Source organism: Pseudonaja textilis, chromosome 2 (genome assembly GCF_049901715.1).
Source record: "Pseudonaja textilis isolate UNSWEBS1 chromosome 2, rPseTex1.2, whole genome shotgun sequence".
Taxonomy (NCBI): Eukaryota; Metazoa; Chordata; class Lepidosauria; order Squamata; family Elapidae; genus Pseudonaja; species Pseudonaja textilis.
Genome location: NC_141991.1, coordinates 121,573,676 through 121,645,498, shown reverse-complemented (window position 1 = coordinate 121,645,498; position 71,823 = coordinate 121,573,676). Strand labels below are relative to the sequence as shown.

Genomic DNA, 71,823 nt, shown 5'->3' with positions numbered 1-71,823 from the left:
AGGAGGAAGATAAGAAGAGAAAGTTTTGGTTGACCGGGTCAGACAGCAAAAGCAACAAATTAGGTACCCTGGAATTTAAACTTAACAACATTGTTCCCAAAGATTTTGAAGCTGTGAAGGAGAGAGAGAAGGGAAAGGATTAGGGTTTTTTTCCTTCCCTTCCTTTTACTGACAGCTAAGACTTAAACAAGAAACTGAAAAAAAAATCCACTTTGACATTAATAGGCTGAAAATAAAAAGTCAAAGGGATAATAAAGATTTCTGGACATTTCAAAGTTTTTAAAAGCTGGAAAGGAGAAAAAAAAAGAATAGAAGGGCAGGATCTGGAAAAATGAAGGAGACTGCCTGGAATTAAGGAATGGAACTGTAATTAAAAGGAACTTACAGTGAAATCTTAACAAGATTCCTGAAAGATACATTTTAATGGAAACTTGGTAACAAAATAACAGAACCCCAGGAAGAGAAAATGGAAAAAAGAAGCAAGTAGAAACAGCCTTGGATTATTTGGATTACTTGGTTTTTGCATCTAGATGACTAAAATTAACTGGGTGGTTGTTTAAAAGTGTTTAAAATGGTATCACTCTTAGAAGAACTGAAAATGGAACTTTAAAAATGGAAAGAAGATGCACAAGAAGGGAGAAGTTCTTTTGGCTTTGTGTTTCAATTCTTAGAAATGGAGAACTGGAACTATGAGAAGCAACAAGAAACGCTTGCAGAACAAGAAGATTGGGACAAAGAAGAAGCCATTTTAATGATCAAATAATTTTAAGTGGGGGGGGAAAAAAGAAAAGGGGAAAAAGAGAATGCAAGGTTTAAGATTAGAAAAAACAACCAAAAAGAAGAAGAATTTGAAAGATAAGTATAATATTAGAAAGCAACAGAAGAAAGGATTACAGATGAAAGAGTTAGAAGTAGAGAGAGGAGGAGGTAAAAAGGGGAGGGAGAAGAAGAAAGAAGAGGGGGAAGAAGGCAAGGAAAAGAAGTTGTAAAAGACAGAAACAAGAAATGGAGAAACAGGGAAAAGATATAAGGATTGTAACCATAAGTTTGTTTAGAGATAATGGGTGAAAATTTAATTGTAAAAGGGATTCTGCAAAGGTACATAAGATAGCTTTGTTATATAACAAATAGAAATAACTTTAGAAAATATGATGACGGATAAAATATTTATTGTAATGCAGTGAGATGATTCTTAATAAATGAATTAAAATGATTGAGAGAATTAAAAGGGAACATTTTTAATTATTAGTAATGATTTATAAAAATATAAGTGAAAAATATGGGGAAAAAAAGAATTAACTATGGAAAGTTTATAAGTGTTCCCAAGGAGGTATGATATTCAATTGAAAATAAATGTTAAAGGTGTTAAAATTTTAATGCATATTAATGATAGAATTGAATTGGAATGGAATGTGTTTTATTTACATATAATTTTCTCTTTTTAAGAATATAGTATCTATTTTAAGAATGTACCAAGCAGAATTTGATTGGAAGTTATGTATTATATTGAATGCTATAATCTTAAAGCTATACATTGAAGCTTAAATAAGAGCTTGGATGGATAAAATTAAAGGATATAAAGGTGTCATACTCTAATTGGTAACTACAGGGAAAAATTTGCTTAATTAAAAAAAATGTGAAATTGTAACAGGACAGATAAAAGTATAAATATAATGATTTGAATTGAGATAATTAAAACAAAGTTGAGAAAATTAGAAGAGGGGGAAAAACTATGTAGAAAATATAAAATGGTAATAAGATATGGAATAGAATATAAAAATGAGCATGAAATTGAATTTTGTGTCTGTATGAAGAAGTGATAACCTGAGACCATGCTATTTTCAAAAAAGATGTTTTATTTGTATTTTGTTTTTGTGAAAACCCAAATAAAATTTTCAAAAAACAAAAAAACAGAAAGTAAACTATGCTAAAGAGGGGGAAATAAAATAAAATAAAAACATTTTTTCTCCTGCCTGGAAGTACAAAGGACCTTCAGCCTGTCCTTATAAAGGACCAGCTCCTCTCATTCCAGATATCCACTCTCCCTTACCTACTTAAAGCAAAACCAGGAATTCCTAATTTCCCTCTCTACAGAATTTTAAGGGGAATCACAAAACAATGTTCAGGATGGCATTTGGGGAGAACTGAAGGTTTTTGCAGTGAGGGCACAGTGGCTCAAGGTCCCTGAGTCGCTACATTTACACTCTTCACTTGACTGTACATTTTTAATGTACTCTTGCTGCGTAACCATTCACGCTTTGCCAAGCTAACAGCCCATACCCTTTATTCATTTAACAAATGCGCTCCCAGCTGACATCAGAACACTGGAAAGGGCAGCGTTTGTTTTCTAAAGAAACAAAACTGCTTTCAGCTGAAACAGACTTTTAATAAGCTTTTCACACAATAGACAGTCATATGAATACAGAAGGCGGCAGGGGTGATGAATGGAAAAAATAACACAATGAAAAATCAATATTCTTCTTCCTCCTCATCTTCCCCATCAGCGCTATCGGCCCCGACCTCTTCGTAATCCTTCTCCAGAGCAGCCATGTCTTCCCGAGCCTCTGAGAATTCCCCTTCTTCCATCCCTTCCCCAACGTACCAGTGGACAAAGGCACGCTTGGCATACATCAGATCAAACTTATGGTCCAGGCGGGCCCAGGCCTCAGCAATGGCTGTGGTGTTGCTCAGCATGCAGACAGCACGCTGCACCTTGGCCAGGTCGCCTCCGGGGACCACGGTTGGGGGCTGGTAGTTGATACCAACCTTGAAACCGGTGGGACACCAGTCCACGAACTGGATGCTGCGTTTGGTCTTAATGGCGGCAATAGCAGTATTGACATCTTTGGGAACAACGTCGCCACGGTACAACAGGCAGCAGGCCATGTATTTACCGTGACGAGGGTCGCATTTCACCATCTGATTAGCTGGCTCAAAGCAAGCATTAGTGATCTCTGCTACAGTCAACTGCTCATGGTAGGCTTTTTCAGCAGAGATGACTGGTGCATAGGTCGCCAGAGGGAAATGGATTCTGGGGTAGGGCACCAAGTTGGTCTGGAATTCTGTCAGATCTACATTCAGGGCACCATCAAATCGCAGGGAAGCTGTGATGGAGGACACGATCTGACTGATAAGGCGGTTGAGGTTGGTGTAGGTGGGGCGCTCGATGTCAAGGTTCCGTTGGCAAATGTCATAAGTGGCTTCGTTGTCTACCATGAAGGCACAATCGGAGTGGTCCAGGGTGGTATGGGTGGTCAGGATGGAGTTGTAGGGCTCAACGACCGCTGTGGATACTTGGGGAGCTGGGTAGATGGAGAACTCCAGCTTGGACTTCTTGCCATAGTCAACGGACAGGCGCTCCATCAGCAAGGATGTAAAGCCAGAGCCAGTACCACCACCAAAACTGTGGAAGACCAGAAAACCCTGGAGACCTGTGCACTGGTCGGCCTGTTGGAAAAAGCAAAGTGGATTCAGTGTCAATTTTAAGAACCAGATTTTTTTCTTGTTGATTTTCAAGAAAATGCTTTATTAACACTCAAGAAAATACTAGAAGAAATTCAATCCCCTTCAGTTGTTTGAGAATATCCTGTAACTTCCAAATAATTGTAGAGTATACCATCCAGCCTTCCAGATGATGGTGAATGCCAATTTCTACAGCCCTTGCCTTTATCATGAATGACAGCAACTTAAATTCAACATTTAGAAGGCTGCTTGGGAATTGTCTTTCCTTCTCATTTGCTTCCTGGTAATAAAAGTCTTGATAGTTCTCCTCTACATCATTCCTGATCTAAGATGTAATTCTTTTCATTCTTTTGGTGACTCAGATGGTCAACCTCTTAAAAAAAATGATTTAAGCCACTGTTTGCTAAACTTGCAAACCATTGACAACTCATGATGCAAAAGCATTGGTTTAGAAATCGAAAACTAGGTTCAAACATAACTATACCAAAAATAAACCCACATTTTATGACTTACCCAAAGTTCAAATCCAGCTACTGTCAAACTAATTTCCCATAAATTTGTTCCAAATACCTTAAGGCAGAGGTGTCAAACTATTTCATTGAGGACCACTTCAGGGGACTGGGGTGGGCGTGGCCAGCATGACATCACTTGTGTTTGGGGGGTGCCTGTGGTGGCCTGAGTACTCTGCTATTGAAAATGGGCACCTGAGCTCTGTTTTTGTCTGCAAGGGCCTCCTCAGGGGTGGGATTCTGCTATAGAACTGGTTGTTACAATTCTCCGCAATTCAGCAGAACCGGCAAATCATGTCACTGGCATGATTATTTTTAAAACTCTGCATCTCCACAGTTCTTTATTTCACATTTCCAAACTGAGGGCTCCTTCAGCAGCAGAAATCACCCACCAATTTCCTAATCCTGTCAAGGACCAAGTCAATGATCTCTTTGCCAATCGTGTAATGCCCTCTGGCATAGTTGTTAGCGGCATCTTCTTTGCCAGTGATCAGTTGCTCAGGGTGGAATAGCTGGCGGTAAGTACCAGTGCGCACTTCATCTGTGAAAAGAATTAATGAAAAAGGTATTTATTTTGTTGTGACATTGTGATCAAAAACCCAAGATATGTTTCTTCAAAAATGTATTACTGAGAAAGCTTTCAGAGAGATTTTGTCTTCAGAAGAATTTAACTTCTGGGGTAAACTAAGAGATGGCACTGAGATGGTTGCAGAGGACAAGAATCCAGAATGAAAAAGAGTTGTGAAAGTGGCCATGTCTTTCTGCAAGAGGCACCTTAAATAAAGGCACCTTAAATATTAATTTCAGTGTATTCCAATTGCTCTCAGTTGCATTATTCAACTGCACAACTCTTCTTGATTCTGAATCTTTGTCCTCTGTTTCACTCCATTAATTCACTTAATGACCATCACAAAAAAATGTACAATCAAGTCAGTTACATGATGACTTCCTTTACAACCACAACTTATGACCATAATGAGCAGACTCCATTACAGTCAAGTTGAGGACAACTTGTAGTCTTTGTTGTGGTTAGGTGGCAGCAGGTGCAGAGGGCTGAGGAAAGTGATGATTCTGATGAGGGGCCAGGACCATCAGGGAGTGGACTGCTGCCTTCAGGGATTGTGGAGGCTGGCAGCAGTGACAAGGAGGTTCCCAAGGAGCCTGTGCCAAGCGCACGTGAGCGCAGGATGATTCATAGAAGAGAACAGTTGGAGCAGCACAGCAACTCGGGAGTAAGGATACAACGTAATGGCCCCTCCCTCCAGGGAATATAAACCTGATTTCAAAAGATTTTTGCTCTTGCAGAAAGCAAAAACATTCTAAGGACTCAGCCTTGTGTGTGGAGACTCCGGCTTATCTGAAGAATACTGTCAAGGCTTTTCTGGTTGGACTAATTGGCTGCAAGCCATCTTTTGTCTGCAAAGAAGTTATTTGTAGATTAAAGCCGAGAAGGTTTGAGTTGCTGCATTTGTTCGAGATTTTATTGCTGGTAACAGGGTTGGGTCAGAACAGACTTATGGGAAAATACAACATTTAAATTTTTATTATACAGTATTATTGTTCACAATACAGAATCTCCTTTGGGAGATGATGGGCAGCTAAATAAATATGATAAAGTATTGAACTATATGGCAATGTTTTAGAATCTGAGTGTTTATCAGGAATTATGGTTTTATTGAACATGGGAAATGGGTAAAAGAATATTGAGAAATTGGAGGTCTGGTATTATGACAGATATTAAGAAATGGCTGCAAGAAGTGTGTGATATGTTTTGAAAAAAAAACAATAGTTTCTACTAATCAGATGCAGCAGTAAATGTTATTATATTTATAAGAAGAACATCCAGATTCAGATACAGTTTTGTTCCATACAGTATCAAGCTTGTGAACTCTCAAGCTTACTCTTTCTACTATGTATTCAAGATGGACAGTGAGATATATATATGTGTGTGTGTGTTCTTAAGTTTTCGCGGGTATTTATATGTATGGTATTCTACTTTGTTCGGGTATTTTCCCACGTCATTATAGTTGTGCTTTTAAAGTTGTAGCAACGTTTCTCACAGACGAACACAATACAGAAGCCTGATGATGGCAGATGAGATTCTGCTGAAACGTTGCTACAACTTTAAAAGCACAACTAATGACGTGGGAAAATACCCGAACAAAGCTGAATAACATGCATACATACATACATACATGACAATAAAGATAATATAGAGGTATATTTATTAGTAAATCAGCAAGTACTAAAAGTATAAAATATAACATGTTTAGTTTTCCTTTATTACTTTGTCTGGGTTTGTCCCTTTTCTAATTTGATTTGGTTTCTATTAATTTTTTTTCTTTTTGATATTTATGTATGTTAAGAATATTAAATTAAAAAGTCATGATTGAATAGGTTAAAAATTCATATTAGCACAAATTAATTCCTTATACCAAAAGAAAAATCCATCATATATCCACTCAAAAAATTCAACAGAGTCTATCCAGATATGTCATAATGTTCTTCAGCAGGGATCTCCTGCTCTTGGCAACTTTAAGACTTGTGGACTTCAACTCCCAGAATTCCCCAGCCAGCATGGGTCCACAAGTCTTAAAGTTGTCAAGTTTGAAGACCCCTGTTCTTCAGGATCTAAACCCGATTTGGTGTTTTTTTTAACTTACTTTCCCTTACTTGAAATGCAAGGCACTGGATCTCCGACTTGAACTAGAAATGTTTGTTTTTCTATGAACCTCTAACCTTCCTGGCCACTGAGTATTTCTAAAATGTTAATCTTACTGAAAGTAGCTCACCAATCACCGTTGGCTCCAAGTCTACGAACACAGCCCTGGGGACGTGTTTGCCAGCTCCAGTCTCACTGAAGAAGGTGTTGAAGGAGTCATCTCCTCCCCCAATGGTCTTATCGCTGGGCATCTGCCCATCTGGCTGGATGCCATGTTCAAGGCAGTAGAGCTCCCAGCAGGCATTGCCAATTTGGACACCGGCTTGGCCAACGTGGATGGAGATGCACTCACGCTGTGGAAAGAAACCACTTCCGTTGTATTTATTCTAGAACAAGTAAATCACAACTAGCAATTGGCTGCAATGATTAAACCACTCACCAGTTGCGGAAAGTCCCAACTAGCAATAAATAATCATCTGTTTTCATGCAACATGAAGCATGAGCTATTAACAAGACTTAAGGGCATGGCTGTGCTAGAAATTATTAGCTTTGTCTGCCTCTGTCTGGATGAAGTCAAAGTGCAGCTATGGCTGAAACTTTTATGCAAGTCAATGCTAACTTCTTCTTCTTGTGCTCGATCGGTCATCAGACATTGGCAATCATATTGGCGATCCTATTTTTATCAATGGCTGCACAAAAAACTGCTGTTTTGTCCAAACCAGCTCCCTTAGATTTTGAAGCCATGTTGTTCTTTTTCTGGGTGGACCTCATTTGCCTTACATCTTTCCTTGGAGAATTAAGTGAAGTATACTGCATTTTTCTGGGTGTCGCAACACATGTCCGAAATATTCTAACTTTTGCTTTTTCATGGTTTTGAATTGATGATTTCCCTGGTCTTTCCTAGGTGGCTTATCACCTCTTTTCCCATTTCAATCACTTCCCATCTCAATGCTAACAACTACCTAATCTTAATTTGGCATTTTGTTAAAAGCTGCCAATGCATTAACTGTGAGGTTGAGCTCCAGTTTATTTTTCAACAATAGCTGAAAAGCACAGAAACCAATATGCAAATACACGTCATTGGGCAAGAAAGACTAAAAGTGCCATTAGCATCATTTTTAAAAAGGTGCAGCATCTGAAAGTATCCGCTCTTTATGACATACTTTTTGGGGAGTTGCAGCTACATCAGCTACATTCATCAACTACATTAAATATGGGAGCTGCAAACACTTTAGATTTGATCTCCCAAAGATGCTTTCCTGCATGCAAGAGGGCAAAATATAATACCTGTTCAATGGACCTTGCAGTAGCTGTATCTTTTTCTAGAATCACATGGCTGGCCTTCATAGCTGCTACATAATTCTACAAAATGACCAACTGCTTTAATCGAATGCTTCAATCCTTATCCTGTATACTCCAAACACTTTTTTGAACCTGAATGTGAAGCACTGCCTAGCAAGTGTTATCCTGAGATGCAATTATATGCAGAATATAGAAGCTTTCATGGAGTAGAGTCTTCCCGCCTAAACATATTAGTCATTTCAGGCAAGCAATTTAATTATCTTATCTTTCAGCACTAAAAAAGAGTAGAAGAGAACAGCCTGAGAATTAAAATAGCCTTCTCCAACTTAACCATTTCCAGATGACTTATACTGCAGCTCCCAGTATTCCCCGCCAACATGGGTACTGGTGATGTTGGGTGCAGATGATTGGAAGCTGTGGCCCAAATTTATTTTTAAAATATTTATTTATTAAATTTCTATGCTGCCCATCTTCCCTACTAGGTGATTCTTCAAGAGCTTGATCAATTCAGAAAATCATGCTCAGAATTTTAGTATTAAAGAGTGTCAAATGTTAGCCCAAAATCTCTAATAGCTGGATTGACATTACACCCAAACGGTAGAGTTCTGAAGCTGCTTCAGATTTTAAAAATATGAACACACACTGCAACTTATTTCCTTCCTGTTGCAGGTAAATGCTAGCTGTTTGTTTGTAAGAGCACCATGAAACATCTTGAATTCTTATTCTAAAAATTGTGCCATCTTCCTAGAAGGCTTGGTGTGAGATCAGTGGAGATAATACAGTAAAAACTCTGAAGTAAAAGTATTTCAGAATTCATATTTATCTAGAAACATGAAACTGAACCAATAATGTTTGGAATATGATTTCATTTGATGTAGTCTATACTATTTACAAATAGATGGCACATATTGTAGAATTTAGAATTACGGTGAGCCTTAAAAAAAACAGCCAACCATCAGCAAACAGCACTTTATCTTAAACCCTAACCTAAGCACCACATTCTTGCCTAAACTTAACATTTAAAAATTATCTCTCAGATGAAGTATTTGAACAATGTCAATTTAAATTATGCATCTTCTACAAACTCTCCTCACCATTGTAGGGTATCCAATGGTGCCCTGCAGCCCTGACTTGATTTGGCCTGGACATCATATATGCAACAGATCCATTCAGAAATTCTGCTCTTCCTGTTTGTAACTGGCTTTCTTCAATGCTCTCAAAACCTTTTACAGCAAGTAGCCAAGTCACATATCTTCAAGGTGAGTCTTGGCCACTTACATTTTATAATACTTTAAGATTAAGATTATGGTGTTTAAGGAAGCCTTTTAAAATGTGGCTTGAAATGCTAATGCTGGTCATTTTGCAATATTGTGACTTCCTGTTTTTATTGTTTTCCGTGCCTGCTATAGAAAAGTATCACTTAGGAAAGGGTTTTTTTTAATTATTAGTAGACACACTCAAAAATATTGGAAAAGCAGTGCAGATTATTTAACAGGATTTGAAACTTCACTTTCCTTCATATGCTAATGTCTCCCTTTTCCCTGGAAAATGACTCAACAGGTATCTATGAAAAATGAAGACAAAGAAGATGAGTCACAAGACTGAAGCATCAAGTCATATCCTGCTCCTAAAAGCAAGATAAAGTTCCTCTATTAGGCCACCTCCTGCTGGTAGCTTTTCAAAAGGAGAAACAGTCATCTTTTCTCTGTGCTGTACAAATCCTGGAAGATTTGGGCAAGAGTTGCCCATCCATTTCATAGAAAGAATAAGGTGAGAATAGAGGAGCTTGCTCACAATTTTAGAGCTTTTCACATGAGTAATTACCAATATTACAGCATTCAAGACTTCGTTGAATGAAATATCCTTCAGGGTCCAGTTCCAAGTGGGGAAAAAGACACTGGATTCATGGAGGTTGCTTGGAAAGATGCTTTATTGATGGACAGGTTCACATGCCTTGGATGAAGGGACAAAATGCCGAGAGTCCCTTGGTTTTATGTCCCCTGTTGGGATTTGAATTTGAGCTTGTATTCTGATTGGTTGTCAGACTCCCATGGGGCCATGCAGGGGCAACTCTGTAGGCTGTCCTGAGTTCTAGACTTGGTTGAGCCTTGTTGGATGATGTAATTAAAGGGCTTTGGGCAATTCCTATTATGGCTCTACCTGGAGGAGATAGATCTTTGTTATGTAGAATAGGCTGGCCCAGGCCTTAATGGAACATCAGCAAAGGTAGGGGGGCTGACTTTCTGGCTCTCTTGAGTTTCTACTTCTCTTTTAGGGGAAATAGTCTGCTCTTTAATATATCCTAAAATATTTCATTTTCCTAGGAAGGGGGTGGGTTTTAACAATTTGATACTGATAAAAGAATATTTGTAGCTGTTCTGACCCCAACCCTTTTCCAATTAAAAAAAAACCACGAACCAAAGGGAACAGAAACCTTTTAATGATTCTTAGGAATCCCTGGTTAAAAGGTTGTTGCAAAGCCTGGCCAAAACTGTGGGGGCTGCCAAGAACAACAGATAAGGTTACTTACAAATATTTTACAACACAAGTGTCTTCAAATACCCAACTAAGATACTGCAATGTTCATGAGGCTCGAGTTTCAAAACCTCTTTGCTTCCTGCAAAGAATATCCCATTCACAGCTGGCTTTTATCTTCTTGAAGGAGGGGCCATTACCTTCCAGCCTTACTCTCGAGTCAGCCATGTTGCTGCAGCTGCTTTTTCCTGCAAGCAGTGCTGTGCACACACGCACTTGGCACAGGATCCTCAGGAACCTCCTCATCACTGCTGCCAGCCCCCACAATCTCTGAAGGCAGCAGTCCACTCCCTTAATGGTCCTGGCCCCTCATCTGAATCCTCGCTCTCTTCAGCCATCCATACCAACTGCTACGCAACAGTAGCTGGGGTGGGAATGAGGTCATTGGTGCTCTGAGCTCAGCTGTTTCCTTACAAAGTTTCATCATTACCCCAAACTAGGTAACTTAGATGTTACCTAGTTTGGGAAATGAAACCTCTGAAAGAAATCCACCAAGCTCAGAAAGCACCAACGGATCCCTCATTCAAAACTGTCCAATACAGCTCAGCCTGTACTTATCAGCTCCAAACCTCCAACTGCTTATCTCTAAATATCAGGGATGATTTACTGCTCTCTTGAAGCAGCCTATAGCAACCTGCAAACCAACGATAGAGCTCAACTCTTGCAGCCACGGAAATCTGTGAAGCCGAGAGGCGCAAGAAAGGAAAGACTTCGAGAGGATGCCATGCCCCAACGAAGTGGGATGGAGTTAGGCAACCGGCCCACGGACTCCCCGCCTCCTGATGGGCGAAACACCCTGCAGGAAACGTCCCAACAGCTCCATCCATCCATCCATCCATGCGGGCGGTCGTGTGTGGTACTACCAGCCGGAGCCAGGGGCCGCTTCTTTCTACCGACCAGAACTGGGATCTCGGAGTTGAACGGAGTCTCCCGCGGGGTGGGGGAAAGAAAGTGAAAGGCGTAGTAGCGCTACTTCGGAGAAACAAGCCAGGACGAAGTTTCCCTTTATCGCTCCCCGCACTTTATCCGTAACTGTGGAAAAAAAGCCCTTTAGGTCCATTCTGACTCCTTCCTTCCTCCACGGGTCGCGGGAGCCGGACAGGGCCCCACTTGGACGATTACATTTCTCCCCCGACTTCACTTTCACTGCCCCCAAATCACCCGAAGTCGGAAAAGTTTTCCCTTCCGATTAGATGTCAACAAAAAAATAAATAAATTCGGAGGATCCTTTGTTCACTTACCATGTTTCGTGGGAACCGGGATTCCGAGTGGGGGGGAGCACCTCCAACAAACGGGTCGAGACTCTTCCTCACTAATCGACCCGTTTAGGAAGCCGCCAAGTGAGCCAAAACTTCTTTTGGGCTAAAGCAAACTCGGGCGGGGCATTTTATAGCGTTTGGGCGTGTCCAAACGCTATAAAATGGTTGAAGTGGAAGGTAACGAGGGAAGCAGGTTTTACTCTCCTTTGCTCGCCCGTCAGCTGCCGCCTAATTGGCAGGCTCGAATGTCCCGAAACCTGAACGGAATGACATGCGCAGGATAGAATGGGGGGGAGGGGGATAAAAGCTGTAAGAGCTGAATTCATTTCATTACTACCGTCCATGTCCTAATGTCCCTTTTTATTTGTACCCATTTCATGTCGTCCTAATCATGTTCTAATTATATGTTATCTAATACATGCTTGACCAAATAAAATATATAAAATATAAACATATATAAAAATATATAATATTAAACCTATTGTGTGCAAGGGGGCAGCCCTGCCTACCCTTTTGGAATGGAAGTGGAAGCAATAATTTGGCCCTGAAAATAGAGGGGCTGAAGTTCACAGCCTCTCCCTTCCCTGTCTGTGAGGAAAACCCACACTGGCCATTGGAAGGTAAATGTGATGGGGCTTGCAAATACCTTAAGATAAGTGAAGTTTATAGGATGGAAGGTTTTTACCAGAAGAGGTGTCACAAAGGAGGGGTGGGAAGAAGCAGATGTCCTCGAGTGCCATCTAGAGGTCGAAGTGTGGCATAACATTCCCAACGTGGTTGGCTCCTGCAGCGCAAAAACCCTTCCCTTCAGTATTTTTCAACCTAGGTAACTTTTAAGATGTGTGGGACTTCAAATCCCAGAATTCCTCAGCCAGCCATGCTTAGGAAGGCTCTTGATTTTCAACCGCCCCAGATTTTAGTTGCCTTTCCATACATAGAAAATACATGAAAAAAACCCTAGATGGATGTAGGATTAGGATTAGGCCTCCATGAATTCAGAAAGTAAAATAAACATCACCATGAGATGCAGAGATGGTCATTATGCTTAGGAGGCCTCTATATTTCAAATCCCACATATTTTCTTCTCTGTGTAAAATAGATGGAAAAATCCTATTTGGATCCAAATCCTGTTAAGGTTAGGGTTAAGTTGCCATGGATTCAGAGAGTAAAGTAAACATCACCAATAGAGTCCGAGAACCTTGCTTATGCTTAGGAAGGGTCTTTGAATTTAAATCCCTCAAATGCTGCTGTGAAATTCTGGGAGTTGAAGCCCACACATCTTAAAGTTGCCAAGATTGAAAAACACTGCTCTTTACTCTGGGTCCACAAGCATTCATTAGCTAGACTTTAATCTAACTGAAGCCAAATGTTTTGGATATTTCTGGATATCCCCTTCCCTCTCAGTCCTCAAAAGATGTGGAGAAAACATTCACACCTAACTTTTAAAATCCGAGCATTCTGTAGCTTCAGGCCTTCTAGACTAAGCCCCCTTTCACAGCCCCTTCTGACCAGAACCACAAATCTGAGGCATCATTTGTTGCCACACTGAGGCAGGGAATGCATCATCATTGCAGAAAATAAATCCACTCATCCTCTATATCCACTAAATATTTTGCCCACGTCTCAAGCAGAAAACAAAACCCGGCATCGCTATTGTTCTCCTCTATTGTCATCCTACTCACTGCAGCTCTCCTCTTCCCAGAAATGTTAAATATGGCCATCAAAATATTCCTCATTCTTGTTGTAATTAAGGCAGTTGTGTTATTAATGCCAGCTGAGTCTGAGTTACAAGGATTCAGACAGGTGCTCCGTAAAATAGACTACAGAAAAGAACTGGAGCTAGTTGTTATAGTTTTCCCAAAAAGTACCTTTCTCCACAGTAGCTTAGTGAACAGTACACTCTCTTTTAGCTTCAGATTTATTCCAAAGCAAGCACAGTAATAGCAGCAGTCATTAACTTAATGTCTTCCTTACACATTTATTTTCTTTAACTATTCTGACATCCAGAAGGCAATTCGGCATGAACTGGTGTTCTCATGCATAAGGACTTGAATTCCAAGTAGCAGACTAAATAGCATTTATTCTGCTATTTCTAACCAACTGTATCTGGATTCAGAAGAATAATAAGACCAAATCCTGGTTAATCAGGAAACTATGCCACCAGAAAATCTCAAGGTGGTCGACTACACTGGAAAATCTATATCCATCCTTCAAAAACTATTCCAGAAAATAGCTATGGTAAAGCAGTTGTCAAGGAAACTCTGTTACCCATTCAATTTTTCTTGTTTGTTGTAAAAATTAGTGCTTTATCTTGATCATTGTACAAAAAAACTTTGTACATTCCAGGATTAAAATACTCTTTTTTCCTGCTTTATCTGTTTCCTACATAGCTTTTGGCACTGAATTCAGTTCCTCATTTTTATTCCAACTCTTATTAAATGTATCTCCTTTTAACTATGCAAATGCATGTTTTCTTCTTCCAGCATAGCTTCTGTAATTGCATGCACAACTAGGAATTATACATAAAGAGCTTATTATGGAGTGCAATTTGCATAACAGCTTAATATAGGCCCAAATTATCAGGAGTATAGACAGAAACACATGCATCTGCTGTTCCTGAGCAAGGTGACATCCTTCCCTACTCTTACTAATGCCATAAGATTAATTTTGTAGCTGTGCAACTGAAAGCTTCTTCCAATTCCATTTACCATCCTTTCTCTTTACTTCTTGATATATGCGTAGGTGTGATGGAACCACAACACAAGAGTTCTATGGTCAAGGGTGAGATGCTTTAGCAATTGAAAAGGTAACAAATGGCTACTGGGAAAAGGTTTTATCTTTCAGTTCTATGAATTTGTAGAACAGAGGTCCCCAAACTTGGCAACTGTAAGACTTGTGGACTTCAACTCCCAGAATTCTCCAGCCAGCTATTTTGTTTGAAGACCCCTGTTGTAGAAACTTCGTGATCCCAACTTTTGAAGGATTGATTTTCCTCTTTCCATGGGCAAGGCAGGAGTTTTGCTCTTCGGTAACTTCTGCATCACTTCCCACAGCCTGATTTACAAAGCAGCTGCTGCTAATTTCTTTGGAGCCCCTTCCAGTGTGGGACCACAGCGATCAGAAGTGTCTTTGGATGCATAACCAGAACTACTAACATTGACGCCTGTATATACCACCTCAGAAGGTCCAGAGCCAATCTGGTTTCTCCACTGAGAACATTACAGTCCTAAGGCTTTGCAGACTTCTCCCAAAAACCTAGGAGCAGCTGAAACATCCAAATTAAGCAAGAACTTTAGCTCTGCCAGTTTCAGGTCCATTATGATAACTGAGCTGATCATTTATATAAGACACATGTATGGGTAGAGGCATTCACTTTGTCCCCAAGTCCCTACTCGCAGTCCAAAAGTTAATTGCCCTGATCTACAGAATGTAACAACATATGAAGGAATTAGCACAATGAATTTCCTTCTCAGGAGAATTCATGAAAGTAAACTATGCTAAAGAGGGGGAAATAAAATAAAATAAAAACATTTTTCCTCCTGCCTGGAAGTACAAAGGACCTTCAGCCTGTCCTTATAAAGGACAGCTCCTCTCATTCCAGATATCCACTCTCCCTTACCTACTTAAAGCAGAACCAGGAATTCCTAATTTCCCTCTCTACAGAATTTTAAGGGGAATCACAAAACAATGTTCAGGATGGCATTTGGGAAAAACTGAAGGTTTTTGCAGTGAGGGCACAGGGACTCAAGGTCCCTGAGTCGCTACATTTACACTCTTCACTTGACTGTACATTTTTAATGTACTCTTGCTGCGTAATCATTCAAGCTTTGCCAAGCTAACAGCCCATACCCTTTATTCATTTAACAAATGCGCTCCCAGCTGACATCAGAACACTGGAAAGGGCAGCGTTTGTTTTCTAAAGAAACAAAACTGCTTTCAGCTGAAACAGACTTTTAATAAGCTTTTCACACAATAGACAGTCATATGAATACAGAAGCAGGGATGATGAATGGAAAAAATGACACAATGAAAAATTAATACAATGAAGAATCAGTATTCTTCTCCCTCATCTTCCCCATCAGCGCTATCGGCCCCGACCTCTTCGTAATCCTTCTCCAGAGCAGCCATGTCCTCCCGAGCCTCTGAGAATTCCCCTTCTTCCATCCCTTCCCCAACGTACCAGTGGACAAAGGCACGCTTGGCATACATCAGATCAAACTTATGGTCCAGGCGGGCCCAGGCCTCAGCAATGGCTGTGGTGTTGCTCAGCATGCAGACAGCACGCTGCACCTTGGCCAGGTCGCCTCCGGGGACCACGGTCGGGGGCTGGTAGTTGATACCAACCTTGAAACCGGTGGGACACCAGTCCACAAACTGGATGCTGCGTTTGGTCTTGATGGTGGCAATAGCAGCATTGACATCTTTAGGAACAACGTCGCCACGGTACAACAGGCAGCAGGCCATGTATTTACCGTGTCGAGGATCGCATTTCACCATCTGATTAGCTGGCTCAAAGCAAGCATTGGTGATCTCGGCTACAGTCAACTGCTCATGGTAGGCTTTTTCAGCAGAGATGACTGGCGCATAGGTCGCCAGAGGGAAATGGATTCTGGGGTAGGGCACCAAGTTGGTCTGGAATTCTGTGAGATCTACATTCAGGGCACCATCAAATCGCAGGGAAGCTGTGATGGAGGACACGATCTGACTGATAAGGCGGTTGAGGTTGGTGTAGGTGGGGCGCTCGATGTCAAGGTTTCGTCGGCAAATGTCATAGATGGCTTCGTTGTCTACCATGAAGGCACAGTCGGAGTGCTCCAAGGTGGTGTGGGTGGTCAGGATGGAGTTGTAGGGCTCAACGACAGCTGTGGATACTTGGGGAGCTGGGTAGATGGAGAACTCCAGCTTGGACTTCTTGCCATAGTCAACGGACAGGCGCTCCATCAGCAAGGATGTAAAGCCAGAGCCAGTACCACCACCAAAACTGTGGAAGACCAGAAACCCCTGGAGACCTGTGCACTGGTCGGCCTGTTGGAAAAAGCAAAGTGGATTCAGTGTCAATTTTAAGAACCACATTTTTCTCTCATTGATTTTCAAGCATTTTCTTAAAACACTATTAACACTCAAGAAAGTACTAGAAGAAATTCAATCCCCTTCAGTTGTTTGAGAATATCCTATTGTAACTTCCAAATAGCTAGACTGTAAAATCCAGCCTTCCAGATGATGGTGAATGCCAATTTCTACAGCCCCTGCCTTTATCATGAATGACAGCAACTTAAATTCAACCACTTCAATAGGACTAAATCAGGGGTCACCAACCTTTTGGACCTCAGGGACCACCAAACTCATAATTTTAGATCCCAGGGACCACTAACCGGTTCTGTGGACGTGGCCTAATTTGTGGGTGTGGCTTAGTGGTCATGTGACTGGCTGGGCATGGCTTGTGTATGTAAATATTATAAATATTTATATAAATATTGAATTTATAAAAAAGAGCAACATTTACCCCAAATCAGGCAAAGCAGGCAGATTGAGTTGCTCACAGAATCACAGATTCATTCAGAGATCTATCGGCTAGCTCAGTTTGTCACATAAAATTTGCTTGCAAGCAAACTCACAAAATTAACTCACAACACACCATACATGTAAATATTGAATCTTTTATAAAAAAGAGCAACTTTTACCCAGAATCAGACAAAGCAGGCAGATTTGAGTTGCTCACAGAATCATTGATTTATCTATCTGCCATTGGCTAGCTCAGTCTCTCAAATTTGCTTGCCGTGAGTCTGCACCGAATTTGCTTGCAAGCAAACCTTCAGTCCTAAGGGAGGTTCGGCTGTGCTGAGCTGAAGATCTAAAGACTAGCTAGAAAGCAAGAAATCCAACCATTTCCTGTTTCCTAGCTAATCTAAATCTCCCGGCACAACAGAACAGATGATGGTCAGAAAAAGGAAAACTAGCAATTTAGCAGGCAAGTTTACTGGGTAAGGAGTGAGTGGGCGGGGAGGGTTCCTGCAGGACATGTGGGCGGTGCAGCCTTGTGTTTCTGCGCAGCCTGGATTAATTGCTTTGGGGCGGGTGCTCTGGGGGTGAAATTTCTCTGTGGCCCACCAAACTTTTCTTGCGGCCCACTGGTTGGCAACCGCTGAACTAAATCACATTAAAAGGCTGCTGGGGAATTGTCTTTCCTTCTGATTTACTTCCTGGTAATAAAAGTCTTCATAGTTCTCCTCTACATCATTCCTGATCTAAGATGTAATTCTTTTCATTCTTTTGGTAACTCAGATGGTCAACCTCTTTAAAAAAATGATTTCAGCCACTGTTTGCTAAACTTGTAAACCAGGGACAACTCATGATGTAACACCATAAGCAGTGGTTTAGAAATCAAAAACTAGGTTCAAAAATAACTATACCAAAAATAAATTTTATGACTTACTTAAAGTTCAAATCCAGCTACTGTCAAACTAATTTCCCATAAACTTGTTGCAAATACCTTAAGGCAGGGGTGTCAAACTCTATTTCATTGAGGACCACTTCAGGGTTGTGTTTGCCTCCTGGGGACTGGAGTGGGCGTGGCCTGCGTGATGTCACTTGTGTTGGGGAGGGCGCTGTGGTGGCCTGAGCACTCTGCTAGTGAAAACTGGCTCCTGAACTCCATTTTTGTCTGGAAGGGCCTCCTCAGGGGTGGGATTCTACTATAGACCCAGTTGTTATGTTTCTCCGCAATTCGGCAGAACCGGCAAATCACACCACTGGCTGGCCCCACCATGCCAGCAAGCCATGCCCACCCAATCACATGACCACCAAGCCACACCCACAAATTAGGCCACATGCACAGAACCAGTTAAGAAATTTGAATCCCACCCCTGGGGCTCCTGCAACACCTACAAATTAGGTCACGCCCACAGAACCAGTTAAAAAATTTGAATCCCACCCCTGCCAGCGAAAATGGAGCCTGGGAGGGTTGCGCAAGGCCCTTGCAAGCTCCATTTTTGCTGGCAGAGGCATCGCTATTTCCAGAGTGGCCCTCATGGGCCAGATCTAAATACCCCCCAGGCTGGATCCAGCCTCCAGGCCTTGAGTTTGACACCCGTGCCCTAAGGTTTCTATGCAACTTCACTCTTACTCATTCATCACATTTACTGTTCAAAACTCAGTCATGGCTAAAAAGAGAATAAATTGTTTGCCAGCAAGCATAAAAATAAAGTGGGGAACATTCAGTGAGTCGCACTAGAAGCAGCAGACGATTCTGTACTGTGAAACTAGGAGATACATCAGGGGATCTTATCCCACTTAATACGGAGGTTTTATTTTTAAAACTCTGCATCTCCACAGTTCTTTATTTCACATTTCCAAACTGAGGGCTCCTTCAGCAGCAGAAATCACCCACCAATTTCCTAATTCTGTCAAGGACCAAGTCAATGATCTCTTTGCCAATCGTGTAATGCCCCCTGGCATAATTGTTAGCGGCATCTTCTTTGCCAGTGATCAGTTGCTCAGGGTGGAATAGCTGGCGGTAAGTACCAGAGCGCACTTCATCTGTGAAAAGAATTAATGAAAAAGGTATTTATTTTGTTGTGACATTGTGATCAAGAACCCAAGATATGTTTCTTCAAAAATGTATTTACTGAGAAAGCTTTCAGAGAGATTTTGTCTTCAGAATTTAACTTCTGGGGTAAACTAAGAGATGGCACTGAGATGGTTGCAGAGGACAAGAATCCAGAATGAAAAAGAGTTGTGGAAGTGGCCAATTCTTTCTGCAAGAGGCACCTTAAATATTAATTTCAGTGTATTCCAATTGTTCTCAATTGCATTGTTCAACTGTACAACTCTTCTTAATTCTGAATCTTTGTCCTCTGTTTCACTTCATTAATTCACTTAATGACCATCACAAAAAAATGTACAATCAAGTCAGTTACATGATGATTTCCTTTACAACCACAACTTATAACCATAATAGGCAGATTCCATTACAGTCATGTTGAGGACAACTTGAAATGTATTATAAGTAGACTTATGGGAAAATACAGCATTTAAATCTTTATTATATTACTGTTCGCAATACAGAATCCCCTTTGGGAGAGGATGGGCAGTTATATAAATTTGATAAAGTATTGAAACATATGCCAAAATTTTAGAATCTCAGTGTTTACCAGGAATTATGGTTTTATTGAACATGGGAGTGGGTAAAAGAATATTGAAAAATTTGAGATCTGATATTATGCCAGGTATTAAGAAATGACTGCAACAAGTGTGTGATATGTTTTGAAGAAAGAAAAACAATATATTCTACTAATCAGATGCAGTAGTAAATGTCAGATTTTATAAATCACAGATTTTGTAGTATTTTACAATATTTTTGTATTTATAAGCAGAACATCTAGATTTAGCCACAGTTTTGCTCCATATAGTATCAACCTTGTGAACTCTCAAGCTTTTACTTTCTGCCATGAATTCAAGATGAACAGTGATTAATATGTGTGTGTGTGTGTGTGTGTATGTTAGAATGTAGGTATATATGTATTTAGCATATTGTGTTGTGTATGTGTACACTTTTGAGAGCAGACATAATTTCATTTTTAATGTGTGCCAGAGTTCCACAGAAAAAATGACAATAAAGGTTTTCTTACTTATAATTTAGCAGTACATTTATTAGTAAATCAGCAAGTACTAAAAGTATAAAATATAACATGCTTTAGTTTTCCTTTATTACTTTGTCTGGGTTTGTCCCTTTTCTAATTTGATTTGGTTTCTATTAATTTTTTTTCTTTTTGATATTTATGTATGTTAAGAATATTAAATTAAAAAGTCATGATTGAATAGGTTAAAAATTCATATTAGCACAAATTAATTCCTTATACCAAAACAAAAATCCATCATATATCCACTCAAAAAATTCAACAGAGTCTATCCAGATATGTCATGATGTTCTTCAGCAGGGATCTCCTGCTCTTGGCAACTTTAAGACTTGTGGACTTCAACTCCCAGAATTCCCCAGCCAGCATAGGTCCACAAGTCTTAAAGTTGTCAAGTTTGAAGACCCCTGTTCTTCAGGATCTAAACCCGATTTGGTGTTTTTTTTAACTTACTTTCCCTTACTTGAAATGCAAGGCACTGGATCTCCGACTTGAACTAGAAATGTTTGTTTTTCTATGAACCTCTAACCTTCCTTGCCACTGAGTATTTCTAAAATGTTAATCTTACTGAAAGTAGCTCACCAATCACCGTTGGCTCCAAGTCTATGAACACAGCCCTGGGGACGTGTTTGCCAGCTCCAGTCTCACTAAAGAAGGTGTTGAAGGAGTCATCTCCTCCCCCAATGGTCTTATCACTGGGCATCTGCCCATCTGGCTGGATGCCATGTTCAAGGCAGTAGAGCTCCCAGCAGGCATTGCCAATCTGGACACCGGCTTGGCCAACATGGATGGAGATGCACTCACGCTGTGGAAAGAAACCACTTCCGTTGTATTTATTCTAGAACAAGTAAATCACAACTAGCAATTGGCTGCAATGATTAAACCACTCACCAGTTGCGGAAAGTCCCAACTAGCAATAAATAATCATCTGTTTTCATGCAACATGAAGCATGAGCTATTAACAAGACTTAAGGGCATGGCTGTGCTAGAAATTATTAGTTCTGTCTGTCTCTGTCTGGATGAAGTGAAAGTGTAGCTATGGCTGAAATTTTTATGCAAGTCAATATAAAAAAATTAGAAATTTAGCAGGCAAGTTTACCGGGTAAGGAGTGAGTGTGTGTGGAGGGTTCCCACGGGCCATGTACAGCCTTGTGTTTCTGCGCAGCCTGGATTAATTGCTTTGGGGGGGTGGGTGCTCTGGAGGTTAGATTTCTCTGCGGCCCACCAAAATTTTTCTCGCAGCCCAACGGTTGGCAACCACTGGTCCAGGGCACTTGGACAGAGTCAAGATGTGGAAGCCTGATCTAAGGAACTCTTTTAGATGCAAGCTTTGTATTTGGCAATGGGCAGAAGGAGGCATTGTGCAGTTCAGAATGTACTTCCTATTTACCTAGCTTGGCGTTTTGTTAAAAGCTGCCAGTGCATTAATTATGAGGTTGGGCTCCAGTTTATTTTTTAACAATAGCTGAAAAGCACAGAAACCAGTATGCAAGCACACGTCATTGGGCAAGAAAGACTAAAAGTGCCATTAGCATCATTTTTTTTTTTAAAGTGCAGCATCTGAAAAATATCCGCTCTTTATGACATACGTTTTGGGGAGTTGCAGCTACATCAGCTACATTCATCAACTACATTAAATAGGGGAGCTGCAAACACTTCAGATTTGATCTCCCAAAGATGCTTTCCTGCATGCAAGAGGGCAAAATATAATACCTGTTGTGAATGTGAAGCACTGCCTAGCAAGCGTTATCCTGAGATGCAATTATATGCAGAATATAGAAGCTTTCATGGAGTCGAGTCTTCCCACCTCAAAAGTCAGTTTTTAAAACTGGCACACCACAGTTACTGATATTTAAAACTGTTTCCAAAATATTTAGAAAAGCACCTTAATTCTAGTCCAATTATGGCTTTAAATACTTTGGAGTATAAGCAAACCAGAATAAAACTGGCAGCAGAGAAAGCTGGAATTACATCTCTGCCCTCTGGTCTTCTGAATAAATAAAACACAGCTGCTCCAAGCTTTCTGTAATTTGAGAACATTCCCGATTGTGGAAATAAAGTTACTTTGGTCATGTAGCAATCTAGTATCATTGTAACAAGAGTTTAGCTGATTCAACTCTACTTCCATCCTAAACTTAGAATGTCTCTTCGCTTCCTACACCCCCAACCTCCCAAACCAGCTTAAACCTGTTGGCTCTGTCATCATTTGGCTCACAACACACAAGACTTTAGATTAAACAGCAAGGCTTTAAAGGTGTTGTTTGAAGGGCTAAGGGTCAGGCATCACTGTGCCTTTTCAAAGGAGCAGGCAATGGATAGCACAATTTGATGCCTGTCACAATGACTGGGGGGTGAGGGGTGGGGGGTAGAGCTTAATGCACCTCCAAAAATTCACTTGCAGATCAAGAGCTGAAAAAAACGACAGCCTTGGAAGGGAGGGTTCAGTCCTACACAAAGAAGACCATATTAGTGGTCCATCATTAGACCATTATTTATTACAATAAATTGGAGAAAAAGGAAATTTCCTCAAAATATTTAGTGCTTTTTATTGAATAAGATAAGGCCAATACCCTATTTGGTTTCCAAGTCTCTTAAAAAAAAGTCCTGGGCACTTTTTTGTATCAGGCTGCCTTAAATGGCCTTTTGAAGCTTGCAATGGATTCTTCCATAATTTTTAATTTGGGTGTGGAAATTTAATAATAATAAAACAATAATAATAATGATGATGATGATGATGATGATGATGATGATGATGGAACATAGGAGATTCTTCATTCCAAAGTAACTTTATTTTCTCTCACCGTCTTAACCATTAACACAAATCCATGAGTCACTGAGACTAGAAACTATGGAAAATACATTGTAACAATAGATTGCTAAACTGCACCTTTGCTAAGTTATCAACTGACAATAGCAAAAACCAAGTACCAAAACCAAGTGCCCGGACAAGAGTTATTAACCAAAGAACCTGTTCAGTCACACACTTCCCCACACTTACAAAGAGGCTGCCCAGACACCATCTACACAACAAAAAGGTAAGCCAAGAGAGACAGGAAGGACAACTAAGATTGACCTTTTGACACAGTCATATACACACACACACACACACACACACACACACACACACAAGAAACACCAAGGACCAGTCCCTTTATAAAACAAAGTCTCTCTTCCCCCATTTTCTCTGTAGCCTATAACCTCCAAACATGGCCAATGACTATGCTTCTGACGGAGAACAATAGGAATTGACGTGGAGTTATACAAAAGCCTTTGTCCAGATCGAAGGAAGACAACCTCATACCTGAATCCTCAGCAACTTTCAGAAATCACAGTAAGCCATAATGCATTGGGGAATAATCCATGAATAACAAGATTTGCCCAGCCTGCTAGTCCACACAAAAACCATATTTTGGTTGAGGACAATACATAAGTCAGACCAGTATGCGACCAATTAATCCCCTGCAAAGTAGACAGGGCTGTATTCCCCAGACAATATTGCTCACTTCTTATCAGCAGTAGAAGCTCTGGGTGGGATTCAAACCTGTTTGAGTCACTGTGACTATTGCAACACATTGTATTTAGCAAACAAGAGGCCAGCAGAAGCATCATGTCCTGGGCCTCTTTTATCAGCTACTAGCAGACGCTTTATTTTTCATGTACTCTTTAACACCAGCATCCATAGCCTTTCCATGCATTCACATACCCAGGAATTACTTTAAACAAGTAGCTCTGCAGTGGGACATTATGCAGTGTGGAATTTTTATGAAGGTACACTTATTTATTTTTATTTATTTATTTAATTTGATTTGTCAATTGCTTACAAGATAATAGGTAGAAGAATAGACATAGTTATGAATACATGAAATGGATATATATAAATAAGAAAAATAAAAGAAACAATAGGACAGGGACGGTAGGCACATTGGTGCGCTTAAGCATGCCCCCTACAGACCTCTTAGGAAGGGGATGAGGTCAATAGCGGATAGTCCAAGATTAAAGTTTTTGGGGTTTGGGGAAGAAACCACATGGTCAGGTAGAGTATTCCAGACATTGACCACTCTGTTGCTGACGTCGTATTTCCTGGAATCAAGTTTGTTCAGTTTGTATCTATTGTGTGCTCTCGTATTGTTATGGTTGAAGCTGAAGTATTCATTGACAGGTAGGACGTTGCAATGTATGATTTTATATACTATACTTAGATCGGACTAAAGACGGCGTAGTTCTAGGTTGTCTAGGTCTAGAATATCAAGTCTGGTGGCATAAGGTATTCTGCAATGAGTAGAGGAGTGGAGAACTCTTCTTGTGAAATATTTCTGGACCTTCTCAACTGTACTGATATCAGATACGTAATGTGGGCTCCAGACTGATAGCAACTTCCACATGCAAACTTAGGGCAACCCATACAGAGGCTATACAAGGAAGCCAATGAAAAGATAATATGTAGTATTGAATATCAAGCATCTTTGGGAAGAAAAGGGACTCTTAGATTTTTGTTTTTTAATTTCCTGTCTCTCTGACCAAAAGGGTAATTCTATTATCAGAGGAAAATGAGGAAATGCTATACTGTGACTCAGGTTATAATCAGAGGTTTGTTCAATAAAAGTCCAAAGGGTACAGTATCACATGGCTCTTACTATGGAAGCTACTTCATTGTTTGGGAAACAAACAATGGAGTCCTTGATGCTCTGAGCCTGGCTGGTTGCTTGCAGATGTTTCATTGTATTATTGCAATGAATAATGATGTTAACTAGATGGGTCATGAAATACCTGCAAGCAAGCTGAGAGAACACCAAGGACTCCATAGTTTAACCTCAAGCTACAGATATTTTCTTCTATTGAGAGCAAACTATTCTAGGAATCTTAGCAGGAATGGGCTTGTTTTAACTAGTCCATGCAACAAAGGGAATATTCAGCAATATCCTCAGGCCTGGCCCACCTAAACATATTAGTCATTTCAGGCAAGCAATTTAATTATCTTATCTTTCAGCACTAAAAAAGGGTAGAGAACAGCCTGAAAATTTAAATAGCCTTCTCCAACTTAACCATTTCCAGATGACTTATATTGCAGCTTCCAGTATTTCCCACCAACATGGGTACTGGTGATGTTGGGTGCAGATGATTGGAAGCTGCAGCCCAAATATATATTTTAATATTTATTTATTAAATGTCTATGCTGCCCTAGGTGATTCTGTTGGCTTCATCTTGATCTTCAAGAGCTTGATTACTTCAATTCAGAAAATCATGCTCAGAATTTTAGTATTAAAGAGTGTCAAATGTTAGCCCAAAATCTCTAATAGCTGGATTGACATTACACCCAAACGGTAGAGTTCTGAAGCTGCTTCAGATTTTAAAAATATGAACAAACACTGCAACTTATTTCCTTCCTGTTGCAGGTAAATGCTAGCTGTTTGTTTGTAAGAGCACCATGAAACATCTAGAATTCTTATTCTAAAAATTGTGCCATCTTCCTAGGGCTTGGTGTGAGATCAATAGAGATAATACAGTAAAAACTCTGAAGTAAAAGTATTTCAGAATTCAAATTTATCTAGAAACATGAAACTGAACCAATAATGTTTGGAATATGATTTCATTTGATGTAGTCTATACTATTTACAAATAGATAGCAGATATTGTAGAATTTAGAATTACGGTGAGCCTTAAAAAAAACAGCCAACCATCAGAAAACAGCACTTTATCTTAAACCCTAACTTAAACACCACATTCTTGCCTAAACTTAACATTTAAAAATTATCTCTCAGATGAAGTATTTGAACAATGTCAATTTAAATTATGCATCTTCTACAAACTCTCCTCACCATTGTAGGGTATCCAATGGTGCTCTGCAGCCCTGACTTGATTTGGCCTGGACATCATATATGCAACAGATCCATTCAGAAATTCTGCTCTTCCTGTTTGTAACTGGCTTTCTTCAATGCTCTCAAAACCTTTTACAGCAAGTAGCCAAGTCACATATCTTCAAGGTCAGACTTGGCCACTTACATTTTATAATACTTTAAGATTAAGATTATGGTGTTTAAGGAATCCTTTTAAAATGTGGCTTGAAGTGCTAATGCTGGTCATTTTGCAATATTGTGACTTCCTGTTTTTATTGTTTTCCGTGCTTGCTATAGAAAAGTATTACTTAGGAAAGGTTTTTTTTAAAATTATTAGTAGACACACTCAAAAATATTGGAAAAGCAGTGCAGGTTATTTAACAGGATTTGAAACTTCACTTTCCTTCATATGCTAATGTATCCCTTTTCCCTGAAAATGACTCAACAGGTATCTATGAAAAATGAAGGCAAAGAAGATGAGTCACAAGACTGAAGCATCAAGTCATATCCTGCTCCTAAAAGCAAGATAAAGTTTCTCTATTAGGTCACTCTTACTGGTAGCTTTTCAAAAAGAAAAACAGCCTTCTTTTCTCTGTGCTGTACAAATCCTGGAAGATTTGGACAAGAGTTGCCCATCCATTTCATAGAAAGAATAAGGAGAATACAGGAGCTTTCAGTTCAGCATTCAATACCATCATTCCAGACACTCTTCTAAGTAAATTAAACCAATTATCGGTACCTGAACACACTTGTAAGTGGATCATAAGCTTCCTAACAGACAGGAAGCAGCAGGTGAAGCTAGGCAGAGTCACATCCGATACTTGTACAATCAGCACAGGGCCACCCCAAGGCTGTTGCTATCTCCACTTCTCTTCTCCCTATATACCAATGACTGCATCTCAAATGATCCATCTGTTAAAATACTGAAGTTTGCTGATGACACAACAGTGATTGGTCTCATTCGAGACAATAACGAATCTGCATACAGACAGGAGGTTATAAAACTTGCCTCGTGGAATTATTGAGTCTATCATCTGCACCTCTGTAACTGTCTGGTTTGGTTCTGCAACCCAACAGGACAGACACAGACTTCAGAGAGTAATTAGGACTGCAATTACTAGGAGTAATTAGGACTGCAATTACTACCCACGTGCCTTCAATTGAGGAATTGGATACTGCACAAAAAGAGGGCTGTGAAAGTATTTACAGATCCATCACATCCGGGACTGTTTCAACTCCTTCTCTCAAAAGGACGCTAAAGAGCACTGCACACCAGAACAACTAGACACAAGAACAGTTTTTTCCTGAAAGGCATCACTCTGCTAAACAAATAACTCCCTCAACACTGTTCAACTATTTACAAAGTATACAGTACTATTACTGTTAATCTTCTCACCACTCCTTATCAACCATCCCCTCCCACTTGACTGTGTGATTTGGGATAGTATGATTTGATTGTTGATTGTACCCTATGACTATCATTAAGTCTTGTAAGTTATGATTCTTGATTCTTAATGAATGTACCTTTTATGTCAATACTGAGAGTATTTACACCAAGACAAATTCTTTGTGTGTCCAATCACACTTGGCCAATAAAGTATTCTATTCTCACAATTTTAGAGCTTTTCACATGAGTAATTACCAATATTACAGCATTCAAGACTTCGTTGAATGAAATATCCTTCTGGGTCCAGTTCCAAGTGGGGAAAAAGACACTGGATTCATGGAGGTTGCTTGGAAAGATGCTTTATTGATGGACAGGTTCACATGCCTTGGATGAAGGGACAAAATGCTGAGTCCCTTGGTTTTATGTCCTCTGTTGGGATTTGAATTTGAGCTTGTATTCTGATTGGTTGTCAGACTCCCATGGGGCCATGCAGGGGCAACTCTGTAGGCTGTCCTGAGTTCTAGACTTGATTGAGCCTTGTTGGATGATGTAATTAAAGGGCTTTGGGCAATTCCTATTATGGCTCTACCTGCAGGAGATAGATCTTTGTTATGTAGAATAGGCTGGCCCAGGCCTTAATGGAACATTAGCAAAGGTAGGGGGGCTGACTTTCTGGCTCTCTTGAGTTTCTACTTCTCTTTTAGGGGAAATATTCTGCTTTTTAATATATCCTAACATATTTCATTTTCCTAGGAAGCGGGTGGGTTTTAACAATTTGATACCTGTAAAAGAATATTTGTAGCTGGGGTGGGAATGAGAGGTCATTGGTGCTCTGAGCTCGGCTGTTTCCTTACAAAGTTTCATCATTACCCAAAACTAGGTAACTTAGATGTTACCTAGTTTGGGTAATGAAACCTCTGAAAGAAATCCACCAAGCTCAGAAAGCACCAACGGATCCCTCATTCAAAACTGTCCAATACAGCTCAGCCTGTACTTATCAGCTCCAAACCTCCACTGCTTATCTCTAAATATCAGGGATGATTTACTGCTCTCTTGAAGCAGCCTATAGCAACCTGCAAACCAACGATAGAGCTCTACTCTTGCAGCCACGGAAATCTGTGAAGCCGAGAGGCGCAAAAAAGGAAAGACTTCGAGAGGATGCCATGCCCCAACGAAGTGGGATGGAGTTAGGCAACCGGCCCACGGACTCCCCGCCTCCTGATGGGCGAAACACCCTGCAGGAAACGTCCCAACAGCTCCATCCATCCATCCATCCATGCGGGCGGTCGTGTGTGGTACTACCAGCCGGAGCCAGGGGCCGCTTCTTTCTACCGACCAGAACCGGGATCTCGGAGTTGAACGGAGTCTCCCGCGGGGTGGGGGAAAGAAAGTGAAAGGCGTAGTAGCGCTACTTCGGAGAAACAAGCCAGGACGAAGTTTCCCTTTATCGCTCCCCGCACTTTATCCGTAACTGTGGGAAAAAGCCCTTTAGGTCCATTCTGACTCCTTCCTTCCTTCCTTCCTCCACGGGTCGCGGGAGCCGGACAGGGCCCCACTTGGACGATTACATTCCTCCCCCGACTTCACCCGAAACCGCCCCCAAATCACCCGAAGTCGGAAAAGTTTTCCCTTCCGATTAGATGTCAAAAAAATAATAATTCGGAGGATCCTTTGTTCACTTACCATGTTTCGTGGGAACCGGGATTCCGAGTGGGGGGGAGCACCTCCAACAAACGGGTCGAGAGTCCTCCTCACTAATCGACCCGTTTAGGAAGCCGCCAGTGAGCCAAAACTTCTTTTGGGCTAAAGCAAACTCGGGCGGGGCATTTTATAGCGTTTGGGCGTGTCCTAAGGCACGCGGGGCGTGGTTAAAGTGGAAGGTGACGAGGGAGGCAGGTTTTGCTTTACTTTCCTCGCCCGTCAGCTGCCGCCTAATTGGCAGGCTCGAATGTCCCGAAACCTGAACGGAATGACATGCGCAAGATAGAATGAGGCGAGGGGAAGCGTGGGGGGGTGGCTGCACCCACTGGCGGCCCCCAAAGCGGGTGGGTCATGCGCTCTCTCTACCCCTTCGCCTCGTGGATCCAGAAGAGACTTCGCCGTCGATTTTGGGATCATGCTATAAAATGCCTATCAAAAAGAAATTAATTCTAGCTAAGTTTTGTTTCCAGGAAAACTGAGGCGCCTCGCTCACTCTGAACCATAGCGAGGCCTTTCTCTTTGATAGCATTGAACTCCCGAGGCAAAAGCTTCCCTCAGGGGGAAACCTCTTCTCTCCGGTCTTTTGTTGCGGAGGGGGGCGGGGGGGGTAAACGGTGTGCGAAGCCGGGGAAGTAACCAGGCGGATTTATGGAAAAGTTTTAGGCGAGAGAAAGGGACGACGTGTTGAAGAAGAACCTCCACCGGCAGCCAGAGGTGGGAGGGGCGGGAAGAGTCGCCCTGTTTTCAAAGTGCCGTCGCTGCACATTCCGAAAAGATGGCGGGGCTGGTCCGCTGCGGCAGAAACAAAGCGCCGGCATACCTTTGGCGGAGGAAGGTCAAGCGAGCAGGGCTCCTGTGTCACACTGAGCTTCTCTTCAGGGAGTCCTCATGAAATATTTAATATTTGCGATGACAGACGGCTGCCTTTAAAAAAAATGATATACTCCCCCTTCTTTCAATTATCTCTTTTTTTTTCCCCGTCAGCAGGCTGAGCTTTCATGGCTGGGTTCACATCACATGCTAAGGGTTCACATAAGTGCCAGAACAAAAAGACCACACTGTGGTTTAATGGAATGGCCTGCAACGTGTTCCTTGAGTCCATAAGGTAATTTTGGTTTGACTTAGCTGTAGCTAGTTTTTGTTGTTGTTAACGGGATGGTATAAAGCAGGGTCTGTGCTGTGTGGCTGCACCCAGCCCATTCCTTTATATCAGGGTCTCCCAACTTGGCAACTTTTAAGACTTGTGGACTTCAACTCCCAGAATTCCCTAGTCAGCATGAAGACCTTGGTAATAAAGGAATGGGCTGGGTGCAGCTACACAGCACAGAGAACTGGTCTCATCAGAATAGGATTAAATTGCTGGTTTAGATGTTGTGTAGATCAGGGGTCGCCGACCTCAGGAACCACCAAACTGGAAATTTTAAATCCCATGGACCAGAGACCCTGGGAAAATCCCAAAAAAACTCTGCAGGAAAATTCCTCAACCCGTTTTCCTACGGATCAATTGTTCTTTATTTGGGATCACAGGATACTGTCTCCAGCTCCATTGGGGGAGAGACTTTTTGGCTTCATGCAAGGAAAGCAGCAGAAACAGCAGAAGTCTGTTTTTTTCTCCCCCAAACTCTGCCAGAATGGCACAGCCTCTTGGAGCAGGATGCCTTGCAGGGTCCCAAAGACTCATTTCTGGTAGGGTTTGGGGGAGAGAAACACTTTTGCTGCTTTCCCTTGTGTGCAGCCAAAAGAAGTAGCCCGGAGGCCAGGCCAGGCGCTTGGGTCGAGTTTCCACCCTCCACCCTCTCCCCCACTATCTCATGTTGTTTGCAATGCGACGCAGGCCATGTGGGTGATGCAGCCTTGTGTTCCCACGCAGCCTGGATTAATCGCTTTGGGTGGTGCTTTGGAGGTAACATTTCTCTGCGGACCACCAAAATTTTCTCATGGACCACCAATGGTCCCCAGCCCACTGGTTGGTGACCACTGGTGTAGATAGTGTCTGGGTAGGAGCTTCCTTTTGCAGAGGCACCCAAACCATTACTGCAGTTAGTAGAAGCTGCTCTCATGTAAGAACACGTTTGAAGTGGGCTGGAAACACAAACATTGTAAGGCTAGTACAGGTTGCAATCTCCACCATTATTGTTTTTATGAATTTGGTGGAATTAATAATCTTCAGAGCACAGTTCATTATTATCCAAATGGGAATTGCCTGCTTATCACTATGTTGCCCGGGGATAATACACAGAATTAGCAAAACTGATTATGCTCAGAGCCACTCGGGAGGCTGTTTCCTATCTGAGCATGCATACCATACAGGTAACGTCATCTGTCCATGTGGCTGTAGTTCCGCTATTCAGCTGTGTGGCAGCCCATCTGACTTTGCCTGAGAGGAGTGGCTTATGTCATCTTACCTCCTCACCCCAAGGTATGAATATGCTCCTTTTTTATGTCATAATCCCAAGGTAGTCTGAAGCCGTCTTTAATTCCTCCTGTTTTAAAATAAGTATTTTCTTTCTCCATATTTGGTTTTGCATCTACAATGCTTCTTCACTAATGTGGTTTGACACAATCAGGCTGAGATGTGCTCAGTTCTTACTATACAGAATAAAGAATAACAATTGGAAGAGACTTCAGAGGTCTTCTTGTCCAACCCCTTGCTCAAGCAGGACATCCTACCTATGCCATTCTGGATAGATGGTTGCCCAATCTCTTCTTCGCTTTCTGTAGGAATAGGTCCCAGCATTGCCCTCCAGGATCATTTAATTCTGGGCTTTAGCAGAGACCAAACATCGGATTCCTGCAGAAGTGCTTGTCAGGTGTTCCATAGATTCCTTATTCACATATATACATACTTTTTGTACACAGAATAACAAATTCAAAGGGACCTTGAAGGTCTTCTGGTTCAGTGGTCGCCAACTGGTGTACTGTGGCCCACTGGTGGGCCGTGAGAAAATTTTGGTGGGCCGCAGAGAAATCTCACCCCGTGATTCTGTGAGCAACTCAACCTGCCTGCTTTGCCTGATTTTGGGTAAAAGTTGCTCTTTTTTTAAATAAAAAATTCAATATTTACATAGATGGTGTGTTGTGAGTTAATTTTGTGAGTTTGCTTGCTAACAAATATGAGTTTGCTTGCAAGCAAATTTTATGTGACAAACTGAGCTAGCCGATGGCAGATAGATAGATCTCTGAATGAATCTGTGATTCTATGAGCAACTCAATCTGCCTGCCTGCTTTGCCTGATTTTGGGTAAAAGTTACTCTTTTTTTATAAAAAAAATCAATATTTACATAAATATTTATAATATTTACATAGAGATAGATACAGATAATCAGAGTTGGAAGGGACCTTGTAGGTCATCTAGTCCAACCCCCCGCCCAAGCGGGAGACCCTACACCATTTCTGACAAATGGCAGTCCAATCTCTTCTTGAAAGTCTCAAGTGATGGCACTCCCACAATTTCCGAGGGCAAGCTGTTCCATTGGTTCATTGTTCTCACTGTCAGAAAGTTTCTCCTTGTTTCTAGGTTAAATCTCTCCTTGTTCAGTTTCCATCCATTATTCCTTGTCTGGCCTACAGGAGCTTTAGAAAATAGCTTGACCCTTTCCTCCCTGTGGCAGCCCCTCAAATATTGGAAGATTGCTATCATGTCTCCCCTGGTCCTTCTCTTTACTAGACTAGCCAAGCCCAGTTCCTGCAACTGTTCGTTGTACGTTTTAGCCTCCAGTCCCCTATCATCCTAGTTGCTTTTGTCTGTACTCTTTGTACAGTCTCAACATCTTTTTTATAATGTGGTGACCAAAACTGGATGCAATACTCTAGGTGTGGTCTTACTAAGGCTTTATAGAGTGGTATTAGTACTTCCCTTGATCTTGACTGTATCCCTCTGTTAATACAACTTAGGGTTGCATTAGCTTTTCTGGCGGCAGCTGCACACTGTTGGCTCATATTTAGCTGGTTGTCCACTAAGACTCCAAGATCCCTCTCATAGTTACTGCTATTGAGCCTGGTTTCCACCCAGTCTATATGTGTACTTTTGGTTTTTCTTGCCTAAATGTAGGACTTTACTTTTCTCTACATTGAATTTCATTTTATTAGTTATGGCCCAGTGTTCTAGTCTGTCAAGATCCCACTGGATCTTGAGCCTATCTTCTTGGGTGTTAGCTATTTCTGCCAGCTTAGTATCATCTGCAAATTTGGTAAGTTCCCTTTCTATTCCCTCATCTAAGTCGTTAATGAAGATATTGAAGAGTACTGGGCCTAAGACAGAACCTTGTGGCACCCCACAGCTTACTTCCCCCTTACTTCCCATATAAACTTAGGCCCATTAAGGACTACTCATTGAGTATGGTTTGCCAGCCAGTTGCGAATCCATCTAGTGGTGGTGCTATGGCAGCCCCTCAAATACTGGAATACTGCTATCATGTTATCCTAGTTCTTTTCATTAGACTAGACATACAGGTCGTCCTTAAGTTACTATCACAATTGAGCCCAACATTTATGTTGCTAAGGGAAACATTTGTTAAGTGAGTTTGCCCCATTTTGCAACTTTTCTTGCCCCAGTTAAGTGAACTATTGCATGTGTTAAGTTAGTAACACAGTTGTTAAGTGAATCTGGCTTTTCCTTTAACTTTGCTTGTCAAAAGGTTGCAATAGCTGATCACATGACCCCAGGACACTGCAACTGTCCTAAATACAAATCAGTTGCCAAACTTCTGACTTTAGATCACATGACCATGAGGATGCTGCAATGGTCATGTCACTTTTTTCAGTGCTGTTGTAACTTGAACGTTCATGACATAGAATAGAATTCTTTATTGGCCGAGTGTGATTGGACACAAGGAATTTGTCTTGGTGTAAATACTCTCAGTATACATAAAGAAAAGATACATTCATTAAGAATCAAGAATCACAACGTATAACACTTAATGATAGTCATAGGGTACAATCAACAATCAAATCATACTAGGAAACAATCGATATAAATTGTAAGGATACAAGCGACAAAGTTACAGTCAGACAGTCACAAGTGGGAGGGGATGAGTGATGAGTGATGAAAAGATTAACAATAATAGTAGTACAGATTTTGTAATAGTTGAACAGCGTTGAGGGAATTATTAACATGAACTGTTGTAAGTCAAGGACTACGTGTACTCAATTCCTGCAACTGTTTTTCACATGTTTTAGCCCCCAGCCCCGTAAAACTCAGTACACCCTATGTACAAGGCTCCTTATCTACACATATTGCACTCTTTTGGAAAAGAGGCACTCCTATTGCCAGAGTGAAAGTGGCCAAGACCAAATAAATCCCTTCTGGTACTTTGCTTTATTGTTGCCGGATTTAATGAGAGCATCTTGAAAACCTGACAGAGAGGCTTTCTTCCCACTTCGTACATCAAAGAGTTTGTAGGGCAATCTTGGTTCCCTCTTCCCTTTCAGGGCTGATCTGATGTTTACGTAAGAGTTGTTGAATACTTTATTCAAGGCCATCTCTCTACTCCTTTGCATTTACCACATCTGTGTTGGAAAGAGCAAAATATTTAGGGTCAAGGAAAGGTAATTGTTCAGAGGAGAAATTGTACTGTATGTAGGAGTCATAAATTGCTTTGATGGTGCTAGTTCTTATGTTGTTTTTATTGTGTCTTTAGGAAAGGTGGTGTTTGAACATAAGAGAGCAGCTAATGAGGTGCCACACGGAAGGCGAATCTCTGATTGATTCCCTTCAAGCTGTTCCAGTGATGGTTGAGATATTGGAGCCAGTTGATCTAACGGTTAAGGCACTATCAGGCTAGAGGAATGTGAAAGCTGGCTGGGTGGATCAGTCATCCTCTCTCAGCCCAACCCATCTCACGGGGTGGTGGTTGTTGTGGGGAAAACAGGAGAGCATTGTGTGTTTTCTCTGCCGAGTTATTTATGAAAGCAATAAAGGTGAAATATAAATAAAATAATAAAATATATCTCATTTCAACAACCCAATGGCTAAAAATCTACTTTCAGACTGAACCTCACCCAGGATTTGGGGAATGTTTAACTGTTGCTTGATTTTCCATTTTCCTCCAGCATCTCTTCCTGTCCCCCATCCCTCCAAAGTACAAAAGCTTTACAGGTAATCCTCTTCCCAGTAGGCAGAGAGTACCTGTGCCATCTACGCAGTTTAAGAGTCAATGGGATTTGGGATAGTTAGTTAGGATTTGAGAGCTGTCCCCTTAAGGGAGTGCATCATGGTAAATGTAGTTAAGGTGTCCTGGGAAATGCAGCCCATGTCATGTGGCCACATCTGTAATCCTGACTGGTCACTAAATTGACCTTTGTTGGGTTGGGGGAGGCTCCCTCACTCTTGCCTGAACACAGCCTCATGGTGGCAGCTTTACCCCCCCGCCTCTGCTACTATGGGATGAAATATAGAATAGAAAGATTACTATCATTTTACACTACGATTTCAACTATGCAAAGAATTGGACATTAGATGCATCTCGACATAACTGTGAGTTACCTTGAGGATACCTAATATAATCCAATAAACTTTGTATGGAAGAATTTGTAGAGTTATCTATCTGTCTTTATATTCAGCAAGCGAATCAAAAGACAGAATAGTACCAGAGAAAAAGCCATGGCACGGGTTGAAGTTTCACGGAGCACCTTGAATGGGAACTTAGAAAAACTTCTGTCCATTTTATTCTGCACCCCTCCTACACCTCTGACCAGTCAGCTGGGCTATTTTTTGACATAGGCTTAGCACTCTTTTTTAGGGACACGGTGGCTCAGTGGCTAGAGATGCTGAGCTTGTCGATCAGAAAGGTCAGCAGTTTGGCAGTTCAAATCCCTAGTGCTGCATAACGGAGTGAGCTCCCGTTACTTGTCCCAGCTTCTGCCAACCTAGCAGTTCAAAAGCATGTAAAAATGCAAGTAGAAAAATAGGGACCACGTGCGCCTCTGGTGTTTAGTCATGCCAGCCACATGACCACGGAGACATCTTTGGACAGCACTGGCTCTTCGGCTTTGTAACGGAGATGAGCACCGCCTCCTAGAGCTCGAAACGACTAGCATATACGTGTGAGGGGAACCTTTAGCACTCTTTTAGAAACATACTAGACCCATGTTCAGAAATCCCGATTGACAGGACAAAGAACCACCACATACATACATCCCAAACGTGTCGAGGAACTTGCTTAATCTGCCCCACAGAGATTCAGAAGAGAAACTGGAGGTTGGTTTTTCCTCCAGCAGAAGGAGGGCAATCTGAGTCAGGGAGCCCGTCAATTATCTTGTCCCGCATTAAAGCAGTAAGGTCAGCAGATCTCTCCAGTCTCCTTAGCGGGAAAAAATAGAGACTGGCAATCAGAGCACCACAATTTGTACCAGTCTAATGTTCTGCCAGCTCAAGAACTGGTGGATTGTAGTTTAATTTGACCTTCTGACTGTGCCTGGCATCCTGACAGATGAATGGAGGCTTTGTTTCAAAGCTTATGTTTAAAATTATACAAGTCTGGAAAGGAAGAAGTATATAGGATTTTGTTTTGTTCTTCGCTTACTATAGCAGGGGCTGAGTTTCAGAATATGTTCTTCCTTTATCTAGTGTTGCCTTTTTAAATTTCCCCCTAAGAATGATGCTTATTCTTAATAATAGTGCCCGTTCATCTCATATTGCTGCTTTTTATCTCACTTTGTCTCTCCAAATTGCCATTGGCTACTTGAATGTGAAAGGGTTATTTAATATATTGCCACTACTCTGGCATCTTTTGCCTTTAACAAGGTTAATTAAGTTTTGGTCCCTGAATTGGAAAAGACAAAAGGACGGCATATATGGAGAATCTGCGTAGAATCATACATTTTAGTCCAGCGCCTTCTTCAAACCTGGACTGTGTAATTGGTGTAATTACTGTGTAATTCAACATCATATGTCATGTGAACCCAGATAATGGAGTTACTTAAGTAAACCATGGCTAATAATAGTAAGTGTTATACAAATAATGGGTAAAGGAAATTTATTAAAAATAATCTAGCACGTTACTTTCCAAAAGTCTTGACCTACAGTTTATTATCTTTAGCCAACATGATTCTTAGAGTTGGAAAGTTGAGGAAATCTGGACTAATGCTCCCATTTGCAGATACTGGTACTCCTCTATAAAAATGCCACTGCATTTCACATTAAGGTTATAGCTGAGTTCACATAATACATAAAGTCAACATGAAACAGATCACAATCAGGCTCAGGATGCTGTGTGCCTATGATCATAAATCAATCAGTATGATTTTTAAATTCTAGCTTATGACAGTGTGTGAACCAATTGTTCTATTAAACCTTGCTTAGAGAAAACATGTTTTGACACATCATGCAACACATTTCTTGGTTTTGCATGCCACCATAAAATAAATTGCTATTGACTAATTCATCCAACAAGTTTAGTTAGTTTATAATTCAATGATTGACTAAATCATGGTTAACCATGGATAAACATGTCGTGCAAACACAGCCACTGAATGGATATAATATTCTTGCTTTATTCTGAGCTCTGACTGACGTGGTTATCTAAGTCCTCTAGAGCTTATAGCACAGAAAAAAGCAAGGACATTCACTGATAAATTGCCACCTAAAATCTCTACAGATGTGAGTTTTATTACTTCATGTGTCAGCCTATGTTTACTTTGGGTGTAATTGTCAGAAGGGATCTTCTACATATAGTGTGCCTTCCTTACACAGATTAACAGCAGGGGTTTCAGTCAAGCATGTCCTTTGAATAAGTCTTTAAGACTTTAGACCTGGTTCTCTCACATAACTTTCCTCCAAGAATCTAAAGGCTGTTTTCAAAGAGTTTTTAAATAGCTTTTATCCAAGCACTGATTATGCCTGTTTTCTCTCTCTCTTTTTTTAATCTTCCCCTGCACTAGTCTACCATTTCAGAGTAATTAAAATAATTCTCAAGGTTGTAGATCTGAATGTTGCCTAATTCCCTTCTACAAACATATTTAATTGCTTTTCTTTTGCAGAAACATTGCCAGAATCGAATTTATTTCTGGAAATACTCCCAGACACAAGTTGCTAAGAGAACATTGATTATTTTATGTATAAATAATCACAATGTAAAGACTTTGACAATTGCAGTGTTTTAAAAACAGACATTATAACCTCGGAAGCAAAAAAAAAAAAAAAACAGATCAGGGAAGGAGAGAATGAACATAAACAATTTTGACTATGAAACTTACTACCATATAAGATAATAGATCTGAATATAAAATTAGCCTGAAACAGAACTAGCTGTCTTTTCGGGCAGAGATTTATCTTCAGGATTTCTCATGAGATTCTAAATTGGGAATATACTGGAAAAAGCTGTGTGAAGGATTGAATGATGATTGAACTGTTAAATGTTAAAACTTAGGCATGTCCAAGTAAGTTCCTCAAAAACTACAAGGAGGAAATGGTCTTAGTTCAACTGTAAATAGAATATTTTAACTCTTTGCAGCCTTTTCTGCAAAGAAAATATAGATACAATATAGAAGCAATATAGAAGCAGTTCCTTGCAACCTAATTAAGCTGTGGCTATATACGGTAGGATGCAGATGCTGTTGTATTATGAGAATTAATCCATCTCTCATGAACCCTTAGATAAAGATAGGAAGGAGTGTACATGGAAGCAGAATACTTTTTAGTGCTTGTATACTGTAGATGAATTATCAGAAAATATGTCTATGGAGATTCTCAGTCATCCAGATTATGGTAGTTGCACAGGTGCTTTTTCAGGAGGCAACTGAACTTCTTTGTTTTTCTTTGAAGACGTTTCGCTTCTCATTTAAGAAGCTGCTTCTTGGTCGGAGCTGAAAAAGCTTCTTGGGTAAGAAGCAAAACTTCTTCAAAGAAAAATAAGAAACCCCAGTTGCCTCCTGAAAAAGCACCTATGGGACTACCATGACCTGGAGGACTGAGAATTGCTACTGACATTTAGCTATGCACTTTGGGATGAACACACTTCAAATGGTGCAGGAGATGAACGGATTTCCAGAAAAACTGCTAAAAGAAAACTCTCTAAAAGAATGCAAATGACCAGTTATCCACAAGGAGTATAAATCCTTCCATTCCCCACCATCCTGTCAGAGCTGAAGAAGCTTCTTGGATGAGAAGTGAAACATCTTCAGAGATAAACAAAGTCTAGTTGCCTTCTCAAAAAACACCTTTGGGGCTATCAGAAAAGATGCTGCAGTTTTATATTTCTGCATTTAATCTCAGTAAAATAGGTACCAGTCCTAAGCTAGTTTTCTTATAATGCTAAGCTACGAATCTATTTTAGTGACTAGATTCAGTCTACACACTCAGCCACAGTATAATTTAGCATGACATACTGTTATAAACTCAAATTTATGCCTCTGAGTCCAGAGAACTGGCAACACTCAATATAACAATATTTTATTCATATGCTAGCATATTTACATAAACCTATCCCCAACCCCATACAGATATTTTTGATTGCAATTCTGTGTAAAAAAAATTTTTTTTTGAGCTAAACATGTAAGATGTTCTCACCAAGAAACTATAAAAATAGTTGTATGAAAGCCAAGCCAGATAATACATTGGGAAAGAAAAGTTATGTTAGCCTGGACTCACAGTTAAGGGCCTTATTCTCTCAATGGCTCTGACTGGTAGACTTTGGTTAAGTTTCCTTGACTGCACAGCATGCCCTCATATACTTTCTCAATTCCCAGGATCCACCCAGGAATTGAATATTATGCCAGCATAGCTCTAGCCAGCTGGGACTGCCAGCGTGTTGAACTGTATGTATTCAGATGTACAGGCAGATAAGTCAACCCACATCATGAACTCGTGTGCACATCTACATAGGTTATTTTGTTGGCAGCCAGGTGCTATTCTTGAAAACTCTGCTTTCTTCCCTATCAACCTCTTCTGTCTTCCATGGGCATTAGTGCAAGAGGTCCATTCGGTTTACAATGGATGCATTTTGAATGCAACTGTCATGAACTGCATGTGAAGGAATGCATGAAATAAGTTTCTAGCCTGTAAATGATTGTGCAAAGACATCTAGCCAAGACTGCCTCCACACACATTCACATGCCCACACATATTAATCAGGGAGCCTAATTTACATTTATATGTGATTCGTTACAGGTTTTCTACTTCTGTCCATACTCAGCGTTCCTTTTAATTGTAGGGCAGGCCTTCTTTATCTAACATTTCAAAGTCCACTGCCAAGGTTTCAGTCTTCTCTGACCAATGTTTCAATTAAACATTGTGGGATCTGATGGAATTCAGGATTCTTCTCCATTCCCAGGCATTTGTTCCATCACTGGAAACATCACATCGGACAATTTGGGCAGGAAAGGGATGACACAGCTTATTCTGAAGTTGCCTCTCAATAACATTTCCCTCTGGAAAAGAATTGCTTATTGTTTTCTGCTAGGGTTTCATGCCTTCAGTGTGGGTAAATTAGATTTATTTATGTAAGAAACAAACTTAAACCACTTAAACCACTCCAAATTACAGGGGAGTGAGTATGATTCTAGAACCCCCTCTGACTCCACTGTTTTGGTCCTATACTAGTTTTTATATAATCATGTGATAATGAATTATTACCAAAAAATGAATGACTCTTTATACCAGATGTACATGCCAAAGATACAAATCATTTTCCTTAAACTAAGCCAAAAATGAAGTGAGCTGAGCTTAGAGCTAGGTTAAAAAAGTAATTGCAATAATATGCATTTTTGCTGTGATTTTTTAATAAATGACAATAGAACCTTCTTGAGGATGGTGATCCTTCACCAGAAAACTATATAACTGCTTGTATGTAGTCATTTGCTTAGGAGATCTATGCTCTGGGTTCCTTGATCCAGACAGATTGGATACGATTTTGTGCTTGGATAACTTCCTAAGGAAACTTGCCAACAAAGATAGTGTTGCTATGTAAAAATGGGAAGTGAATTCAGTTCCCTCACGTGCATTAACAGGAAACTAAGATGGTCTCCACAACATACATTCAGACGGAGGAAAAATTTACCAAATAGATAAGATTTTATAAGGCAGTTGTTGCAAAGTACCAGTTAATAACTATTATGTCACTAATATTTATGAGAATGCTATAGTCCAGATAAATCTTTCCAACAATTTTTCCTATCTGATGTCATCAGGATATGTTTAATTACATTTCCCAATATTTCCAGCCAGTATAGGGCTTTAGTCAGAGATTCCAGAATTGCTGTTTGGGACCAACACCTTGAAGAAACTAGGTTGGAGAAATCTGGCTTTAAGGTTACAGTTGAGAACAAAGTTAGTTTGTGAAGAACAGCTGGAAAAGGCTGTTTAGCTCAGGAAGCATGCACCTTGCTATTTCGAAGAATGCATGTTCCCTATTTTAAAGCCCCAAAGTCTACCATGAAATATGGATTTTTTTTTTTACGGTCTCTTTAGCTTTTCATTATCACACTCTAATTGGCAGTGCTTCTTCTTTTCAAGAGATAATCATACAATGCAGAAGGTTTATACATGGGGAAGTCCATCCTGCACAGCAGGAACTTCAAAATAAAGATAAATGTTGAAGCAAAACAGGAATTTAATTGAAAAACATGGGCAGGGAATGTGTAAATCCCAGACTGCAGGAATTGGTGAGGGAGGGGAACTAACAATTTCCTGGAGTTTTGTCCATAAAAGGTTTCACTGAGAATTTCATGTTCCATTCCGATTGGAGTTGCCTGTAATTGCTGGGAACATTTAAAAATAGATAAAGTGTGTTAGCAACCTTCGCATGAGCATGTTGCCTTCATATTTTATTTCTCAAGGTCAATCAGTGTTAACTAAAAGATAACAGTTTGTATACTGTATGAATATGATCAACGGGGTGGTAATTTTCTTAAATTTTAAGCACAGCAATAAGAAATAGAACAAGGAAAAGGGGGCGATGCTATGCCCATGATGGGGAATTTGGGCAATGATCCAATACTGGGATTTTGCTGATTTATTATACCAGTTTAAGCCAAGAATGCTAACAGGGGAAAGCTATGGGGCTTTACTTTTCTGACAAGCCTCTAATCCCTCCTCAGCTTGGCTCTCACAGTTTCCTTGAAAAGGAATTTATAGAAGCAAAAAACTTTTTCTTGATTCTGGATGTCAGGGGGCAATGCTTTGCCATGGGAAAAAGTGGAAGATCTTTTTTCAACCCATATTTATAGTGACTGCATGGCAAGCTTATTCATGCTTAAAGGAGAATATTTGTGGCTCAGGATTGAAATGGGGGAAACTTGGTGCTGTCTGAGCTTAGTTTTGTTGCAGACATTTCAATACCAAAACTAGGCAACATCCTCAATGCTATGTTACCTAGTTTGAGTAATGAAATGTCTGCAAGAAAACATTCAAGCTCAGACAACACCAAGGTCCCCTCATTAGCCACACTTCATTGAACTATGTTTTATTTTGACATAATTCCATTTCCTTGGTTGTTCTTAAACACAAATTACAATGTGGGTCAGTACATCTTGGTACTACAACCATTGTAATGGTTGATATTATCATTGTCTACCCCATGATGGATTAATTGCTACTGGACGAAAAACAAACAAAAAAGCCCACATCATGAAGCATGCTTTCTATCTTGTTATGATATATACAGAATAACCTTTGAGTAACAAGGATATGCACATGGAAACGTTAATGAGAGTAGTTATGAATAATTATTCAGCCACACACAGCTACACTGAATTGAGTTAAAGTTTAAGAAATAGCACAGTCTAATAAACAGTCCAGGTTATATACGTTTAACAGTCCAAAGAATATCCAATTACAAAGTCTTCTTACCGGTTGCCTTTGTCATTTACAGTAAACAAAGATATCAAAGTATAAGTACTACAACAAAGAGACAGAATGTCACAGAGAGAGCATGACAGAGAGAGCAAGCCATAATCTCTAGGTCTCTCTTATGGCAATTCACAATACAATCAACCAATCGGAACATAGTACAAATCAATACAGTATCTTTGTCTTAAAGCTACAAACATACATTGTTGGTTTATATATTGCCAACCCAACTAATTGGACAGATTCCTAACATATCTGTACTAGGTACTGTAAGTTAAAGGTAATGGTTTCCCTCATACACATGTGCTAGTCATTTCCGGTTCTAGGGGGCGGTGCTCATCTCCATTACAAAGCCGAAGAGCCAGTGCTGTCCGAAGATGTCTCCATGGTCATGACTAAACACCGAAGGCACATGGAACACTGTTACCTTCCCACCAAGGTGGTCCCTATTTTTCTACTTGTATTTTTACATGCTTTCGAACTGCTAGGTTGGCAGAAGCTGGGACAAGTAAAGGGAGCTCACTCAGTTATGTAGTGCTAGGGATTCGAACCACCGAACTGCCAACTTTTCTGATCGACAAGCTCAGCATCTTAGCCATTGAGCCGTGTCCCTCTGCTAGGTACTGTAGTCAGTACCAAAATGTAGTAGCCATTGGTATATATTAATCTTGATCTGTGGTGCATCCTTTGACATAACTCAGCTGAGCTGCTTCCACATGCTGGAAAGGTGAAACTTCCTGCCTCGGCCTCTTATGGTTGCCTTAATCTTGATCTGCCTTTGGTTGAGTTATCACAGAACAGAGGAAGGTAAGCTGGAGGGTGAAGAATCATAAGAAAAGTGGGGGCTCAGGGAAGAAGACAACAGGTTGAAATCTGCACGAGAGACCAAGACAGAGAACTTGAGTGGCTGAAAACTGAGAAAGGCTAGCTAGCAGATGAAGAAAAATAATTAGAATTGGCAGAGAGCCCAGCTGACAAAATGAAAGTCCGCAATTCCACAAAGTAAAAGTTTAAACTTTTGAAGCAGGTGGGTGAACGATGCATCTGGAAAAGGTGTGTCATGAACAAACTGCTGCAGGCTTTCCATCATGTATAGAGTTCAGCTTTACAACATGAGAGAACTCACTAAAAACTGGTCCAAATTGCCTTTTGTGTTTGAAAGCTTACCTTGAATAGGCTAGGGAGTCTTATTGCCGGAGATCTGTGTTTTTGTTTGAATATGAGGACAACAGTTTACATGTCTCTCTTGCAAGGCATCAAACAGCAGGAAAAGTCACATCAGCCCCATAGATGACCTAGTTTTTCCTCATTCCAAACGGATGATCATAAAGAGGACTTGGATCTCTTGCTTTTTTCTCTGATTACCAGCCAAAAAACTCCACTGCCTAGAAAGTAGGAAATCTAAGTACAGTACTGTGAAATTGTGTTAAGTTTTACTTTCTCCCATCTGTTTTTTAGGCGCTCATTCCAGAGCCTTTGTGATAGAGTGGCCATGCTACAAAGATAAACGGCAAGTTACTAAGAAGAGATATTTTTGGAGAAATTCTCTGCTGAAGCACAATTGACCAGGTGGCTATAAAAGGACAGGGAATCTTTTTCAGTATTAGATTCGTGCTTTTTTCTTCAGCCACTTGAGCAAGTAGCCGCTGACCTGACCAGGTGGGAAGGGATGAAATAACATTGGTTTTGCCGATTAAAGTATCCATTTTTCCATGACTATGGGAAAACCAGGGATGGGGGTACTTTATATTTTAACCCTTTAAATCATCCTCTCCGCTCTGAGAGAATTGGGTTGGCAGTAAATTAGATGCTGGTTGTTCATGGGTTGTGCATCAAGACATCAAGATCTGAGAACAGTTCTGCTATGTCCCCTGCAGAGCAGAAGACCAGGATGAGTCGGCACCATTCAAGTCTAGTACAGCAAAGGGCTAGTTTCCCTCAGTCTCTAGGATTGCTGGTCAGGGGCAGTGTTGCCAATGGCAATGACATATGGTCAGTGCCATTTCATCTTCTGGACTGAAACTGGATGAAGAGCTATTGTGCTGATGTACTAATGGTGTATTTCTGATCTTCACAAAACTGTAATATCTTCCTATAACTTGTTCCTCTTTTACCATTTGCAATAAAAATGTCAAAGAACATTAGCTTGAAAGAGTCATTCCCTATAGGTCACCTGCCCATAAAAGGATGATGACTCTTATCATTTTATAAATATTAAGAATATTTTGCTTCAGAAAATACTATCTGAAGGAAATTAATGGTGTGTTTGCACCACTACTGATTTATTTGCAAAATATAGACAACTAAATATTTCTTCAGCTTCATAGCAATACAAAATTAAGGATTTTTGATAAGTTCTAGCATTTGGATTAGTAAGTGCTTTCCTCCAGAACAATCTGCAAACTCCTGATATGCTAGAACCACATCATATGAATTCCCCAGCCAGCTGGCAGGCAGCCTGATAGGGAGCTGTTTCTGGAAATTACCAGGTTATTTTTTTGGATGACTTCTTTGAACAGGAATATCTTCCCACAATACATTATAAATATTTAAAGCAGAAACAAAGAATTCAAGTTATTAATGGCTGCCATGTATTGTTCCTTAGCAATCCAAAAGGTATTTGGGGTTCCAAGTAAAACTGCAAGCTCAATCAGTGATATTTATCTTCAATTTAGCATGGCTGGAATTTTAGTCTGTGATCCTATAATGTATGTACCCAGAGATAAACATCCTCAAGTTCAAGATGTTTCCCTCCTAGATAGGTATGTTGCCATTGCCATCTTGTGTCATTCCAGAGCAATTAAGACTGCAGACTAATTAGATGTCAAGTTCTTGGCAGAAGCTCTTCACTGCTGTTATCACTTCAAATTTTAATTTTCTTCCAGCAGATGGAGCTAGAACAGAATTTTATAAATACCGTAGGCTTCTAGAACTACAGTACTCTAAGAACTGCAAGACTGCCTTTTAACTTTTCACCCTTTGGCAACATTTGTTTTTTTAAATGGACTCATTCAGATACAAGTCCAGATTAAGCACCCAACTAATCTGAATGCTAGACATTCAAGGTGCATTTTTAAATGCAAGTTCCCCCCTACTCATAATCAAAACTGGAATTTGGGGGAGCTTAAACTTACATTTCTGAAACAGGTAGAATCATTTACTGTGTGCTAAAGAGCCAGCAGTTAAATCCCAATATGTAAAGGAGTAACAGAATTAAGTCATTCTCCATGCTATAAAGCTTGCTGCTAGTTTTATCACAGCTTCCTAGAATCCTAGGCTAAATGGAATACATGTGTGCATAGACCAAATGATGGAAACCAGGACGTGTGTATCATTGATGTCCATACATGCATTCTAACTGCTGGTTCAGCAAGATAACGGGTTTAAAAAAGGCAACACAAGGTTGAAATTAATTCTTAGCTGCTATCTTTTTCCTCCCTATGGAAGCTGTAGGATAGGAAGAAAAATCTTCTTTTTGGAGTGGGGAGTTGACCAACATAAGAGTTCCCTGAGGAGTACATATTATTAAAAAGCTACAGTATGTACCATAATTATATGTATACTAGCTGCTTCAAGCTATTCCAAAGTTGTAAATGAACATGTGCCATATGCTCCTTGCTCTGTACAATTTAAAGGGGGAGATGATGTAATTGTCATACCCAGGTTTTTCAGATATCTGATTTTCCAGGCACTAAGCACGAGGGTCTGCCGCATTTACCATTTTTATAGAATCTAGCATGGCAGAAGCTGCCATTCTGTTTCATCAGCCTAGGATGTATAGGGCACCAATTCTCTAAGTGGGGTCTGGCGGTCCACAAGCCCCTTTTAGGCGATTCATGAAGTCAAATCAGTATATATTTCATTTTTTTGCAGTTTAATTTCAAATGTAGTAAATATTGATAAATATAATTCACCTAAATCGTACTCTTTGGAGTCCTCAATAATTTTTAAAGATTGTTACCGAATTTCAACTTCCATCTGTTTGTGGAGTTGTTGGTGCTCTCTGAGCTTTGTTGTTTGTTTGCAGACATTTCATTACCCAACTAGGTAACATCATCAGTAACATCTATTTGCATGCCCAAATGATTAGGGACACTGAGAGATCAGAGCTTCAGAACAAAATCTGAAAAGCCTACCCAAGAACTACAATACAGGTCAATGCGTTAAATACTGAATATAATATATTCTGATATATTGACATTTACAATCAATCAATTTTATTTCAATTAACCATTGGTAAGCTACCTAACAACGTAACTAAAAAGAAAAAAATACCAAACTTGTACCAGATGTTACAACATTTCCATTGCAGCAACAATAAAAGCACAGCTACTGTACAGGAGATAGTTTCATATCCAAGAGAAGTAGGATCAAATAACATCATTATCTGTTCTTCCTGGGTATTGATAGAGCATTCTAAACATCCCCATAGAAGTTATATAGTACAGGATTAATGTTTTGTCTCCCTAGATGCATAACAACAAAACAAAGCATTTAATGCAGTGATAGGAAATGATGGATTCAAATGACTTGGCTTCACAACTTGGCTAGCTTGTGAATATGTAGTGTTGAACTAGCTGTCCTCATCTTATGTTCCCTTACCATTAACAACCTAGGATCCTTAATGCAGTTTTATATTACAGGCTTATTATCCCACAGTCATCATTAATAGATGTGAACTGTGAGTTACCAGAAATTTGCAATAACCGAAGTGATGTTGTTCTGCTTGTAAGGCAATATCAAAATGCACACAAGGGAAAACTCAGCTTCCAGCACAAAAATCAAATCAACCCAGGGCAGCTTACTGATGATATGTTTGCTGGATGCCTTGCAAATAAATCCATATTCATTATGGCTAGGATTCTCTACATTTTGACTATAAAGTCTATAAAGATATACAATAGCTATATGGACAAAATCTACCTTTGTTGTTTCTGGAACAGGACACAAAGTTACAAATTCACCCTTTAGGAGAAGGAATAGTGCAAGTCTTAGTGAGATAGTGAAAAATAATAAATAGATCTGAATAATTATAGTCCTAGCACTAATATCCCCTTTTCAGTGAAAACAATTGAATGATAATGGCTGACCCAATGGATGTTTAAAGATCCATTTCATTTAAGGTTTAAGTCGGATTTTAATACCTAACTTGCCAAGTATTCATCATCTTTGAAAATCAGAAAGAATACAACCCTGTTGATTTTCCTGAACTTCTTGGCAGTTTCTGATATCATTAGTGAAGTGGTCGTCTGAATTATAGCAATAGTAATAGCACTTAGATTTAGAAAACCGCTCCACAGTGCTTTACTGAATTCTCTGGGCAGTTTACAACATCAGCATATTGCCCCCAGCAATCTGGATCCTCATATGGTGGAAACTGCTTTATAATGGCTGCATTCATAACTAGACGGAGCACAAAAGAATGCCATAGTAGTTACTGGGCTTCCAGAATCTTCTTTGGTATTTAATAACTGTGGAGCAACATATTTTAAAAAGCTAAAGTGTTGCAATACACAATAGAGTTTTATCTCTCCTGTTTATCAGATCCAAATGAGGCAATAGAAATGTTGAATCAACCTAGCTGTATTAATGGGGTAAATCAAGAAACAAGATTCTACTTGTAGTTTCTCTGTCAAGCAAATAGTGATCAATCTATTCTGGAATGGTTTTCTGAATCTATTATCTTTTTTTTAAAAAAAATATCTGGACAGGGCCTCAACATTCAGAATGCTGGAATAAATACCACAAAGACACTTCTACTGAACTTGCTTCTCTCTTTCACTAGAGGAAAAAGGCCTCTGTGGCATGAAATACCTTTAACCAGTTTAGGTTAGTGTGCCAGGTATACAGACATAATCAGGTAGTGATAATTTTGACAAAATCAGACACATACTGCAGAAGCTGTCTGGAAATGGTCAATTGTTTATTACCACCTACCTTTTCTATAGGAGCTTCTATTGGACCTTTTCTACAGACAGCACAGGTGTGATTCCTGCTTTTTACCCCATACTTTCCAGGTAAGGTTGGCTGAGAAAAAAACAACAAATAAAAGAGAATGTTTGTAGCTCAACTTGAACTGTAGAGTTCCTGCTGCTCTCTGAGCTTGATTGTTTGCAGATAATTCATTGTCTAAGTAAGTAATATTAGTACATCTAACTAGTCAAATAGGCAACATTTCACTTGGATGATGTTACCTAATTGGGCAGTGGAACAGCTGCATACAATCAATGTCAGGAAGTAGCAGAACTCCGAAGAGTAACTGACCCACAGAGATTCTAAGCCAGTGTTTTTCATCCCTAGCAATTTTAAAATGCGTGTGTACTTCCATTTCTGACATTCTACGCGAGCAATGCAGGCTGGGAAATTTTGGGAGTTCAAGTCCACACATTTTTAAAGTTGCTAAGGTAGAGGAACATAGGTCTAAGCTGAGGGAGTACTAGAATCTGGGTCTCCCTGCTCCTAATTTGACATTTTAACCATAATGCCCTACTGGCTTCTGCCAATTTCATGTCAATTACTAGTTATGAGTTCCAAATCAAGCCCATAAAGGCCATATTTTCTGAAGGTCAGAAGGTCGTTTTCATTTTCTCTGTGTTACTCTTAAAATTTATATGGCATAAGCATTTCATAATTATTTTGTCTGCTCTTTTTATTTACCTATTTTTAACTAGCACATCTTTTAATTATGAAAAATGTTGGGATTTCTGTGTATTTGAAACTGCCTTCAGTACCCTTGTTTTTTTTCAGGCAGATTTTGGAAATCAAAGAAGCAAACTTCTCCCAAGTTAATATCGCCCAGCATAGTCATTCTGCCATATAGTATATAAAATATACCAGTTATTGAAGGCCACCGGGCAAACGAAGCTCCAGCAGGAAGAGCCTCTCCTTCCCAAATTTCGGGCAAATGGGAGTCGCACCCCCCCCCGCATCCCAGAGTTACCAGTGGAACAAATGTTGCCGCTGCTAGATCGTGCTATGACTTGGGTTTGTGTGGTAAAGAGAAAATCCAAAGGGGGGGGAATGTCGCCTGCTTTGGGGGTGCTGCAAGGCGTGTCAACGTCAACGCCATCGCTCTTTGTATTTAACAGACGGCGCAGACAATACGCCTCCAGGGTTTATCATACATCCCAGCCTCTATTATTCCAGCAAGAAAACGAAGTAATACGTCCTCCTTCCAAGAAAACAGGTTGACACCCCACCCACCCACATGCGTGTTCCTAAATGCAAGCGGAGGACCTTACATTATTGAAAGCGGAGCCGTATAAAAAGAAACTCAAGACAGAGGACCCAACTTGGGCATATATGGAGTATGCGCGAAAGAGGAAAAAGCCCGTGGGAAGGGAGGCATTCCCCAGCCCTTCCGCTCGCCGGTTCCTCGTTTCTAAATTCCAGGCTTTGCCGCAATGCAGTCGGCTCTCTTCCCCTTCCTTTCTTCCCTCCCTCCCTCCCTGCCTCAGCTTTGCAGATGTCTGCAAAAACCGCCTCGTCTGCAGTGGGGAGGGGGGAGGGCGAAGGGGGCGCGCCGCCTTCTCTGCCTTCGTGGCGAGGCTTTTTGCCCGCTGCCGCCCCCGGAAGCCGCCGAGCAGCTGACGCCCTGCTTCTCCCCAGCATGCGGGGAGAGGGCGCTCGCGAGCAGGGCCCCGAGACAGAAGGAGAGATAGGGCCGAATCTGGGGCAGAGTCAAACCTCTTTGGCAGTTGGCTCGATTCCCGCCGAGAAGGGCCTGGCGGTGAATAAGCGCGCCGCGAAATGCTTGCGAGGAAATGACTAACCCTTCGCTGCAGAAGTGGCGCTTATCTGACTCGTCCCTTTCTCCGGGCTGAAAAAAAACCCCGCGCATTTACACACACCCCCCGCCTTTCTTTTCCCATCTGCCATTGAGAAATACCACTTTCTAGGAAAGACCGTGAAGGGAGAGGAAATGAAGGAAATGAAGGAAAGAAGCGCTCGGTTCACTCCGCACTTGCGCGGCTTTGCCCTCCCGCACACACCACGAAAGCAGTTTTAGGAAATGGCTTCTGATGGCCGCTCTTCCTTTGCGGTGAAGGGGAAGAAAATGGCGTTTGGCATCTGTTTTGCTCATGGCCCCAAAATAACAAACAGGCCCTCATCGCGGCTGACCGATGGGAGCAATCTTTGGGCTGCCTTTCGTGAAGCTCAGGGGAGACGGCGGCTCCTTTGAAAGAGGGCGGGACCCGCGTCTGAATATTGCCAGCGGGTGTCCGTTCTTGGTTCCGCTTCTCCTTCAATTCTCCTTTTGTGCTCAGGCAAATCCTGATGTATTGCTAATAATTAGTTTTTCTTCGTTTTGAGGAGGAAAAAGACATAGATAACCCTAAATTAGTTGAATGCAATTTAAAATGCAAACAAGACCATTTCAGATTCTTGCTAAAAAAAAAAACCCAAACCAACAACCTGGTGCTTTTCATATTGGCATGACTGTAGAGCTGTAATTATGAGACCTCTCATCCCTGGTACTCATCCATGCATCTCTCTGATGGAGCTGCGTGTTATTTGCTTGAATTTTGCTTTTGAGAGGCATGAAGAGAAACGTTTTTTTCCCCCAACACACAATTAACTGCCATGGATGCAGTGAGAGGAAACAATCAGGGCATCTGACCGCTATACATAAATTATATACACCCAGTCCTTTTTTAAAAAATAAATTTTATTAAACATTTTTCAACAATTTCAAAACATATTTACATTTCTGACATTTCTGTTCATATATCAATTACTATATTACTTTTATGTCTATTGTCTGACCAAGTATACCAGGCATCCCAGACTAAGTAATAATGCTTCATTCCTATCTTTTAACTCTAGAGTCAGCCTGTCCCTGCGCAGTCCATAATTTTTTTTATTACTGTCCCCTCAGATGGTATAGTTTCCTATTTCCAGTACTGTGCATACACAATCCTGGCTGCTATTATATGTAAAATAATATATACATCTGTCTTGGTCTCCCCTTAGTATTCCTAATTACACCCAGTCCTTAACGACCATAATTGAGCCGGCAATTTTGGTTGTAAATTGTGTTGATTGTAAAGCAAATCACTATGGACTGTACCTGATTTTATAGTCTTTTTTTGCAGGGGTCATTAAGCAAATATGTCAATTATAAAGCAAATCCATTGTTCACTAAGGAGCGGGGTTTTTTTCTGGAAACCAGAAGTAAACCTCTAGCAAAAATGATATAGGAACCATCTTGCCTTTGACATAAAGCACTTACAATTTTTATGTAAATAGCTGCTGTGAAAATCATCTAACGCTGGCAAATTAATTCTGAAAATGTGGATTTTTGAGGTATGTAGTATCTGTCATGCAAATAACTGAAATGTTTAATTCTTGACAGGTCCTGAAGTCACAGTTACCCCAGACTAATTAAACCAACATTAATGTGCAGATTGTGTATAAATTTATTGAACTTGTATGTTACCTGAGTCTTCAATGACACTAAGTGCTCACAATAATAATCCTTTGGTTTTATCTTTTAGTGCCGAGAATTCAAAGTCGCTCATTAGCTGGGTTCACACATAGTCTTCTAGTTAAGTAAAGAGTTTGTCTGCTCATTGGTTCAATAGGGGGTCATTATCCCCTCCCACCTAGTGCCAAGCCACAGCCTGTTCAGAACCTGACCTTGGAAGTGATGGGTGAGCAGGGGTGGGATTCTACCAGTTCGCACCTATTCGCTAGAACCGGTTGTTAACATTCTAAGCAGTTTGGAGAACCGGTTGTTAGAAGAAATTACTGGCCTAATCCTGTAAGGAAGGCAGGAAGGAAACATTCTGGTGTTGCTTACAGAAATTGCCTCTCCGTTAACCCTTATTACATTCTTGGCAGGACTGGACTCCCTGTCTCAGGAACTTCTTCTTCCCCTCCTTTGCTGGTACTTTGCTTGTGTGGAGTGACCACTCAAAGTTACAATGGCACTGAAAAAAGTGACTTAGACCCTTCTCCACACTTACAACTGTTGCAGCATCCTCACAGTCACAAGAGGCCATGCGAGATGCATGCCTCAATGTGAGTGATGTTGAGTTGGCCATGCCCAGCCAGTCACATGACCACCAAGCCACATCCACCAACTAAGCCATGGCCACAGAACCGGTTGTTAAAAAATTTGAATCCCAACCCTGTGGGTGAGCATGTACTTACAATGCTACATTTGTGAATGCATTCACATGCATGTGAAACCATCCCCTCTCCTCCCCTCCACCACTTCTGCCAGTCCATCGATTGGGAAAGGTTGGAGATTACTGTTCTAGGCAATATATTCTCACAATTCCCAAAGCAAAAATCTCAAAATTTTACCAGATTTCATACAATCACAGGAGTTAGAAGTGGCCATTGAAGTCAGTAATCTACTCAATGCAGGAAGCTAAATTAAATTGTTCCAGATAGATAGCTGGCTGCCCACCTTTTGAATAAATCCAAGGAAAGGCAGGTTCTGGTGTCTCTCGGTAAAATAAACTTCCCTTCCCTTTCTCCCAAGAAAAAGTCGCAAATCAAGAGTAGTTAAGTCATTCCAGTGCTGTAAGTTTCTTAGCCACACCCAGATTTTTAACAGGATAAAATCCATGCTGTAGTCCACACTTTCTTTAGGTCTCATTATAATATTTGTTTAAAGCCTATCACTATCATCCCTGTAGGTTAGGCTCATGGGCATCTAGAGGTGTCTCACCCAGAACCTAACTTGAGCCACACATTCTTACACATAGTCTCTCCTTTTGCAGCTCCCTCTTCAGGTAGAAATGTGGTGCTGACAAACCTGTGTGCAGTGGCTATTTCTTGCGTATTTCAGAGGATGCAACATGCTTGATGTTAATAGGATCAGTGCACAGAAACATGCCTGCTGCAATAGAGCAGACAGCTGCAGCACAAGGTGGTCTCTGTTGTGTCTAGGAGGTTTTCTATTACAAACATTGCTTTTCCCATGGTGTTACTACCATGGATGCAAACTTCACGGGTCTTTCAGCTCTGCCTAATTAACTAGGTTTCATTTTAGTAAATTAGGTAAGTGAGAAAAGAAAAGTGCCCACCAGTCATAATCATAAAAGCCTGAAATTGACTTTTTCTTTCTTTTTTTTCTTTCTTCCTGCTCCTAGTTGCCTTTTGAAAAAAAAAGCACCCTTGGGACAACCATGACCTGGATGACTAAGAATCTCCACAGACACTTTCTTCCTTCTCTTTCTCTATTTTTGTTTCTCTCCTTCCTCTCTACCTTTCCTTCCTCTCTCCTTTCTTTTTCTATGAATTTCAGTCTTTCATCTTTCAATTTATTAAGGAATTTATGAACATCCACATAAAAAACAATAGCCAAGAACAAGGGGTAGCATATCTGAAACAAGCTTTGTTTTATTCCACACCGAGTCATAAAGTAGCTTGATCTGCTTTAGTGTGTGAAGTGGACTCAGCCATTGTGACCAATAAACCCTGGTTTATGGCCTACTGCATAACTTTCGTTGGTTCACAAGCCATAATACACTGCACTACATATCAAAGACTAAATTCCAAAAGTAAATGGAGCTGGGAGACATTTTAAGGGATGGTTTTGGAAGTGAAATGAGATGTCAAGTGTCTGCAAGGTGTAAAGAAATAAGTTCCACAATCTGGAAACAATGCAGAACATGGATTCCTATGTGGTTGGCCAACAAGCCTTTAAACCTGGAGGCATTTTAAGGTATCTCCTGTTAACATTTTTATTCAAATTCTAAATGTACCTAGTCAATTTCTACTGCTAAAACTTCCCAACACTTTCCAAAGATTGCCCTACATAAAGACCTTTGCACTATTTTAAATGTAATATAACCAGGACATAAATAACTGTTGTCAGATTAGATTGATTCTATACCAAAACACTACGTAGCTTTATAATGCTAAAATGAGAGTACTGAGTCAGATTTAATAATCTAATTTATTTTGATGTACCTGGATAACGTTTGGATAAGCCTTAATTGGTGTGCTTTTTGTTTTAATGCACTGATGGTTTTCAAAAATAGTATCCGAGATGAGAAATCCCATAGCTCCTGAGGTAGATGTTTATGTACTATTGAGTACTATTCAGGAGGCTGGCTGGATCTGTCCGGAATATGAATTTGAGAGAGAATGGTTTCAGAATTTCAGAGAATTTGGGAAATCTGATGCCACTTTGAAGTGTGCATTTGGATGTGTGAAAAGACAAAAGAAGAAAATGTCACAATAAAGGAAAAAGCAACCGCTGATGCCGAATAACATTGCTGCTCAGGGAGATTGGGCAGACAGTATACACCAAGACTAGGCTTAAGACACTACTGCCCAGCTGTAGTATGGCAGAGCAATTTTGCAAACATTTAATTCATCATGATAGTTTAAGCCAACAAAAAGGTTATACTGCAGAATTCACAATGAAATCAGTACAGTATCTTAATGCTACACCAAAGCTGAGAGAAAAATTAACCAATATGCTCATAACAGAACATGAATTAGCACTTCTGCTGATTCTTTTTGTCTTTTTGCTATTTCTCTAATTATTTCTAATTATTTTCATATTAGTTTTTTTTCCTAGTCTCGTAAGATATAAGATAATGGCACTTTACCTGGGAACAATAGAATATTGAAGTCTCAGTAGGGAGATACGCCTTTTCTTTTCAATGGGGTGGACAATTTATCTTGTAATATTTAGACTACAGCCAACAATCACAGCCTCCCACATTAAGATCAGGAAATATCAGCAATCCACGATTTGTTGTAATAAGGGATGGAAAGCCAGCTGGATTTCACTGAATTTGCTTATTTGGTATCCATTGTCTAAACAGCATTATGCTAATGAATATTAATGAAGGTTGGTCAAAGAGCAGATGTGATTAGTGGGGGAGGAGAAAAAGCTCTTAAGCTTCTGTTTGCCTTGATTTATAGCAAATGCTTCCCTACTTGCCCATAAATTGCTGAGAAGAAAATGAAAATGCACAGGTCCTTGATAGTTACCTTGATGGGACCAGGAGGAAGGTACTGTACCTTCTTAAGGAACCTGATCAGTGTTTGGCATCATTCTTCTTTTGTTTTGTGTTGAAGTTGTTGTTGTTTTTGGTAAGTTGTAGAACAGATTCCAGGCACGATATGGATCAGTGGTCTCATGTATACATCCCAAGCCAAAAGCAATTGTAAACTGGTGTCCTTATGCTTTTAGGACCAGGTGTGACTGAAAAACTGAGTCACTATTCAGGAAGTCTCCGGTTTGAATTTCACCTCTGAAATAAGATCCCCAGATATTGTCAAGCAGTTTTCTTAGGCTGAGCCACCTCTAACTTAATCTGGTGCAAATGTATCCAGGAAACACAGAGTTCTTGCTATAGGACAACAGCTTTTCCTGTTGGATGCTCTATCATCCTTAACTGTCACAAGTCTTAGGGCATTATGTGACATCTCAAAATACATGTATTTTTTTAAGGAAGTTGTAGATCTGGGAGGTTCTGCTCAATTAGATAGTGATTGTTGAGGTCAGATGTGTCCATGCTTGTAATATTAACTACTACTACTGGTACTAATTGTTATCTCTTTCCTTAAAGGATACCGTGAATCATGCACAGGGTGACATGGCTCAACACTGAGGGTAAAAGGTTCTTCATTCTTCCTGTGTTCACATGGACTGAAAATAAACATCTTCAACATGCTCTTAACTATTCTGGAACCAGAATTCTCCAGCTTGTGCCCCTTCTAGATGTTTCTCCTTTAATTCTCAGAAGTTTAATGGTGGCATGGTGGCTGGCAAATCTTGGGAATTGAAAACTACTCATTTAGAGAGTGGACAAATGTTGCTCAAAATGTTCTACACATATGATCAAACTCTTTCCACAACACATGGAGCATTCTTCTGCACAAACAAGATACTTGTTTCAGACATCTCAGCTAACACAAATATCAAGGAATGTAGGATAAAATAGAAGTGCCACATAACACTCCAGACTTCACGATTGTCAATAAGAAACACAAAGTCCAGATAGTGGGTGTTGAAGTAACTGGATACAGCAGATGAGAAAATCACAAAGACCTGCAAATGGAATTAGATTGATTGGCAAAAGAAAGAAAAGGTAGTATCAATAGTAATAGGCTGTGGATGCCAATCCCAAAACATCTGGAGCACCATCTGAACACCATTGACATAAATCACCATCAGTTAATTACAAGAGCAATTTTACTTGGAATAGCTTACATCCTGTAGTGATACCTTTAATATCATCAAACAATATCTGCCTCTCCAGGTACTTGAGTAGGACTCAACAAGTGAATAACAATGACAAATTCAGTCTAACACCACCTCACTTCTCCAGTGTCTGCAACTTTGTATTATTAACATGTAAAGAGGAACATAGTTTAGTATCTTCCAATAACTGCTGTTGGTAACCTGCCCATATCTAGCAAACAGGTAGTTCCTTCATAATGTTGGCATTGGTACTTGACAAGTCAGCATTCCTCTCTTTGGTTTTCTGTTGAACAATAGCTATTAACAGTTAATTTTCTGGGAAGGAAAAGGAATCAGATTTGGCTTCAAACAGCAAAGATAACAAACGGGCAACACACTTCACCCTGCTTGGTTTGTTGCCCAAATACAAAAGAAACAGTGGTATAAAAAAAAATCAATTCTTGTTCTTAAGCCCCAGCCAGTCCTTCCCCACCCCCTTATGGGAAATAAACGGTCTCTTAACGGTCCTGCATGCTTTTCCTCAAGTGATTTTTATCTCTTTGTGCTTTTAACACTTGCCCTGGTTGCCTGAAACAGCATCCAGGGAGGATCATGACAACAGTTGCTAGGGAACTACATGGTTGCTAGCAACAGTAAACAAAAGACAGGCCTAGGGAAGCACAGGGTGTACCTCTAGAGACGTCGGGGGATCTGAGGTGAGTATTGTAGGGGTTTCTTCTCTTATCAGAGGCCAAAATAAAACCATTGGCCCTCGACTTCTCAAATTCCCCAAGGGCCATTTCACAGATCACATAAGTTTTAGATTTACCTTGCAGATGTTTTACACCTCAAATACAAATAACAGTGGTAGCCACAGATTATGAGAAATACACATCCCACATCCATAATAGAGTAATAACATTTACTAGGGCCATGCAAAAAAACACAAAAATATGGCTTTTTTACTTCTCTAGAATTCTTGACACATTATGGTAATATAAACAGAAAGAGAAGCTGTTGAAAAGCCTCAAATTAGGTGAGGTATCCCACCAATGCAAATGGCAGTTTAAAGTTAAAATTAAAGCATGGGTACTGCGAACAAATCCAGCATACAGTACCTGTAGCCATCCAATATTGGCTGAAGATGATTGTCTTGGCTATGAAACTGTGTATACAGTTGGTGCATCTGCTAATTTGTGAAGTAGGACAGAGATATAGTTTGGTCTGGTGGTTAAGACACCAGGCTAAAAAGAGGAAAACCCCTGAATTCAAGCCCTGCCTTAGCCATGAAAGCCAACTGAGAAACCTTGGACTGATCGTTCTCTCTCAGCCCAATTCACCTCACAAGGTTGTTGTTATGGGGAAAATAGGAGGAGGAAGGTGTGTTGGATATATCTGCTGCCTTGAAGTAAAAATAATAAAGGCAGGATATAAATTAAGAAGTTCAAAATCTGATAGAAAGAACTGTCTTCTGATATAGAATTCTTTATTGGCCAAATGTGATTGGATACACAAGCTATTTGTCTTTGATGCATATGCTCTCAATGTACATAAAAAGAAAAAATATATATTCATCAAGAATCAGAAGATACAACACTTAGTGATACTCATAGGTTAATAATAAGCAATCAAATCATACTAGGAAACAAAACAATATAAATCATAAAGATACAAGCAACAAGGTTATAGTCATAAGTGGGAGGAGATAGGTAATAGGAAGGATGAGAATAATAATAGTAATACAGTTTTAATAAATAGTTTGACAGTATTGTGAGAATTAGTTGTTTAGCAGAGTGATGGCATTTGGGAAAAAACTGTCCCTGTGTCTAGTTGTTCTGGTATGCAGTGCCCTATAGTGTTGTTTTGACGGTAGAAGTTGAAACAATTTATGTCCAGGATGTGAAGGGTATGTAGATATTTTCACAGCCTTCTTTTTTACTCACCCAGTATACAGATCCTCAATGGGAGGTAGTTTGGTAGTAATTGTTTTTTGCAATTCTAATTCTCTGCAATTCTAATTATCTGTTGAAGTCTGTGCCTGTCTTGTTTGGTTGCAGAGCCAGATCAGACAGTTACAGAGGTGTAGATGACAGACTCAATAATTCCTCTGTAGAATTGAATCAGCAGCTGCTTGAGCAGTTTGAGCTTTCTGAGTTGGTGCAGAAAAAACTTTGTTGTGTTTTGATGACATTTTTTATGTTAGATGTCCATTTTAAGTCTTAAGATATAATAAAATCTAGAAATGTGAAGGTCTCTACTGTTAATACTGTTTGTCTAGTATTGTGAGAGGATTTCTCCTAAAATCTACCACCATTTCTATGGTTTTGAGGTGTTTTGTTCAAAATTGTTCCGACAGCACCGCAAGGCTAGTTGTTCAACCTCCCGTCTGTATGCAGATTGTCTTGAATGAGACCAATCACTGTTGTATCATCTGCAGACTTCTGTACTTTAACAGAGGGATCTTTTGAGATGCAGTCATTGGTATATAGAGAGAAGTGGAGAGAGCACACAGCCCTGGGGACCCCTGTGTTAAATATACAGGTATCTGATGTGATTTTTGCCTAGCTTCAACTGCTGCTTCCTGTTGGGAAGCTTATGATCCATTTACAAGTGTGGTCAGGTACAGCTAGTTGATTTAGTTTAGTTAGAAGAATATCTGGAATGATGGTATTGAATGCTAAGCTGAAGTCTACAAAGAGGTCCCTTGCATAGGTCTTTGGAGATGAAAGATGTTGTAGGATGTAGTGCACTGCAGAGTCATATTAACAGCATCATCTGTCAATCTATTTACTCGGTAGGCAAATTGCAAGGGGTCTAACAATGGATCCATGATGGTTTTCACTTGGGCCAGCATTAGCCTTTCAAAGGTTTTCATAACTCCAGATGTTAGAGCAATCAGTCTGAAGTCATTCAGTTTCTTGATGGAGGGTTTCTTCAGTAATGGGATGATATGTATTTTTTTTTAAGGGTTACTCCATGGGTATGTTTGGGACTATGTTAGCTTAAGTTTGTTTGCTAAGAAAAAGTGAGCACTTGTATTGGCCTAGAAATATGAAACAATCCAACTTCCCCAAGTTGGCAGGTTGAAAATGTAGCATCCAATTTCTCATTAGTTAGTGATTCATTTATGGGTTTATTTGATTCAATTTACATAGCAGCCTATCTCAGTAAATGAATCTGGGTGGGAAACAATATTTAAAATGGAATAAATAATATTTTGAACTGGTAATACTGTAAGGCCAACATTTCTGGAGGGCACTACTTTGGGGAAAGAGTGCTTGTCATTCTCATTTAGAAAACACCTGCTGTTCTTTATTTTGCTCTGAAAAGCCTGTGTACTCAATATGGTCAAAGTCTGCAACAGAACAGGACAAATAACAAGCCCAAATGGTAGTGATTTAACCAAGACATTATTTGGGGAAATAATGCTGGCTATTATCGTAGGCTTTTAAATTAGTTCATAAACTTTGTCCCAACTTCATAGTAACTTTAATAAGTAGATTTGAGTGGGTATTAAAAAGATGGTTTCTCATCTGAGATTCCCATAGCTAACTTTGACTGAGAGCAGCAGTGTTCAGTAAGAAGTGGGAAGTCATAATTGGCAAGATGACATCCAAAGTGTTAAGATACAAGCCCGTTTTGTTTTGTTTTGTTTTTGCATATGTGTGAGGTCAGTACAAGTTCCAAAGGGGCAGGGCTTCATTATAGCATTCCTGTTGCCATCTTCCGATTTCTGATATTCCCTGTTGGGTGCCATTAGCAGGGAAATTTAGATAGATGGTGTTCACACACTGTAGGTGAGTTGAAAATTTTGTTTTTAAGCAATCAAAAGTAATGAAAATGATTTTTGATAATTAAGTTCATTATGTCTCATTTTGCCATTCAATCAATTTTAAGCTCTTTCAAATAAATAGGATTATCGTACTGTAATTAAAATACCAATTAACAGGCAAGTGCTGGGATAAAGTAGATTGCACATTTCAGACAATTACGCCGTCTTCGGTCTGATCTAAGTATGGTATATAAAATCATACATTGCAATGACTTACCCGTCAATGAATACTTCAGCTGCAACCATAACAACACAAGAGCACACAATAGATACAAACTCAAGGTTAACTGCACCAAACTTGATTGCAGGAAATATGACTTCAGCAACAGAGTGGCCAATGTCTGGAATACTCTACCTGACTGTGTGGTTTCTTCCCCAAACCCCAAAAACTTTAACCTTAGACTGTCTACTATTGACCTCACCCCTTTCCTAAGAGGTCTGTAGGGGGCGTGCATAAGCGCACCAACATGTCTACCATCCCTGTCCTATTGTTTCTTTTATTTTTCTTATATGTACCCATTTCATGTATTCATAACTATGTATATACTTATAGCTATTATCTTGCAAGCGATTGACAAATCAAATCAAATCAAATGAAAAATGAAAAAAAAATAATTTACTGCTTAGTGTCTCTGTCTTAGTGTGATGTCAGTGTGCTGGATCTGAACCAAGAAGATCCAGGAATTCAAATCCCTGCTCAACCAAATGCTTAGGCCTAATCACTGTAGCTCAATTTACCTATTCCATGTGATTGATGTAGGAGTATATTGTCAAATAAGGCACTAAATCCTGCATAATGGTTTAAATTGCAGGCTAAAATTTAAGGAAAAGAAAGGTGAAATAAGGGGAGAAAGAAATAAAAAGCAACAGATGTGTGGAACCTGACTTGATAGCATTATGTGTGAAAAGACTAAGTGTTCTACTAAATCACAAGTTGGAGCTAAGTGTAATACAGTTGTTAAAAAAGCAAATGCTTTTGAGAGGGCATAGGTTCCAGGTCATGAGAAGTAATGGTCATATATTATACTCTACTTATATCAAACCTCCTTTCAAATGTTCTGGCACTTAAGTCAGAAAAGGGACATCCACAAGCTAGAATAAATTCAGAAAGAGATCTACTAAAATGATAAGACAACAAGAAGTCCTTTTCTATGAGGAGAAGGTAAAGATTCTGGGGTGTTTTGCTCAGGAGATAAAATTGAGGGGAGACCTGTGAGCGGTCTTCAGATACCAAGAGGGTTGTCATATAAAGGAGGGAGAGGACTTGTTTTGTGTTGCCTCAGAGAGTAGAACCAAAACCAGGGCGAAGTAGAGTTAAATTATACATGAGGAGGAATTTCCTGATAGAGTTGTCAATCAGTGGATTGGTGGCCCTGAGAAGTGATATGTTCAGCTTCGTGGATAGTCTTCAAAAGGCTGGTTGGTTTAGTTAGTAAGTTGGGGGTTGCACTAGGTGAACTCTGAAGTTTCTTCCAACTCAACTGATTCTGTGATTTAATGTTTCATACGGCCATTGTTAATTTGGCTAAGTAGTATATATGCCTTATCTAGAATCAGAAGTCAGCAATGTTCATATGCAAACAAAAGAAATCTGCATTTGTGTATCATGACATTAAATATAGCAAGTAATATATTTTTGCCCAAACTGCAGAAGTTAGTTAGTCATTAGCATATATTTGCAACATAATGCCTCTTGGCATAAGGAACCTCATCACCTGAAGGTATTCTGCATGGTTTCTTTGCTACATGTGGAAGCCACCACTTGTTCCTTTGGCACAACAGAGGCCTAGAATCAAGAGGAGTGCAGTTCAACATCAGTGTCTCTGCATTTCTTTCCATTTTCATTGCTGCAATTGTCAGAAGAACATTAGAGACTGACAGCTACTTCCTCCCATGGTGTAAACGTGCTCCAGCCATCTTCCACACAGCTCTTTCTCTCAGCACAATCTTCCTGCTGGTTATAGGCAAGATTACAAATCTCTCTTCCTGCAAATCACACTTATTTATTTTATTTATTTGTTTATTTTGTCAAGCGATTATAAGATTACAGGTATAAGTACAGACATAGTTGTGAGTCCATGAAATGGATACATATAAGAAAAATAAAAAGAAATAATAGGACAGGGACGGTAGGCACTTCTCCTCTATAGCTCCCCATAACAGCTATTTTTCCCTTCAGAGGGAATCCCTGCTATTTAATTACTACCAGAAGAAAATTATTGAAAAAGAAGCTACCTTTTTTAGTCTCTTGGCCATTGCTAATTGCATGCATTGAAGGCTGCTGTGGTTTACCTATCCTGAAGGCGAGGTGAAAAAGGGATGCCAAATGGCATTCCTGTCCCATCTTTAAGCAACCATGCTAGGTAGTGTGCAGCACATGGGGATTCTGCCCACTTAATTGGGCTCTAACTATCTCTGAATCTTCTCTAAATATCTACAGAGATTCTCAGCCATCCAGGTCACAGTTGTCCCAAAGGTGCTTTTTTCCAGAGGCAACTGGATTTTCTGTTTTTTTCTTTGAGGACATTTCACTTCTCCTCCAAGAAGCTTCTTGGTGGAGTGAAATGTTTTCAAAAAACCCGAAAAAATCCAGTTGTCTCTTGCAAAAAAGCACCTTTGGGAGTCTGAGGCTTCTGTGCTTGATGATAGGAAGGCACCGATTTAACTCTAAAGCAGGCAACATCTGATCTTGGGACTATCCCATAAGTCTTTCTGCTGCTGAAAGGGCTTTCTCTTTGCAACCACTTCTTACCCTTCTCCTCAGGACAAGATATATCTTAGATGAAGGAGTCTCTAACTACATTTGCAAGGAATGGAGAAAGGTTTCCATTCCATCCCAACCCAGTCACCCCAGCCTTCAAGCAGAGGGCTTGATTTGTTCTGGTACAAATGCAAGGGTTTGGTGATAGAGAGGGAGAACTCAATCCATCAGTGAAGTAGTTATTGTAAGCTAGAAATCGGCAGACTCCAAGCATGATATAACTGTTTTGTTTTTACTAGGCTCCAAGATTCACCGACTGCAGCCATGTAGAAGACAGAGGCTAGTTCAACCATCCTACAGAGCCATGCTTTAATTATGGTTTAGTGACAACCACAGTTACAAAGTTAACCAGTCAAAAGTTTTACGGACTGGTATGAAAACTTGGGAATCAGTAAAATTACTGATGTTTTGAAAACACCAGATAACAATATATTTAACTATTCATAATTGCTTACTATTGCAAGTAAGTTGTGAACAATTTCTCCAGAGAGTTTTTTAAAAATTATATTTATCTGAGATAATAAAATCCAAATAATATAAAGATTTTAGGATTTTATCTATGTTTTTATGTTTACCTTGTCATACAAAACACATTTCAAATATATGGCATGCCTACAAATGGTCCTCAAGTTACAACTGTAATTGAGCTCCGCAATTATGGTCATAAGTTAAAGACTATATGTAGTACCTTGAAGGCACAAAGATACAACTGTCAGTTGAAGCTAAGTCGGTTTTGGTGGCAAATGTCAAACAGTACAGTATATGTTACTTGCTTGAGGCAATAAAATATATTAGCTTCTTATACTAACATGCAATAAGCTGCAAAGTAAATGTACAATATAAAGCCATGATAATGATGGGACAAGCAAAATATCTCTGTTTCAAATCTCTGGAAGATATAGTTAGTCCTCAACTTATAACCACAATTGAGCCCAAAAGTTATGTTGTTAAGTGAAACATTTGTTAAATGAGTTTTATCCATTTTATGACTTTTCTTGCCACAGTTGTTAAGTGAATCACTGCAGTTGATAAGTTAGTAACCCAGTTGTTAAGTGAATCTGGCTTCCCCATTGACTTTGCTTGTCCAACATCGCAAAAGGTGATCACATGGCCTTGGGTCATAAGTAAGAACTGGTTGCCAAGTATCTGATTACATGATCATGGGGATGCTACAAAGGTGGTATGAAAAATGGTCACAAGTCACTTTTTTCAGTGCCCAAGGACTACCTTTACTGAGTATGAGGGAATGTATCACACATATTGTCTTGAGATTGTATTGCAAATATTCTCAAACAAAGCCCATTGGAGTAAACCAATACATACACCTGTGGATATGTTTATACACATAGATCGGTGTAACTATTTTCAATGCAGGAGTGGAATTTTCCCCCTTTTTCAACTGAATCCAATGGGAAGGAAATGTTTAACACCTAATCCAAGGCTGAAACCAGGCTGCAATATTAATAAGAGTATTCTTATACATTTAAAAAGTATAAGGTTTGTTAGCCAGTTTGCTACAGTAATTAAGGCACCAGACTAGACACCAGAAGTTCTAATCCCATAAAGTGACTGGGTCAGTCATTCTCTCTCAGCTCTAGGGTGTAGGCAGTGACAAACTACTTCCAAATTATTGCCAAGAAAACAGCAGGAACTTGTTCAGATAGTCCCTCACACACACACAAAACAAATGCACATGTAGTTTGGCTTGCTGGAGAATGCTGGGAGTTGGAAGTTCATCCATCTTAAAGTTTCCAAGGTTAAGGAACACTGGTTTAGATTTCTAATTTCCCTTTCTTCAACCCTGAAATATATAAAACGTTTGGGGACCTTTTGTAGTCAAGATGCAAGGTAAAGGGAGGAAATCTTCATGGCTTACTCTTGCATGTAATCTTCAGGCTCCCTAACACCTGTTCTTTAATATAACATTGTACGCTAAATAATGATGGAATCAGAAGTATATTTTCCTATTATTCACCTCAAGGTAAGGTGAACAAGGTAAATTACTCTGGAAAATTGCACCTTTTTTATGATGGGCCTGTCTGATAGATTGATATCCCACCCAGAGATATAGGATGCATATATCAAAAATAGGAATTTTGAAGGTGAAACAATAAAAAAAATAATAACATGGATCAGAAATCATAAAAGAGTTGAATTCACTGAGTTAAATAAATGTAGAAACTCTTTTTCCAACATGTTTTATTATAGCAATCTCAAGTAATAGTGACTTCATTGTGGCTTTCCAGCTTCCTTAATCATTAATACTGTAAATTAGTACAGAGATCAGAAAGGCACTATGAAGTCATCATTAATCTATAGTAGTTGATGAGATCCTTAGGTCAGTATCTTTTTATGGTATAGTATTCTAATGAGTTCTTACTCAACTATAGATTTGAGATTTTTTTTCTTTCTTTCATGGAGCAAGGTGCTGGCATTGTTTTCATAATATTTAGCATATTCCCTAAATCCTTATATAGGGAAATAAGATATATTTCTATTAAATGTGGGTATTTGATAACACTGAAAGGTGAAATAGAGCTCTCTGAGATTTTAATAGTAATTTATGTTGTTTTCAAGTGCTGCTTTGTTTTTTTACAAGTGTCAATTTCCCGAGACAGTAAACTGAGATTATAAAAAGAATTAGGAATAAAATTAGCAAGCTTATAATGGTATGCAGAAATCCAGACTGAAATTTCCTCTATCATATCTTTGATTACCCCCAAAAAAATTCCAAATAAATTGCTCCATAAATTGCTGCTGTTAAAAGAAGAGAAAGTCTGGCAGAAGCTGGCAACCCATATAAATTGACTACAGGGGGATTTAAGAGTTAGTGAAGCTTTAAGCCTGGTCAAATATATGTAATGTCAGAGGCAAGTTTAAATGCAGAATAAGATCAGGAAGTAATAATTTACTTACAACACAATGTCTTTCATAGTAGCACACCAATATTTTTTTTTAAAGATCGGTACTCAGGATTCATGACTATTAAATCAGACTTTCAAACACTGGTAGTAAAGGCTCTCATTTTACGCACGAGAGAAAGGGATGTAGTAACAAAATTAGCAGAGATGGTGCAGAATCCCACAGCCCTGAAATGCATATAAGATGTGGGGTGAGGTTTGGGGAGGAGGAGAGAAAGAAAGACGTATCTTTCTCTTGTTTCGTGGGGCGGGATGAGTGTAGAAGGAGCAGGTGTACGATACAAACACTTCACCTCAGGTAACTCGCCAGCCCAACGAACGAGTAAGCGAGCCAAGGGCGGGGAAAAAAAGCGCGGAGAGAACCGAGTGAAGGTGTGCAGCGGGAAACGAACCTGCCCCAGAGCAGCCTTGTTTATCCCATATTCACCCTTTTGAGGACAGGAGAGCAACGTCGATCCGTTTTTCAACACCCAAGCTGGAATTCAGCTATGCAAAAAAAGGGGGAGCAAGTTTAGGATGGACGTTCCCCCTCCCTCCCCAGGAGCTGCTGCCCAGCCTCCCCCCCCCCCATTTTTCCCCCCAGAGCTTGGCTGTCAGCCTCGCCCCTCGCCTAGCCTGGGAGCAGAAAAACAAACCCTCCGGAAGTTGCCCATTGTGCTGGCCGAGCAACGTTGGCCCCTGCTCTTGAGATGCTCCCTCTCTCTTGGTGGGAGGGGGAAGCGGGCAAGGACATTCACGCCTCTTTGGAGAAGAAAATGCAAGCCGGGAGCCCCTTCTCCCCAATTCTCTGGAGGAAATGCTTAATTCCAGAGCGGCAGTTATTAGGGAAGAGGGGCGTGTGTTCTAATATAAAGTCAATCGCTTAGCCAAATACAAAGCTTAAGTGCTCTGCAGTAATTAATTTTTTTTGTCTCCCTTGAACGGGAGATTTTCGTGCTAAGGAAAACCACGAGGAAATTAAAAAAAAAAAAAAACCTTGACTTCGGTGGTTGTTCTTTGCTGGCGGCTTTCATTTTTACAATTCCCCCGGTAAATGTTGCAGGCTCATCAAATTCATTCACCGGGGGGCAAATTTCCTTACTCTGTCACCCTCGGCTTGCCTCATTGCCATGTCTTTTGCTGAAACGCGAATTTGAGTTGCGCCGTTACTTCGTTCAGATGGAGAGGGAGGGGTTGACATATTGTCTGACATTTGTTCAGAGGGGAAAAGGTTATTGCTTTTAAGCGAATTTTCACGCCGTGCGGCGTCCCTTTCCCTCTCCTTTTCCTTGGATCTTAGCTCTCCCCCCCCCCCATACACACCCCACCCCACGCGCCCGAGTGATGAATGGGGAACTGTTCGATCTCTTTGTCTGGAAGATGCAAACAGACTTGGGATGCTGAGCAGAGGCGAGGGGGGGGGGAATTACCTCATCCTATGCGCCCGGAGCCAATCGCCGTTCTCCTCTCGTGCCTTCTCCTGGCAGATTGGGGGGCCTCGACCAACCGCAAAAAGCCTTGGCCGTCCCTATGGTGACGGGATTGTATATAGGCAGCCGCCTTAGACGATGTGCTACAGGTTCTCTTACATCGACCGCCTAAGAGTCGCGCTGTAAGAAAGCACCCGCCTCTCTCCGGTTCGAGTTCCCCAAGCTCGGCGACAAAGCAGTAACTATGGTAAGTGTCCGCGGCGGGTCTCCAAAGTGAGGAAGCCGGGAAAAATCGCCGCAAGGCATGTGTCGATGACCCCCTCCGGTGCGCATTTAGACAGATCGCCCCTGTTCCTCCTTTCTCCTTGCTGGATCTTTTCTCTGTCTCTTCCCGCTCCTCTATGGCGGGTCTTTGTTTTCCCGACCAGTTAAACCGTGCATCACTCGGGAGAGCCGTGCAAATGCCGGAAAAAAGGCAATCCTCCATTTCCAACGCTCCAAAGATAGCCTTCTCCCCTAAACGTCGGAGGGAGCCCACCTGCTGGTCCACTGGCTTCAATCTAGACAGTGAAAGACGCAGGTGGCTCCCTGCTCGCCTCGTGACCTCTAATTTCGTCTCCCCCACCCACCCACCAGCATTTTCTGCCGCAGAGGGGGAGCCCCGCTTCGGACCGGAGGCGAGGGCTGACCGGGAGCGGATGTGGAGCAGTTTGTCCTTAAAGCTGCTCTCCTTTTAGGGAAAGAAAGCTCATTGGGTGGTTCTTACTTCCAGGTCAGGGTGTCTCTGCCGGTGCTTGCTTTAAAACACATCATACGGCCTGATCCCTTTTGAATCGCGTTCTTGCATTTTTTAACAACAACAAAATCGGCTTGAAACGATTGAAGCCTGCAAAGGAACGCAATTCAAAAGGCTGTGGACGATTACCGCACCGCCTCATTCATCAGTCGGGGAGAAAAAGGCGTTACCAAATTGGGTGATGGGAACTTTTCGAGGAGGAGGTTGGAGCTCGCCCTGAGAAAGCCGTACGTCTGAGTGGGAGGGTGGACTGCAGCTCGACCCGCCTTTATCTGGAGTTAAATGACATTGAATTCAAAAGGATTCAATTCATGGGAAGAAATTCTGGCCACTCGAGGAGGTCCCAGTGCCGCGATTTCCTCTGAGAAAAGCAGGGATCAGCATCTGAGCTGAACATGCCACGCCCTTTCGAGGCTCTAAAAAAAAAAACACCCTGCCTTAAAACGGAGCATTGTTCCATCATCTGTGTCCGAAAGAGAGAGACTGCCCAGTATCACAGACTGCAGGGCAGAAAAAGTAGATCCCTCCCCTTAGAGCAGCCATGCCCTGCAGCAGATTGGTCTGTCACTGAATAGAAGGCAGAAGGTGACAGAGCAGACAAAGAGTCTCCTCTTTGGCAGATGTGACCAGAATAAATGAGTGGGGAACAATGCTTTTCAGAGTCGCGACAGGGGCTTGCTGTTTTCAACAAGTGCTCTATGGCTGAACTTTCATTTAGAAACATTTTCTAGCAGCCCATTTTTAATCCTGCCTGCAACATTCCTAAAATATTAGGAATTAAAATTTCTAGTTCTGTAACTCTATGTTGGGTGTTTGAGGGAAGGGGTGGTAAGACTGGTGGATGCAGAGTTTTCCCCATATTATATACCTCACACCTACTTTAGGGTTTGATATGGGAGCTTTATCTTCTAGTCCAGCCACCCCATGGATTTAGTTCTTATTTCCAAGCATGGTTCTCAGCAGAGCTGAGGTCAGAGGAAGGAAAACTGGCAAAACAATCTAATGAGATCATGCAGAAATGACTCGTATTAATCCAGGGCACTGCACACACGCCGGCTGTCAGTGTGGGTGTTGCCAGAAAAATCATGGCTAGCTTTATGTTGTACAGCATCTACCCAATGTTCTTGGCCAGGGCGTGGCATTCCTTGGCAGTCTCTGTGGTTGAACTCGGTCCTCTCAAATGATAGAATGTCCTCTAGAACAATAGGCAAGTAAAATGAGAGAATAACTCAGGCTCAGCAGATTCAAATACTGAAGGGTGGGGTGAACACTTTCACTAAGGTGCCTTAGAACCAGACTAATTACATGGCTTTTTTTTTAATTCTTAAATTGAGGGATTTGATGCGGTTTTGCCTCCCAAGTTCACATTTGAAGCTGATTTGTTTTTAAGCAGGAACTAACAGCTGTGGTAATTATTTTTAATTTTACTCGTGAATGTTTTTCTCCAAGTGACCATGCATAAATTCTTATTCCCATATCCTAGCAATAACAAAAGCCCGCACAACTCATTGCAAATTAACCTTCTGTCCTCTTAGAATATACTAATATATAAACCGGTTTATACAATTTTTTCACATTTAGCGTGAGTGCATCTCCATCCACGTTGGCCAAGCCGGTGTCCAGATTGGTAATGCCTGCTGGGAGCTCTACTGCCTTGAACATGGCATCCAGCCAGATGGGCAGATGCCCAGCGATAAGACCATTGGGGGAGGAGATGACTCCTTCAACACCTTCTTCAGTGAGACTGGAGCTGGCAAACACGTCCCCAGGGCTGTGTTTGTGGATTTGGAGCCAACAGTGATTGGTGAGTGTAAATATCAAAATGCCCTACTGACTGTGAGTCCAACTTTTCCCATACGCTACAAAAAGGTTAGTGAGGATTTATTTAATTTATATTGCCACCTATTCTGTATTTGAATAGCAAAAGAATCGGTGACAATGAATTAGATCAAAGGAATAATATTTCACACACACAAAAAAAATCTCAAAAATACAACTTCTGGGTTATAATTGGATTGTGTCTTCTGATAGGAAAGTAATTTTGTTTTGGGTCCTCATAGATGAAGTGCGCACTGGAACCTATCGTCAGCTATTCCACCCTGAGCAACTGATCACTGGCAAAGAAGATGCTGCTAACAACTATGCCAGGGGGCATTACACCATTGGCAAAGAGATCATTGACTTGGTCCTTGACAGGATTAGAAAACTGGTAACTATTTTGTCTTAAGGATTATCTGTAATACAAAGAATAGAAAACAAGCAGCAATGACTTATCTAATTCTGATGAATATCATCCCAAAACATTACGGCCAACAAAAATACTTCACAGTTGCTGTATACTTCCTGTATAATAATTATGAATATATATTAGAATTTGTAACATTTATGACTGGAAACTTAATTGTCTTAATTAAAGACAACTTAATTAACAAGCTGATAAGTCTAAGAAAACAGACAAAAGATAGTTTTACTTTTACCTATATTCTTTAGATAATTATTTAGATATACGTTAACTTTTATTTGTTCCAACAGGCTGACCAGTGCACAGGTCTCCAGGGTTTTCTGGTCTTCCACAGTTTTGGTGGTGGTACTGGCTCTGGCTTTACATCCTTGTTGATGGAGCGCCTGTCCGTTGACTATGGCAAGAAGTCCAAGCTGGAGTTCTCCATCTACCCAGCTCCCCAAGTATCCACAGCTGTCGTTGAGCCCTACAACTCCATCCTGACCACCCACACCACCTTGGAGCACTCCGACTGTGCCTTCATGGTAGACAACGAAGCCATCTATGACATTTGCCGACGAAACCTTGACATCGAGCGCCCCACCTACACCAATTTGAACAGGTTGATAGGCCAGATTGTGTCCTCCATCACAGC

General features: G+C 40.5%; 4 protein-coding genes across 5 annotated transcripts in view; 2 read left to right on the top strand and 2 right to left on the bottom strand.

The window, feature by feature from the left end:
- Positions 1-2,365: 2,365 nt before the first annotated feature.
- Positions 2,366-11,954, bottom strand: LOC113454718 (tubulin alpha-1C chain-like). Its single transcript, XM_087925106.1, has 4 exons — positions 11,712-11,954; positions 6,764-6,986; positions 4,364-4,512; positions 2,366-3,447 (listed from the first exon to the last, which is right to left on the bottom strand). Exons 1-4 carry the CDS (start codon positions 11,712-11,714, stop codon positions 2,470-2,472), a joined length of 1,353 nt encoding a protein of 450 aa, XP_087781232.1. The 5' UTR covers positions 11,715-11,954; the 3' UTR covers positions 2,366-2,469.
- A 3,709-nt stretch (positions 11,955-15,663) lies between these two features.
- LOC113454468 (tubulin alpha-1C chain) lies at positions 15,664-50,405 on the bottom strand. 2 transcript variants are annotated; one of them, XM_087925108.1, is made up of 5 exons: positions 50,312-50,405; positions 49,008-49,097; positions 20,945-21,167; positions 19,117-19,265; positions 15,664-16,754 (listed from the first exon to the last, which is right to left on the bottom strand). In XM_087925108.1, exons 3-5 carry the CDS (start codon positions 21,063-21,065, stop codon positions 15,780-15,782), a joined length of 1,245 nt encoding a protein of 414 aa, XP_087781234.1. In that variant the 5' UTR covers positions 21,066-21,167; positions 49,008-49,097; positions 50,312-50,405; the 3' UTR covers positions 15,664-15,779. The 2 variants fall into 2 exon arrangements, with proteins under 2 accessions (XP_087781234.1, XP_087781233.1); XM_087925107.1 differs by lacking the exons at positions 49,008-49,097; positions 50,312-50,405 and adding an exon at positions 29,267-29,708.
- Positions 50,406-68,258: 17,853 nt separating this feature from the next.
- Positions 68,259-71,823, top strand: part of TUBA1A (tubulin alpha 1a) — a 4,413-nt gene continuing 848 nt past the window's right edge. The window contains exons 1-4 of the mRNA XM_026711193.2: positions 68,259-68,398; positions 70,529-70,751; positions 71,008-71,156; positions 71,480-71,823. The exon at positions 71,480-71,823 is cut by the window's right edge and continues 848 nt beyond it. Coding sequence (XP_026566978.2) covers positions 68,396-68,398; positions 70,529-70,751; positions 71,008-71,156; positions 71,480-71,823 — 719 coding nt within the window. The 5' untranslated portion in view covers positions 68,259-68,395. The remainder of the gene's footprint in view (positions 68,399-70,528; positions 70,752-71,007; positions 71,157-71,479) is intronic.
- Positions 68,306-71,823, top strand: part of LOC113443157 (tubulin alpha-1B chain) — a 16,896-nt gene continuing 13,378 nt past the window's right edge. The window contains exon 1 of the mRNA XM_087925105.1: positions 68,306-68,398. Coding sequence (XP_087781231.1) covers positions 68,396-68,398 — 3 coding nt within the window. The 5' untranslated portion in view covers positions 68,306-68,395. The remainder of the gene's footprint in view (positions 68,399-71,823) is intronic.

What these genes read in the sequence shown, in the direction of transcription:
- LOC113454468 (XM_087925107.1), bottom strand. An exon ending in CTTGGAGCCAACGGTGATTG is followed by an intron (nt 19,266 to 20,944) that starts GTGAGCTACTTT and finishes TTCTTTTCACAG; the next exon opens with ATGAAGTGCGCTCTGGTACT. An exon ending in TTGACAGAATTAGGAAATTG is followed by an intron (nt 16,755 to 19,116) that starts GTGGGTGATTTC and finishes TTTTTCCAACAG; the next exon opens with GCCGACCAGTGCACAGGTCT.
- LOC113454718 (XM_087925106.1), bottom strand. An exon ending in CTTGGAGCCAACGGTGATTG is followed by an intron (nt 4,513 to 6,763) that starts GTGAGCTACTTT and finishes TTCTTTTCACAG; the next exon opens with ATGAAGTGCGCACTGGTACT. An exon ending in TTGACAGGATTAGGAAATTG is followed by an intron (nt 3,448 to 4,363) that starts GTGGGTGATTTC and finishes TTTTTCCAACAG; the next exon opens with GCCGACCAGTGCACAGGTCT.